The following is a 72,089-nucleotide window of genomic DNA, read 5'->3' on the forward strand; positions in this document are numbered from 1 at the left end:
ATTAAGAAAATACCAGGACTGTTAAAATAGGTTTGCTGAAAAAAAAATGTTTCCCCACCATAAATGTAATAACACTTCCGTCTGGTAAATGTATAGGCGATTTTAACGCATTTATGGTGTTGACTCTATATTGTAATGTTTTATGGCGTTGTACCAGGTCCGCAATACATAACATCAGTATAGCCTTCTCAAACATTTTGATAAAACCATATCAAATCATTCCATAATTAAAATATACTGACACAAGTAGATCAATTTTATTTATTTATTTTACTTTCTTTGTTTCACAACTGCAGCATTGTATCCAACATAGGGCTATATAGGCAGGTGCGTAACTTGCGGGGGGGGGTGCTAAGCCTATGTCAGATACAGTGAGTGTAATTATCTCTGAGTGTAATTTGCTCAATATAAGGAGTTGAGAAATAAAGTTGACATCATTAGAAATAATATATCTCCCTCTTTTATGCTGTAGGTATGTAATACAACATTTTAAAAAATCATGATATTATCATAAGGTGCCAGATTACGTTTAAACCAAGTATTTTTCTGCATGTCTAAGCATACTTCTTGACCTGTCTGTATCCTCCTGAAAAGTGGTTCTGTTTATTCTTTTTATTTTATTTTAACAACTTAACCCTATTTTTCCATTTTGCAACTTGAGTCTGATAATTATCTGTATAAAACAGTTAAACTGATAATACTTGTGGAACATAAAAATACTTGCTTGTTAAATGTTTCCAGTTGAAAAATAATATCCAGAGCAACTTACAATAGTGAGTGTATACATTTTCATACTGGTCCCCGTGGGATTCGAACCCACAACCCTAGCATTGCAAGCACCATGCTCTACTAACTGAGACACATCATCACATCACATCATCACAAACCAATTGATGTCGCAGTGTACTCAATTACTGTATTGTGCATTTTTTTCTTCATGCTGATGGAAAGTCTACAGGTACAAATAGATGACCAGCATATGTACAATACAGTATTTACATTTAGTGGTTTGTAAGTATGGTAAATTAATACTGCACAAAAAGTGGTTGTTTTCCATGTTATACTCCTGAGTGGCGCAGTGGTCTAAGGCACTGCATCGCAGTGCTAACTGTGCCACTAGAGATCCTGGTTTCGAATCCAGGCTCTGTCGCAGCCGGCCGCGACCGGGAGACTCATGGCCGGCGCACAATTGGTCCAGGGTAGGGGAGGGAATGGCCGGCAGGGATGTAGCTCAGTTGATAGAGCGTGGCGTTTGCAACTCCAGGGTTGTGGGTTTGATTCCCACGGGGGGGCAGTGTAAAAAATAAAGAAAAATAATAATATATGTATTCACTAACTGTAAGTCGCTCTGGATAAGAGTGTCTGCTAAATGACTAAAAAAATGTAAATGTAAAAATGGATAGGATAAAGTAATCCTTCTACCCCCCCCCCCCCCCCCCCTTACCACACACCCCCAAAATATAATAATAATAATATTGTAAAGTGGTTATCCCACTGGCTATAAGGTGAATGGACCAATGACGTAAATGTATTTGATCAATAAAAATATTTAATTTGTTGTGGCTGTTTTGGGTCTTTGTCCATAACTTTACACCTTTTGATGTAAATGTTTGAGGACAAGGTTTTGCTTTCTGGATTACATTAGAATGACGATCACAGAGAAAGGGACAGGGCAACAACTTTTACAATTCCAACTATTGAATCCTACAAGATGCTGTTCTTAATTATAAAACAACCTTTTCTGCTAAAGCAGAGATGCAGATTTTTTTTTATTTGCCTGTTCTACAGAAGTCTATATGGTCTGCTAATACATCTTCTTTGTGCATGACACAAGTCATTTTTCCAACAATTGTTTACAGACAGATTATTTCACTTATAATTCACTGTATCACAATTCCAGTGGGTCAGAAGTTTACATACACTAAGTTGACTGTGCCTTTAAACAGCTTGGACAATTCCAGAAAATGATGTCATGGCTTTAGAAGCTTCTGATAGGCTAATTGACATCATTTGAGTCAATTGGAGGTGTACCTGTGGATGTATTTCAAGGCCTACCTTCAAACTCAGTGCCTCTTTGCTTGACATCATGGGAAAATCTTTAGAAATCAGCCAAGACCTCAGAAAAAGAATTGTGGACCTCCACAAGTCTGGTTCATCCTTGGGAGCAATTTTCAAATGCCTGAAGGTACCACGTTCATCTGTACAAACAATAGTACGCAAGTATAAACACCATGGGACCACGCAGCCGTCATACCGCTCAGGAAGGAGACGCATTCTGCCTCCTAGAGATGAACGTACTTTGGTGCGAAAAGTGCAAATCAATCCCAGAACAACAGCAAAGGACCTTGTGAAGATGCTGGAGGAAACAGGTACAAAAGTATCTATATCAACAGTAAAACTAGTCCTATATCGACATAACCTGAAAGGCCGCTCAGCAAGGAAGAAGCCACTGCTCCAAAACCGCCATAAAAAAGCCAGACTACGGTTTGCAACTGCACATGGGGACAAAGATCGTACTTTTTGGAGAAATGTCCTCTGGTCTAATGAAACAAAAATATAACTGTTTGGCCATAATGACCATCGTTATGTTTGGAGGAGAAACGGAGATGCTTGCAAGCCGAAGAACACCATCCCAACCGTGAAGCACGGGGGAGGCAGCATCATGCTGTGGGGGTGCCTTGCTGCAGGAGGGACTGTTGCACTTCACAATATAGATGGCATCATGAGGAAGGAAAATTATGTGGATATATTGAAGCAACATCTCAAGACATCAGTCAGGAAGTTAAAGCTTGGTCGCAAATGGGTCTTCCAAATGGACAATGACCCCAAGCATACTTCCAAAGTTGTGGCAAAATGGCTTAAGGACAACAAAGTGAAGGTATTGGAGTGGCCATCACAAAGCCCTGTCCTCAATCCTATAGAACATTTGTGGACAGAACTGAAAAAGCGTGTGCGAGCAAGGAGGCCTACAAACCTGACTCAGTTACACCAGCTCTGTCAGGAGGAATGGGCCAAAATTCACACAACTTATTGTGGGAAGCTTGTGGAAGGCTACCCGAAACGTTTGACCCAAGTTAAACAATTTTAAGGCAATGCTACCAAATACTATTGACTGTATGTAAACTTCTGACCCACTGAGAATGTGATGAAATAAATAAAAGCTGAAATAAATAATTCTCTCTACTATTATTCTGACATTTCACATTCTTCAAATAAAGTGGTGATCCTAACTGACCTAAGACAGGGAATTTTTACTAGGATTAAATGTCAGGAATTGTGATAAACTGAGTTTAAATGTATTTGGCTAAGGTGTATGTAAACTTCCGAATTCAACTGTATATATACAGTGCTATGAAAAAGTATTTGCCCCCTTTCTAATTTTCTCTACTTTTGCATATTTGTGATACTGAATGTTATCAGATCTTCAACCAAAACCTAATATTAGTTCAAGGGAACATAAGTGAACAAATAATACAACAATTACATATTTATTTCATTTAATTCATAAACAAAGTTATGCAACACCCAATTCCCCTGTGTGAAAAAGTAATTGCCCCCTTACACTCAATAACGGGTTGTGCCACCTTTAGCTGCAATGTCTCCAACCAAATGCTTCCTGTAGTTGTTGATCAGTCTCTCACATCGCTGTGGAGGAATTTTGTCCCACTCTTCCATGCAGAACTGCTTTAACTCAGTGACGTGTGGGTTTTCAAGCATGAACTGCTCGTTTAAATTCCTGCCACAACATCTCAATTGGGATTAGGTCTGGGCTTTGACTAGGCCATTCCAAAACTTCCAATTTGTTGCTTTTTAGCAATTTTCATGTAGACTTGATTGTGTGTTTTGGATCATTGTCTTGCTGCATGACCCAGCTGCGCTTCAGCTTCAGCTCACAGACAGATGGTCTGACATTCTCCTGTAGAATCCTCTGATACAGAGCAGAATTCATGGCGAAAACCAAACTCTGCATTCCACAGTAAGAACATCATACCAAAGGTCAAGCATGGTGGTGGTGGTGTGATGGTTTGGGGATGCTTTGCTGCCTCAGGACCTGGACGACTTGCCTTAATAGAAGGAACCATGAAACCATGAAATTGGAAGTTTTGGAATGGCCTAGTCAAAGTCCAGACCTAATCCCAATTGAGATGTTGTGGCAGGACTTGAAACGAGCAGTTCATGCAATTACTTTTTCACACAGGGGAATTAGGTGTTGCATAACTTTGTTTATGAAAGAAATATGTAATTGTTGTGTTATTTGTTCACTTATGTTCCCTTAATCTAATATTAGGTTTTGGTTGAAGATCTGATAACATTCAGTATCACAAATATGCAAAAGTTGAGAAAATTAGAAAGGGGGCAAATACTTTTTCATACTGTATATATATATTACATTTACATTTTACATTTTAGTCATTTAGCAGACGCTCTTATCCAGAGCGACTTACAGGAGCAATTAGGGTTAAGTGCCTTGCTCAAGGGCACATTTACGTCATTTAGCAGACGCTCTTATCCAGAGCGACTCACCAATTGGTGCGTTCACCCTATAGCCAGTGGGATAACCACTTTACAATTTTTTTTTTGGGGGGGGGGGGGGGGTAGAAGGATTACTTTATCCTATCCCAGGATAAATATATATATATATATTTGCGAGAGAAAAACAACAAATGGGGGATTGGAAGTGATGCAGACAATTACATTAATGGAAGTTACAATATATCTGCAATATTAAAGCTGATCTACCCCCTAAAAAAAATGTCTTGAGTCAATAAGTATTCAACCCTTTTGCTACGGCAAGCCTACATAAATTCAGGAGAAAACAATTGCTTAACAAGTCACATAATAAGTTGCTTGGACTCACTCTGTGTGCAATAATAGTGTTTAACATTATATTTTTAATGACTGCCTCATCTCTGTACCCCACACATGGAGTATCAATACACCCAGTCACTACAGGTGTCCTTCCTAACTCACTTGCCAGAGAGGGAGGAAACCACTCAGGGATTTCACCATGAGGCCAATAGTGACTTTCAAATGTAATGGCTGTGATGGGAGAAAACTGAGGATGGATCAACAACATTGTAGTTACTCCGCAATACTAACCTAATTGACAGAGTGAAAAGAAGGAAGCCTGCACAGAATAAAACATATTCCAAAACATGCATCCTGTTTGCAATAAGGCACTAAAGTAATACTGCAAAAAATGTGGGAAAGCAATTCACTTTTTGTCCTGAATACAAAGTGTTATGTTTGGGGCAAATCCAGTACAACACATTGCTGAGTACCACTCTTCATATTTTCAAGCATAGTGGTGGCTGCATCATGTTATGGGTATGCTTGTAATCATTAAGGACTGGGGAGTTTTTCAGGATAAAAAATAAACAGAATGGAGCTAAGCACAGGCAAAATCCTAGAGGAAAACCTGGTTCAGTCTGCTTTCCACCAGACACTGTGAGATGAATTCACCTTTCAGCAGGACAATAACCTAAAACACAAGGCCAAATCTACATTGGAGTTGCTTACCAAGAAGACAGTGAATATTCCTGAGTGGCCGAGTTACAGTTTTGACTTAAATCTGCTTGAAAATCTATGGCAAGACCTGACTGAAAACCAATTTGGCAGAGCTTGAAGAATTTTGAAAATAATGGGCAAATGTTGCACAATCGAGGTGTGGAAAGCTCTTAGAGACCCAGAAAGACTCACAACTGCAATCGCTGCCAAAGCTGCTTCTACAAAAGTATTGACTCAGGGGTGTGAATACTTATTTATGTGAGATATTTCTGTATTTCAATTTGAATAAAATTGCAAACATTTCTAAAAACATGTTTTCACTTTGTCGTTATCGGATATTGTGTGTAGATGGGTGAGAAAAAATATATATTTAATCCATTTAGAATTCAGGTTGTAACACAACAAAATGTGGAATAAGTCAAGGGGTATGAATACTTTCTGAAGGCACTGTATGTGGTGAACTTCCCACTTTGACCACTGACTCTTCTACCCATCCACAGAGGGGTGGAAAAAAACAAAGTAAACCTCAGAAATTGTATTCTGTTATGTTGTATTTGTCTTTTTGTATATTCTTACAAAAATAAAAGTTTTTGGCTTATTACATAGTTGTTGCATGTTTGTTCATGCTTACAACACCCAGCACAACCCAGTTGTTGGTGTACTAAGTGATTTATATTAGGCACCAGTGCTTCACCCACAAAGGCAACAGTTTGAAAGTGTAAACGGTGCAGGTTACCTGGGTAACGGGATTTCAAATACAGTAGTCGGCAGATTTATGAATGAGTCTAACAGCAATGGAGGGTGTTGAACCCAACAGGAATGAAGGTCCACAACAAATGTTACACAACACTGCATATCAGTTTGCGAAGCTCCATTTGTCACCAAAAAATATATATACTTCTGAAGGCAAGAATTTAGTTTGCACCTGTATTTAAAAGGTGTTATGTGCTGTTTGATGGCCAATTGTTGTGTGCCATTAGTACCACAACCAGAAATGCAGGTTGTGATGGAATGGTTGCATTGCTTATTGGCCTCTGATTGCATTAGACATTTCTAGTTACAAAACCAAGTCCATAACATGAAGACGATGCACTACGTGGACACACTGAACCGTACAGGTACATCCCTTTGAGGACTAAACCCTCTCTATCCACGTTTCTCCCATGGCTCCTGGTTTCTTCAGTGGTGCTGGTAGTATCCCTTGGGTTTATATGGGGTTAGATGGTCCCCCTGCTACAGCCCCTGGTTGGGCTCCCCTCCCTCTCCTCTTTGGTCCTGCCAGAACTCTCCAGCCTGCTCCTCAGGGAGAGGGAAGTAGCCAGGGTCTTCCTCTGGGGTGTCAAACACGGTTAGACTGCAACAACAAAAAACAAGTGTGCATTAACTGACATTGCTTTGAAACATCAGACACTTTGAGGGACACTTTGGAAACACATCCTCCAGAAAGTAGTCGATGTGTCCTACTGTGATCCCTGAGGTGGAGGAGCAATCTATCAGTAGCATTTACAGTTAATGACATGATATCACACAAGAAATGGGCCAGGCAATGACTGACCTAATCGTTAAACATAAAGGAACAAGAGAACAAATAATATTTTTTTGTCTGGACACAATTGTTGAGGTAGATACAAGATATAAACACTGTAGACTGCCAGCTTGGTTAAAGTAGGGGAAAACCCATATTGTTCCACGCTGCCATATCAGGGTATGTGAGAGACAGATAACATGCTGTACCTAGAAAGTCAACAGCAATGGAATTGCCAAGCAGCACTGATAATCCCATGAGCACCCAGGGCAGAAATGGTGCCTGGACGTTCAGAAGGATAAAGAAGTTAGTGTGTGTATAATGTTTCCTTCTACTCCACACGTACACCAGCATGATGGTGAAAACCTGGCCAAGGAAGAACAGGTAGGCAAAGAGGCCTAACAGCTGTGTAGACCTTCAAGTTAAAGACATAGAGATAGTAGAAATGTATACTTGCAATATGCCAACCTTGGATTATACCAGGTGTGTAGACATGTAATTTGTTTGCTGAAAAGACATGGTAAACCATAAAATGTATTGCTGCATATCACAAAACAAAAACATACTCATAACATTTTACCTAGACCATTGCACATTAGCAGAAGGAGGTTATTAACTGGAAAAACAACTGGAGACTACCTTATATTATTCTTCAGGAATGCACAGTACGGCTATAGCTGTGAAGGAACGGGAAACTTCTGAACCTGGGTACCAGGGTGTATTGGGTGTCACACCCTGATCTGTTTCACCTGTCTTTGTGATTGTCTCCACCCCCCTCCAGGTGTTGCCCATCTTCCCCATTATCCCCAGTGTATTTATACCTGTGTTCTCTGGCTGTTGCCAGTTTCTTTTGTTTCGTCAATCCTACCAGCGGTTCTGCCTGCCCTGACCCTGAGCCTGAGCCTGCCTGTGTCACGCCCTGGCTCTAGGGACTCTTTTAAGTTGAGCCAGGGTGTGTAGAGTTTATGTTTTGTGCTCGTTGTGTCTAGTCTAGTTTTTGTATATCTATGTTGGCCAGAGTGGTTCTCAATCAGAGGCAACGAGTATCAGCTGTTGCTGGTTGTCTCTGATTGGGAACCATATTTAGTCAGGTGGTTTTCCCACAGTGTTTGTGGGATCTTGTTCCGTGTTGGTTTGTGTTTTGCACCTGTGGACGTCACGTATCGATTTGTTGTTTTGTTCGTGTATCATTTAATAAATAAGTATGTTCACCTTCCACGCTGCGCCTTGGTCCTCTATGTCTGACGATCGTGACAGAAGATCCCACCAATACAGGACCAAGCAGTGTGCCCAGGCAGGAGAGGAGAAGCGGCGCCAACCGGGCAGTCGTCGGACAGGCGAGGGGCACCCCCAAGACATTTTTAGGGGGGTCACATGGCAGGGACGACGGGGCCACTGGAGGCAGATAAGGGGCGAGTTGGTGGATGAGGAGAGAAGGCCACCGGGTTACGGGAGCCATTGGTGTGTAGAGGGAAGGAAAATGTAGAGGCACGGCGAGAGGTACTGAAGTGTATTGCCAGTCCGGTCCGGCCCGTTCCTGATCCCCGTGTAAGGCCAGTTGTGTTTATTCCCAGTACGGTCCGGCCTGTTCCTGTCCATCGCGCCAAGCCTATGGTGCGCGTCGCCAGCCCGGCCCAGCCTGTTGCTGCCCCTCGCACCAAGCCTATGGTGCGCGTCGCCAGCCCGGCCTGTTCCTGCTCCCCGCACCAAGCCAATGGTGCGCGTCGCCAGCCCGGCCCGGCCCGTTCCTGCTCCCCGCACCAAACCTGTGGTGCGCATCGCCAGCCCGATCCGGCCTGTTCCTGCTCCCCGCACCAAGTTAGTGGTGCGCGTCGCCAGCCCGGCCCGGCCTGTTCCTGCTCCCCGCACCAAGCCAATGGTGCGCGTCGCCAGCCTGGTCCGGCCTGTTCCTGCTCCCCGCACCAAACCTGTGGTGCGCATCGCCAGCCCGTGCCCGTTTCACCGGTGCCTGGTCAGGTACCGGTCAGCTGCTCCACACCGGAGCCTGAGCAATCCGCTCCACCGAAGTCCAGTCCAGCTCCAGCCAGTGGGGCTAGACCAGACCAGGGGCACTACGGGGGGGTTAGTAGAGGGTGGTGGTCAAGCCCGGAGCCGGAACCGCCTCCGAGGAGGAATGCCCACCCAGCCCTCCCCTGTTCGGTGATGTTTAGGCGCGGTCGCAGTCCGCGCCTTTAGGGGGGGGTACTGTCACGCCCTGGCTCTAGGGACTCTTTTAAGTTGAGCCAGGGTGTGTAGAGTTTATGTTTTGTGCTCGTTGTGTCTAGTCTAGTTTTTGTATATCTATGTTGGCCAGAGTGGTTCTCAATCAGAGGCAACGAGTATCAGCTGTTGCTGGTTGCCGCTGATTGGGAACCATATTTAGTCAGGTGGTTTTCCCACAGTGTTTGTGGGATCTTGTTCCGTGTTGGTTTGTGTTTTGCACCTGTGGACGTCACGTATCGATTTGTTGTTTTGTTCGTGTATCATTTAATAAATAAGTATGTTCACCTTCCACGCTGCGCCTTGGTCCTCTATATCCGATGATCGTGACAGCCTGCCATTCTGTACCTTGTCACACCACCCTGGATTATTGACCTCTGCCTGCCCTGACCCTGAGACTGCCTGCCGTTCTGTACCTTTTGGACTCTGATCTGGATTACTGACCTCTGCCTGGCCTTGAACTGTCGTTTGCCTGCCCCCTGTTTTTGTAATAAACATTTGTTACTTCGACTCTGTCTGCATCTGGTTCTTTTCATGAAACGTGATAGTACGAACTGGCCATGACTGACCCAGCAGACTCGGACCAGCTCCACAACGCCATCTCCTCCCAAGGAGCCACCATTGGAAGGCATGAGGAGTTGCTTCGTGGTCTCATGGAAGGTTTCCAGACCTTCGCCAAATGCCATGACTGAGTGTTTAACACATTGCTGGAGCAATTCTGCGGGTTGTCTGTTAGGCAGCCTACCACGACGGTAACCTCCCAGCCCCTCAGTAACCCGGCTGTTAGCAGTGCAGCCTTCCCGGCCACCCAGGTTTCCCGAGAACCCCGCTTACCTCCCCCGGAACGCTTCGCTGGAGAGTTGGGAACCTGTCTGGGATTTCTCGCTCAGTGTTCACTCATCATCGAGCTGCAGCCCTCTTCCTTCCCCTCAGACCGCTCTAAGATAGCGTACCTCATCATGCTGATGTCCGGGAGGGCTCTCGCCTGGACTACGGCATTGTGGGAACAATAGTCGGCTGTATGCTTCAGTCTTGAGTAGTTCATGCAGGAGGTAAAGAAGGTTTTCGATGCTCCATTGTCCGGGAGAGAGGTTGCCCGGAAGTTACTCCAGCTTCGGCAAGAATCCCGCAGACTATGCAGTGGATTTCTGCACGTTGGCAGCTGAGTGTGCCTGGAACCCGGAAGCGCTGTTTGACACGTTCCTGCACGGAGTATCGGAAGAAGTAAAGGACGAGCTTGCAGCCCGGGAACTACCGACGGATATCGACTCGCTCATCGCCTTGACCATTCGGATCGATGGGTGACTACGGGAACGAAAGAAGGAGAGGAAGTCCGATTCCACTCGCCCGCCCAAGGATTCCACCTTGCCTCCGAGGCATCCCGGAAGTGAAATACATCCACAGGTACACCTCCAATTGACTCAAATGATGTCAATTAGCCTATCAAAAGCTTCTAAAGCCATGACATCATTTTCTGGAATTTTCCAAGCTGTTTAAAGGCACAGTCAACTTTGTGTATGTAAACTTCTGACCCACTAGAATTGTGATACAGTGAATTATAAGTGAAATAATCTGTCTGTAAACAATTGTTGGAAAAATTACTTGTCTCATGCACAAAGTAGATGTCCTAACCAACTTGCCAAAACGATAGTGTGTTAACAAGAAATTTGTGGAGTAGTTGAAAAAAGTGTATGCAAACTTCCGACTTCAACTGTACTGACTTGGGGTACAAGGTAATAACATCAGAGTGGGGAGTGCCCACTGATAGTTACCAGATGTTGTTGAAGAAACGTGTAACATGAAGTATAGAAACTGAGAGATTTCCTTTGTCCAGAGTTCGGATGACAGGAGGCAACGCAATTAAATACTTTGCATCAACAAGTATATTCTTGCATCCTGAATTACTTGATACCAGAGAAACTTATCATAACACCGTGGTATTGGGTTTCTCTTGGCTCCAGCGACACAACCCCTTTATTGACTGGTCTACTGGTGCCATCATGGGCTGGAGCCCGTTCTGCCACGCTCATTGCCTGAAGTCAGCGCAGCCTGCCCCGGGACGTCTTCCTGGGGGCTCTGAAATTGCCTCGGAACTCTCCACCATTCCCGCGGAGTACCAGGACCTCCGGGAGGTGTTCAGTAAGGCCCAGGCCACTTCGCTTCCACCGCACCGAACCTATGACTGTGGAATCAACCTTCTCCCAGGCACCACTCCGACCCGGGGATGACTGTACTCACTGTCGGGTCCGGAGACCAAGGCTATGGAGACCTACATTGAGGACTCCCTAGCTGCCGGATTCATCCGTCCTCCTGCCTCCTCTGCCGGCACAGGGTTCTTCTTTGTGGAGAAGAAGGACAAAACCCTGCGCCCATGCATCGACTACCGGGGCATCAACGACATCACGGGGAAGAACCGCTACCCGCTACCACTCATATCCTCGGCCTTCGAGCCGCTCCAGGGGGCCAATGTGTTCTCCAAGCTGGACCTATGGAACGCCTACCACCTGGAGCGGATTCTGGAGGAGTACGAGTGGAAGACTGCATCCAACATGGCCAGCGGTCACTTTGAGAATCTGGTCATGCCATTTGGCCTTACCAATGCTCCAGCTGTGTTCCAGGCCCTGGTTAATGATGTTCTCCGCGACATGTTGAACCGGTTCGTCTTCTTCTACCTCGACGACATCCTCGTCTTCTCCCGCTCTGCCCAAGAACACGCTATCCACGTCCGACAGGTCCTCCAACGCCTCCTGGAGAACCAGCTTTTTGTGAAAGTGGAGAAATGCGAATTCCATCGCTCCACCATCCCCTTCCTGGGCTATATCATCGCTGCAGGGAGTGTACAGATGGATCCCGGGAAGGTGAGAGCTGTGGTGGATTGGCCCCAGCCTACGTCCAGAGTGCAGCTGCAACATTTCCAGGGATTCACCAACTTTTATCGCCGCTTTATCCGGGGTTACAACACCCTGGCTTCCCCCCTGTCGGCACTCACCTCTCCCAAGGTTCCATTCACATGGTCCCCAGCTGCTGACCGGGTGTTCCGGGACCTCAAACACCATTTCACCACTGCCCCCATCTTGGTTCATCCTGACCCGTCCCGCCAGTTCGTGGTGGAGGCCGATGCTTCAGATGTCAGAGTGGGGGCGGTCCTGTCCCAGCGTTCGGCCCTGGACCTCAAGTTACATCCCTGCGCCTTCTTCTCCCATCGCCTCAACACCACAGAGAGGAATTACGATGTGGGGAACCGTGAGCTTCTCGCAGTGAAGATGGCATTGGAGGAGTGGAGGCACTGGCTGGAGGGGGCGGAACATCCGTTCATTGTGTGGACAGACCACAAGAACTTGGAATATCTCCGTACCACCAAGCATCTCAATTCCAGACAAGCTAGGTGGGCTCTGCCTTTCACCTGGTTCAACTTCTCCCTCTCATACCGACCGGGATCCAAGAATGTCAAGCCAGATGCACTGTCACGCCACTATAGCCCCGTGGCTACAACCCCGGAATCCGAGACCATCCTTCCCACCTCGTGCTTGGCGACGGCACTCAGGTGGGGAATAGGGAAGGAGGTCTGGGTGGTGCAGCATTCCCAGCTGAACCCCAGGGGTGGCCCAGATAACCGGATATTTGTTCCTGACGCTGTCCGCTCCTCGGTCCTGGAGTGGGCCCACTCCACCAGGCTTGTCTGCCACCCGGGATCCCGTCGGACCCTGGCCTTTGTGCGACAACGTTTTTGGTGTCTACCATGGTTCCTGACGTCTCCGCGATTGTCACCCACTGCACGATCTGTGCGCAGAAAAAGACTCCTCAGCAAGCTCTGGCTGGTCTCCTCCAACCTCTGTCTGTTCCTCACCGTCCCTGGTCTCACATATCCCTAGACTTTGTCACTGGTCTTCCCCCGTCTGATGGCACACCGCCTTCCTGACAGTTGTGGACCGGTTTTCCAAAGCCGCCCACCTCATTCCTCTCCCCAAGCTACCCTCCGCCAAAGAGACGGCCCAGTTCATGGTGCAGCACATCTTCCGGATCCATGGACTCCCAGTGGACATGGTCTCCGACCGGGGTCCTCAGTTCTCTACCCTGTTCTGGAAGGCATTCTGCACACTCATTGGGTCGTCAGCCAGCCTGTCCTCCGGTTTCCACCCTCAGTCCAACGGCCAGTCAGAGCAAGCCAACCAAGACCTGGAGACGACTCTGCGCTGCCTGGTCTCCGCCAACCCCACCACCTGGAGCCAGCAACTAGTGTGGGTTGAATACGCCCACAACACCCTTCCCTGGTCTGCCACAGGTCTTTCGCCCTTTGAATGTTCCTTGGGTTATCAGCCCCCACTCTTCCCGGAGCAAGAGGAAGAGGTCGGCATACCCTCGGCCCAGATGTTTGTCTGCCGCTGTCGTCATACCTGGAGGAGAGCCCGGTCGGCTCTTCTCAAGACCACCTCCAGGTATCGACGACAAGTGGACCGCCACCGGATCCCGGCACCCCGGTATCGTCTCGGGCATAAGTATAAAAAACATATAGTTACAATAAACTATGTCTCAACAACTCAAAATGTTATATGGCCAGCTTCAATGTTGAGTTTATATCTAATTTAATGAACCGTTTCATACATTAGTGCCTTGAATTTGTCCTCTGGTGTGCCATTACAATTAATGTTACTATAAAGGTTTAAGGATTCCCAAATAGACAATACATTATTTAGTTACTTCTGTCTTTAAATCAGTAATCATGTTCTTACTTGTGTATTTTTTCCTTCCCTTTATTGGCGTCAGCCCATAGGACATTACGTCACACTGAATGACAATACACAACAGGCAGTCAAATTTTACTGTTAAAACATACGTTTCTTACCACTGTAAAAATGCTTCTAAACATCTGCTCTAAACATCAGTAATGGATCTTCAATAAAGAATTTGAAGTGTACTCATTGCAATTACAGGGACTCGAAAGTCCTGTATTGTTATTTTTCATCACTACCTCCCCAAATTGGGAGTGGGTAATTTGCGCGCCTGCTGCCTTTCTTGGATGTGGTAGCCATTTCTCAGGCTCCCTCTGCGGAATCGAACCCTGATTCCCCGTTACCCGTGGTCACCATGGTAGGCACAGAAAGTACCATCGAAAGTTGATAGGGAAGACATTCGAATGAGATGCCAGTGCCACAAAGGGTCACCAAAAGTGGCCAGGGGCACCCGACAGCACCCTGTATGGTTTTTGGGTCTGGTAAATGCAACCTGTCCCCAAAGGTCAGAAATTGTTTGCATATCTTAGCACTAGAATTGCCACAGTTGTCCAAGTAACATTGGAGTGATAAATGGAACCATAACTGATTTAATAAACCATTCACAGTTTCAAAGTACCGACCGTGTGTAATAAGACTTGCATTGCTTAATCTTTGGGACAAGAATATGGCAGGATCAATCATGTAGAGCAAGGGGGGGGAACAGTCGCCAAAAGAGGCACGCCTGATGGGGGCCCTCCCAGGGTGGATGACGTATACCAATCAGTCAGGAGTGAAACTGGTAGGACAGACAGAGAGGGACCAAGGGGATGGATGGTCTAATGCAGGGAGTGAGAACCAGGAATGGGAGCACCACAGACAATATCTGCCTGTACCATCACTAGGGCCAGGTAAAAGAACTAGACCCTCCCCAGGGGGCAGAGACAGACCCAGAGGTTGCTGGAGCAATGTTCACCTGCCAAAAGTGAGAAACCATGCTTGGGATAATTAATACATAAATATTGCACTCATAATCACTAAAATCGTTCAAAATTGCAACAGGATACAAGTAGGTCTAACGCAAATAAGTGTTATTTGATGAAACATGAGTCTTAAAAGGTAATTATATAAGTTTATTAATGGGATATACCATCTTCATGTCACACCAAGCGAAAAAAGATGTCACACTGTTGGAAATCTCAGGCTGTATGGTCCATTTTGGGCCATTTTGTTAACAGTAAGCCTTCCATATGATTTCACCACAACATGTTTTCATTGCTTTTTATACTTCAATTGTCAAAAAAGTATTATTATTTTCATATATACATTCAAAAGGCATCACACCAAAGGACTAAGAAACTGACTCCTTTTATCGCAATGGCAGAGAAGTGCACTATTTCTGATAAAACTTACAATCTGTTCAGGCCATGTGCTCTTCTGTACTTCCTCATTGCAAGAGAACTCTCCCCAGCTCAATGGTGCCCAAATGTTTTCTCATTATTTAATCACAGAATTGTGTCACTCACACCGAGTGGACATTGTTTTTAGGGACAAAATGTAATCAATCAAAACCTTTGAAATAATTTGGAAATATCATTAATAGACTTGGGGACTATTGTTTTTTAAATAGACTTGTGTTATGACTAAAATAGTATAGCTGAAGGGAATTTTATAAATGTTTTCATTAATTTACTTAAGTTCAAAGTTCCACCACCTTACCTGGGACAGTCACACCATTGGAAAATTGTCACGTTTGGTTCAACATTTTAAGAAAACAAATAATAGGCTACACTGCATGAATATACTCATGATCCCAGTAAAGAAACAAAGCTTTTAGTATTATATCACAATTTTAGCCAATTTAAGTACAGTTATATTTGTGTTTGCCATCATGGACAAAAAAAAGGGCCGTCATGTCAACTACCCATATTCTTTCTTGAACCAAATGCTTCAAAACATCCTATCAAAATCAAATCAAATTGTATTTGTCACATGCACCGAATACAACATGTGTAGACTATGCACAAGAACAGCAGCACTCCGGGTCCAGAGTTGGAGGCTCCTCTGGTGATGCTGGTGGAGGCTCTCTGTGAACTTCACTGTCCTGAGGCTATCCAGGGTTTAGCTGCCTGGAGTCTCACCAACACTGGCAAGAGTCTGGCTTGGGTCAGCTCTGTGGCACTACAGGCTGAGGGGCGGTAAGGAAAACATCCCTGTGTGTGTGTGTGAAAGTGGAGGCCACTCTTGGGTTTCAAACCAAGCTTAGCATCTTAAAGGGGCAATTCTTGAAGAATATTACTTATAAATGCCTCATGAGCGTAGTTCCTCCTGCCATACCCCATCAGAACCCAAAATATAAGCTTGTTTTACACAGATGTTTTGCAACAAAGTAAATGTAAACAAACACTATATAGCTTCACCATGGTTACAACTAGAATGTTGCTCTATGATGTCAACTGTAGCTCAGTTGGTAGAGCATGGCGCTTGCAACGCCAGGCTTGTGGGTTCGATTCCCACAGGGGCCAGTATGAAAAATGTATGCACTCACTAACTGTAAGTTGCTTGCCTTGCGGTAGCAGAGAGAACAGCCTATGCACCGTCTGTTCTGCATTCTGTTTCCTGCAAGCCTGCTGCTAGATGCCACTAGTCAGTCGCTTACCACCGCAGCTGTAGCCAAAATGCAAGCTGTAGTGTACACTCTGGTAATGGAAGGAATCTGGTAATAATCTTGAGTTAAGCTATGAGCCATGGTCGGAAGATACTAGTTTACGCCTGTGATACATTTGTATTGATCCGGTAGGTCGAGAAGGGTGTAATTGCAGACCGCAATTAGGGGTGTTTTCTGATATCGGGGTTTCTTGATATCAAGTTACACCCATTGATGCTCGTCATTGGTCCGTGGCCATTTTTTTCTGTAGCATTGTAGCTAAGCCTAACCCTAACCCTTTTCCTAACCTTAACCTCATTCTCCTAACCTGCCACGCTAATTCACCTAACCTGCCACATTCATTTTCCTAACCTGCCACGTAAATGATCCTAACCTGCTATGTAAACAAATAATCAGTGTCGAGAAACCATCAGTCTCCTAACACCGTGCCCAACCGTAACTGAACACACACCAAATCTGACCCATGCCAAATCTTTTTAGTCTCCTGAGGGGGAATAGGCTTTGTCGTGCCCTCTTCACGACTGTCTTGGTGTGTTTGGACCATGATAGTTTGTTGGTGATGTGGACACCAAGGAACTTGAAGCTCTCAACCTGTTCCACTACAGCCCCGTCGATGAGAATGGGGGCGTGCTCAGAACCTCTTTTTTTCCCTGTAGTCCACAATCATCTCCTTTGTCTTGGTCACGTTGAGGGAGAGGTTGTTGTCCTGGCACCACACGGCTCAGCACCCAGCTTTGTGCACAACATTTGAGAGAAATAAGCTTTTTGTGCGTATGGTACATTTCTGGGATCTTTTATTTCAGCTCATGAAACATGGGACCAACACTTTACATGTTGCATTTATATTTTTGTTCAGTTTATATTTATCAATCAATCTATTTATCTATCTGATTAATAAAAATGGACAATGTACTCAAGCTGAAATATTTTATTTGTACCAAAACACAGTCCAGAATTCATATATTTGTATTTACATAGTAAATGTGACATTTGAGTAGAAAAACATGTTAAAACATAAAGATGTAACTAGAACAGATATAATGGCTATTTTAATTAAAGGTAAATGATGTCCCGAAATCATTCTGAGCTCTATAGTCAACACCCAAAATGTTAGAAGACAAAGACTAAAAACGAGTAATCTGCCAGGCTGCAGCTATTGGCTGTCAAACACAAAATATCAGAAATACATATTTACAGTAAAGCAGATATATCAAATGTCCTGCACTGACAAACTGCTGTGAATGGCCCACCAAAAAATTACGTATCCTCATGGCTTAGATTCACATAATGCAGCACCAAGTTCACTCCATCCCTTTGCACTGACTGAGAGCACCATGGATGGAACATTATTGAATTAAGTATAGTTATCTTAGAGAGAACATAAATGTGACGCGATAATGTACTTGATGTCATACATGTAAGACCGTGAGTAAATGTTCATAACATTTGAGAACAAAAAGTGCCCCTGATTGTCAGTGATTTCCAGATTTAGCACCTTAATTGCAGTGCCTTAGACATATTTCCCTTTAAGAACAACGCAAACATGTTTATGCTGTAACATCTCTGGAGTAAATTATACGTCATATAATATAGTTAAAAACAACCTCCTGCAATGGGCTGGTACTGCACTGTAGATGGCACTGTCCTCTCAGCCCATGGTCTTGAACAACGCAACTTCTGACCATAGAACCGAACCCAGTAACAAATGAATACAAGTACATAGCTGCACATGATGTCCAAACTCTGAGGAAACATTTGAATTAGTGTTTTCCTGAGAAGAAAAAAGGATCTAGTCCATTCAAAGTGTTAAGATCATGTGTAAACAAACATATTTGGAGGAAGAACACTAATTTTTTGGAACTCACTCAAGTAAAGTAATAAAGTCTCTCTCTAAATAGTTAGTTTCTTCAACATTTTAATGAAGATGAAGAGGCCTCTGTAGATGCACTGGTCTTGTTCCCAAAAATGCACAACATTACAATGTTGTATTTGAAAAGACCATAAGGACGAGAGCATGGTTGGACTAGACTTGGACTTGGGTTTGATCTTTAGATAGCAGCATCACTTAATAATGATTATTCATGCATTTCTGCAACCAAAGAAGTCCATTCCAATATAGCGAGGATACCCCTGTAGTAAATTCATCTCCACAGGATCAAACTTCCAGTACTGCCTCCCTCGGATAAGGTGGACATAGCCTGTCAATGAAAAAAAGATCACTCGTGGGAATTGGTCTATATGGACAGGGCTAAAATGAAATGTTTCTTACAGAAGAAATATGGAAAACATATGCATAACCATGGTAGTAAAGAACAGTTTGGAGATTATGGAAATATTATTAGACTAAAGGTGACGACACAACAGTTCACTTAACACAAGACTGAATCCAAACATTACACTGTTGATTTTATGTGCATTTTACATTTACTGTATGCTGCATTTATTGATAACGACATCTGAAAATATTCTGGATACATTCAGTAACATGATATTTTCCTGGAAATGTGGGGTAGGTGCAACATAAGACAAAAAAAATGACAAGGGTTTGAGTGAGAGGACTAACTGGGGTCTCCAAGTGGCCACACACCTCTCCAAAGTGTGCACAGTTCTTAAGTCATTTCAATGCACTTTTATGACTCAAAGAAGTGTCTTCAACTTTTTTTATCTCTCCTAGCTGTGCCGTTAAGGAACTAGAGCAAGCACACTTGTATTTGTTTTGTTTGGATCACAGCCCTGCATCCCTGCCTTTCCATAATTACTGTTGTTGTTTACGCAATCCAAAAACGGTCCATTATAAATCACAATCTAGGTCAGGTGGGCATAATTTGAAAGCTTGTTCTATTGCCAACATGACTAGCTAAATTATCTAATATGATGTTACAGTGTTAGGCTTTCACAAGGCAGTTCAGAGAAGCAGATCGTAATTTTGGTGCGCATAGAACGGAGTCTTAAGTTCATTCAGATGCGTGGACCGCTGCAAATTTTATTCACAATACAACAAACATAGGCTCATCTGTTCAGGACAACCCAGGGTATAACACCATGTCATCTTGTAACTGTACATCAAACATAGTGATGTTTGCGCACTCAATGTCCCAACTGCCAGTTATCAATATTCTAAAATTCTAAATTGAAAGCTGATTGGGTGATTAATTCATAAGATTTTTACCGTATTGGTCCTTGAAGGCTGCATCAACATCACTGGGGATGCCGCTCCAGTCCTGCATGTTGCGAGGGTAGACAGAGTCCACACGGTTCTCCTTGGGGCTGAACCTCCAGTAGCTGCCTGACTTGAAGAAGTAGGTGTTATAGTTGCTGTCCTGGCCCCTGCACAGGGCTGCCTGGATGTGGGAGACTGACAGGCCTAGCCTCTGCACAGGGTCTGGCCCTGTGATCTGTCTCTCTGCATCAAACACCCAGTAGCTTTGACCTGCAAGAGACAGAGAGAGAACTTTATACAGTAGATGCCCCCGCTGTGGCCCTTCAAGGATCTGGGCTATGTTTTCATAGTTTCCATAACTCTTGGCTATTCAACACTCTAGTCACTCTTGACATGCCCTACTTAAGGTTGTTGAATTTGGTCTTGGAAGAACCCTTTTCTGGGTAACCAAAAAGGGCATAACGCTATAATGCAGTCATTTTACTGCTTGTATGCCTACATGTACAGTGAGGGGAAAAAGTATTTGATCCTCTGCTGATTTTGTATGTTTGCCCACTGACAAAGAAATGATCAGTCTATCATTTTAATGGTAGGTTTATTTGAACAGTGAGAGACAGAATAACAACAAAAAAATCCAGAAAAACGCATGTCAAAAATGTTATAAATTGATTTGCAATTTAATGAGGGAAATAAGTATTTGACCCCTCTGCAAAACATGACTTAGTACTTGGTGGCAAAACCCTTGTTGGCAATCACAGAGGTCAGACGTTTCTTGTAGTTGGCCAACAGGTTTGCACACATCTCAGGAGGGATTTTGTCCCATTCCTCTTTGCAGATCTTCTCCAAGTCATTAAGGTTTCGAGGCTGACGTTTGGCAACTCAAACCTTCAGCTCCCTCCACAGATTTTCTATGGGATTAAGGTCTAGATACTGGCTAGGCCACTCCAGGACCTTAATGTGCTTCTTCTTGAGCCACTCCTTTGTTGCCTTGGCCATGTGCTTTGGGTCATTGTCATGTTGGAATACAAATCCACGACCCATTTTCAATGCCCTGGCTGAGGGAAGGAGGTTCTCACCCAAGATTTGACGGTACATGGCCCTGTCCATCGTACCTTTGATGCGGTGAAGTTGTCCTGTCCCCTTAGCAGAAAAACACTCCCAAAGCGTAGTGTTTCCACCTCCATGTTTGACGGTGGGGATGGTGTTCTTGGGGTCATAGGCAGCATTCCTCCTCCTCCAAACACAGCGAGTTGAGTTGATGCCAAAGAGCTCCATTTTGGTCTCATCTGACCACCACACTTTCACCCAGTTATCCTCTGAATCATTCAGATGTTCATTGGCAAACTTCAGACGGGCCTGTATATGTTCTTTCTTGAGCAGGGGGACCTTGCGGGCGCTGCAGGATTTCAGTCCTTCACGCCGTAGTGTGTTACCAATTGTTTTCTTGGTGACTATGGTCCCAGCTGCCTTGAGATCATTGACAAGATCCTCCCTTGTAGTTCTGGGCTGATTCCTCACCATTCTCATGATCATTGCAACTCCACGAGGTGAGATCTTGCATGGAGCCCCAGGCCGAGGGAGATTGACAGTTATTTTGTGTTTCTTCCATTTGCGAATAATCGCACCAACTGTTGTCACCTTCTCACCAAGCTGCTTGGTGATGGTCTTGTGGCCCATTCCAGGCTTGTGTAGGTCTACAATCTTGTCCCTGACATCCTTGGAGAGCTATTTCGTCTTGGCCATGGTAGAGAGTTTGGAATCTGATTGATTGATTGCTTCTGTGGACAGGTGTCTTTTATACAGGTAATAAACTGAGATTAGGAGCACTCCCTTTAAGAGTGTGCTCCTAATCTCAGCTTGTTACCTGTATAAAAGACACCTGGGAGCCAGAAATCTTTCTGATTGAGAGGGGGTCAAATACTTATTTCCCTCATTAAAATGCAAATCAATTTATAACATTTTTGACATCCGTTTTTCTGGAATTTTTTGTTGTTATTCTGTCTCTCACTGTTCAAATAAACCTACCATTAAAATCATAGACTGATCATTTCTTTGTCAGTGGGCAAACGTACAAAATCAGCAGGGGATCAAATACTTTTTTCCCTCACTGTATATTTACTTGTCTGTATTCAACTTGGGGCTTATCTAACCCTATTCTCACAAGACATGACTAACCACAGCATAAACAACCAATATCTCTGTCACACACCTTGAAAGAACCAGATATTCCCTGATTGGTCTTCAAAGGCAGCATCAATGCTCTCTGGAATCCCCCTCCAATGGCAGGATGCCAGAGCGGGGTAGCCCGCCTCCAGCCGCCCCTCCCGAATGCGCCACACATAGCTTGATTTAAAGAAGAACAGCTCTCCACGGATCATAGACACAGCATCAAAGTCTGTCTGGCAGACGTCAGGCTGGAGACAGAAAGAGGATCACTAGTGCATCTCCATACTGTCATATCATGTGTATTCTTGTGTGGCTAGTATCTCAGTTGTATTTTATGTCTTATATTATTTTTATTTGCCTGTGCAGCGCCTCAAAAAATATGAATGGCAAGATTAACACTCACAATACTACTAATGATCTCATTGGTCTCTGTGGTGATTTGTGGCGGTGGTGATAGTGGAGGTGGGGGCGGGACATGTAGACGAGGGCCGTACAGGTATTGGATCCCCAGCTTGTCATCCTCGCTCAGCTCCAGGGGATAGGAGAAGCTGTAATAGGGGGACATCACTGCACCCGGTTCCCAGGAGTGCTGCAGGCCCAGAACATGCCCGAACTCATGAGCAGCCACTTGGAGGAGGTCTGTGCCTGCAGTGGAATCAGGGAGAGGGTCACACCTACGGGGATACACAGTACAACCACAGAGCTGACAACTACTTCCTGACTGTACTCATTTTACATAGAGCTCTATGTAAATCAACTCTTCATACTTCCTGCATGTTCCCTGCCAAGCAAACACTCACCCATGTAGTTGCCAAGGGTCCATGCTTCATCATAGTCAAAATGGATGTCGCCCTCCCTGTGGGTCTTGGGGAAGAAGGCATGGGCTAGAATTCCCCCAGGGCCGTCAAAGGGCAGGTTATCTCCATGCCAGTACCTACAATAGAGATCCATATCAGGAAAGTGCTGGCAGACCAGTAACTTAAAATCTGACATTTGAATACACATACTGTACTACTGTACTGACATTTGAATACACTTACTGTACACACATGCGTACCTGGTGAAGTCGATGACAATGTCAGCCTTTCCACTGCTGACCTCAGTGAAGGTGAGGGGTATGACCTCACTCCATACTGTCAGTGCTTCCAGCAGGACACGCCGCACCTTGTCCTCACTCATCTGCCAGGGGAAGCGAACCACTCTGAGGAAGGAAGAGATATAGATGTAAACATCAGAGACCGTAAACTCCACACACCCACACACCATAATCTGTAGTCTGTAGAAACACACTTAGACCACCAGCCTTGCATATCTATAACCTCCCTCTCATCTGATATCTAACCATCAAATCAACCAAGAGGTGTGCTGTTAAAAAGACCCTCAGGCTCTGTAAGATAAGTGTATTACAGTCCTCTTCCTTCACCTTTACATGAGCTGTCTCAGGTAAAACCACCCAGTATGACTAATACAAAGAAACTCTTTAGAGAGCTCATATGTCAACAATTACAATTAAATTAGGGAATCATCAAAGATGTTGATGATTTCTTAATGGCTTGTCATTCATGTCAAATGCATGCCTAAGTGGACTATCCAAACTAAAGCCCTTGGCAAACCCAGTGATTCCACTGTCCTAAGTACGAGGGCTCCCACTGTAACACTGCCATGACACAGGCGAGCACTACTCCTATCCCTGGTCACATTAAGACAAATGTATTGCTCAACTCCAGCAGTCTCAGTAGCCCATCATGGCTTGCCTTCTCCTCCTCTCTCTGAGTGGCTCTTTAGATGCCATGCATTATGATAAAGAACAGCTACAATGAGAGGAACCAGAGGACACAGACAGAGAGGCAGCAGCCAGCCGACAGACAGCCCAGCCCAGACACTCCATGCCGTGAGTCTCAGGAGGAGGCAAAGTAATAACATTATAGGTTCCTCCTTTTCAGAGACACACTTTGTTTTTAAGGCAAATGTGATGAGAGTGCAACTCCTGCTTGCCTTGTTGAGTTAGAATATGAGAGCTATGACCAAAACAGGGGACTCAATAAACAAATGATGGATAGAGTAACACTGGATTCTGGACATACTGTACCTTTATAACCAGTTGTACTGGCAACTATGCACCAAAACATGTCCTATTACCTGATAGAAAATTATATTTCCTTGGTTGGGTCCAGATCCATCTCTAAATACATACAAGCCGTTCAACAGTGTGGTTATACGAAGATAATAATAATATCTCCTTACTTGTAGGTGAGGTCAGTCTTCCTCCTGTAGAGGACATCTTTCAGCATGGGGTAGTCAGGAACGCCACAGCGGGGGCAGTTAGACACCTCAGTGATGTTAGTTACCAGTGCTGCTCTTATAGGGTCTCCTCTGGCCAAGGCTGTGTCTTTGAGGTGTCCTGAGGATGGGCAACTCTTCCTCTCTTCTTCAGGTCGTGGAGATCAGACCTCTGGAGCCATCCCTTTGAAAAAGCAGGAACATAAGCAACATTTATTAGAAAACAAGTTTACAATAATAACAATATTTTTGGTAGAAATATGTATCCAAATGCATTACTTTTTATTATAATCCATGCATGCATTGACATTGCCTTAACATGATTGCCTGTAAGTATTTCTGAAGGTGGGAGTATGAGAGGTAAAAAATAACTGGAAATCTCCACTGCCTAAAAAACAGAATTGTGCATCAGAGAGTGTTTTCCCTTGTTGTCTTGGAGTGGGCTTGGAGTTTACTGTACTGTCAGTTATCATTACACATAGGAACTATTACAGTAAATATCCCCCTGCAGAACCCAGAGGAAATGGCTCTGCTCATTAACTCATATCTCAAGCGTAAATTACAGAAAGGAGAAATTCTGTCAGTGGCACAGCGTCTCCATGGCTTTTTGAAGTTGTACAATTCCAGGCCTTTTACAGCTCCTGCAGCATTGCAATTCAGGAGGCATTGGGGTGTATTTATGATCAAAAAAGTGTTTATAGTGCATTTCCTATGACACTGCTACTGTAAAACCCATTAGATTTCCTAATACACTAAGAACATGAGAATGTAGTGTATTGATGTGTCCATGGCTTTTGGTTGGGGTATGTACGTACGGTCACTGTGGGGACGACATCATCGATGCACTTATTGATTGTACATATAGATACTGCAATCAACCTCAAGCTTCTCTTATCATTCAGCAACGCATACTTTCTCAATGCAACTGCTCCTAACAGATCTAAACTCCTGCCATATCTATCTTCCCACTGAACTCTAAATTTCCCTTCACCACTGTTCTCTCTCTCTTACTACTAACATTGAAGCTTAGCTGACTGTCCTAGAGTTCCTTCAACCCTCGTTTTCTTAACTTTTTAATCTGACTTTTCTCCTAACTTTCAAAAACCATTTCACTGATTTATCCACAAATTCCTTTCCCTCTAATTTTAAGATATGTGATCGGGAAGTCCCCACCTGCTTATGACTTCTTTACACACAGACTTGGCAAACGATTGAGCATCTTTTAGCCTAGTTTGACATCTTATTCACCTCTTGGTGTAGGAATGTAACCAAGAATAACAGTCACCCCCTTTTAACATTATTTTTCAGACAGATTGTCCTCCTTCCTATGATATAATCAACCTTTTCAAGCAAATATGATTCCCAAAAACCATACTCCTTTGTAATCTTTCTCCTAACCTTAGCCTTCTTTAAAGAATCTTCACTGAGATTTCCAATCCAGAATACTAAAGACAAATCTATTTCTGTCATCATCAACAATTGGTAAACCTTTTCCTTTGGCACTTCTACCAGACAGCCGTCTGGTGTACATCTTATTTTACAGTTCAACTTACACAATGCATCTCTTCCCAACAATACAATAGGTATATGTTCTGATACCAGTATGGGTATTGTAATTTTTTGATTTTTATAGCAGAGCTCAATTGGTTCCTTAAGAGTAATCAACTGTTTTACTCCCTCAAATCCCTATCCCAATTAGTTGATTTTACATAGTGAGATGTGTAACCTCTTCAGGCTGAACACAGATAAAAGCAGTTCCGCTATCCATCATCACCTCCCATGGTCCTTTGTTTATTTTCACTTCAATTGTTGGATATTTTTCCTAACTGGTGCTACCAGCTGACACCCCCCTTTCGGATCTTCTAGGCACCCCTAGAATCCTTGCTCCTTGTCCCTGTAAGGGTTCACCTGTCCTCCAGATGATCTTCACTTGCTCCTGTATCTTCCTCTGAAATTCCCTCTTGTGTTTCCTCCTGGCCCATTGCACTCACAGCAAAGTCACCAACCTGTCCACAACTGTAACACACTTCTGGAGATTGCTGGAAGTATGGCTTAAATCTTCCTCCTCTTCCTAAGTCTTCTCGTCCTCTTCCTCTCCAATTCTTTCAGTCCAGAAACTATCTATGGATATGAAACAACTTGTACCACTAGTTGTGGCTGGTACAATTGCATTTGACCTTGTTCAGTTGAAGCTGTGGCAGTGATTGTTGATTTGGTGCACACTGATTCTTCATAACCAAAGCTTTTCTTCTCCTTCTTATTCTCCCCCCAGTTGTATTTGATTGAGTTTTCTGAGTGTTTCTTGGTCCTGTTCTTTCTGGTTGTGTTCCTTTTTCCTTTACAGATCCACTTGATGGGCTATATGATCTGTATAGACGCCTTTTGTCATGCTTCCAAGTCCAACCACCTCTGCCAGTTTGCTCCTTACTGGTGAGGGCAGTCCCATCTGCAGTTTAGCTCTCAAAATTGACTGCTCAATATGACTTCCAGTAATATTTCTCCACACTTGATGGACTCTTGACACATAGGCTCTCGGATTTTCTTGTTGTCCTAGTGGGTCAATCAGAATGTTATCAGGATGCACATTTGTTGGAAACGTATCTTTCAGTGCTCTCCACAGACGGTTCCTACTTGCAGCCAACAATTCAGGATCATTCACTGCAGTCCCCACATATCTATTGAGTCCCGCTCTCTGAAATATTTCTTCCATATCTGGAATCCCAAGGAGATTAGCCAAAAGTCTCTTAATGTCTCCTATGGCTGATTGTGCTCCCACCGTAATTTCTTCCAATTTTGAAATCCAAGGATAGGCTCCATCTTGAAGAGTAGGCAGCTTCTCAAGTATATCTGACATATCGGTATTTTGCAAAGGCTTATATTCTAGGTTTTGTCCTCGAATGATGACTGGCAACATCTTCTTACTGGTGCTCCCTTGTCTTGGCCTTAATGTATACTTTTTCTCCAATTCTTGGGCTCCTTTTCTCAGCAGTTTCTTCTTCTGTATCTTCAGCTTCTTGAGTTGTTGTTCCAGTTCTCTTACTTCTTCTAAATTATTCGCTTTATCCAGGCATGATACGCATCGGTCTATATCTCTTTCTATTTCTTCTGTGCTAGTCATTGTAGGATAAAATCCTCTTGAATATGAAGCACCTTTAATCTCCAAGTCTTCATCGCTGTCTCCATCTTTACTTTCATCAGAACTCGAATCTCTTGTATTCTTCTTCTTGAAACATCCATCACCCCTTCTTTCCGCTCTGGCCAACCTCCGTCTGATCACAGGGTCATATCCACCCATGATCTCTTCTGAATCACTCTGATCATCATCATCAAGTTCCATCCTCCTGAACCTCATTCCACCCTTAGTTTCCAGATATCTCGTTTTTTTCTTACTTCTGGAGTTTGGATTCATTTTTATGGTCGTTTCTGCTTGTCCTCTCTCTATTATTCGTTCATCTTCATCTCTGATGCAATAATCACCCTCCTGAATGATCACTGGAAGCTGAGGATAGACGTCCTTAAACTCTACTTCTTTCTCATAAGGTGGGGGTCTTTTTGCTGAATCCGTATGTGAGAAAGGTGTACTGACTTCTGTCATTAGTTTTTCTGTCACCTTCACTGCATTTACAATTTTCTCTATACCTTTGTTTCTTTTATCGCTGGTATCTTTTATCAGTTTTTGTCCTTCATTTTCAAACAGCTTAAGAACACCCAGCTCTCTTTGTCTCTTTTCTTTACGTTGTTCCCTTTTTGTCCCTTTCTTTTGAACTGCTTTATGAATTGACAGAAGCTCTTTCATTATGTTGATGACGTCAGGGTTAAGAGTCCCTTCCACTGGCCATGGTTGTTCAATGTCAGGCCAACGTTTATTCCATTTTCCAGATAACCTTGCAATACCATTAACTAAAGGATTACTATTTTGTACTATATCAACAGGTGTAATTACCTTCATAGTCTTGATGTCCTTTTTCCCCATTGTAACAACTGTTTTATATTCCTTTATTGTGAATTATTTTATTATTTTAGACTATATAGCTTATAGTTTCCTCCCTTTAATTATTAATAAAAAATAAAAAATAATAATATATTTTTTATTTTTTATTAAACAATGAATTAATAAATCAATTTATGAATAATATTTTTTTTCTCAATTTATTTTACCAATTTTATTAATTAGTGGCAATCTTACCACATCCGATCAGGAAAAGTAAAGGAAAGTAGTCAACTTCAGAGCAATCCCAAAAAAAAAATACCTATAATCCAGCAACACTACAGTACTCACAAACCAATTGCTTAATAAGCACCCAATGACCTTAATTTTACAGAATAATGTCAGTACTCGATTCCCAACACAACTCTAATCAAACCAACTCATTCACGAAAACTCCAGTATGCAATTACATCAGTTGATCAGTCTGTTGCCAAGTCCCTGTCAAATTGTCACAACATCAAATATGCTAGGCACACAAAATATCCTGTATGGGAAGGTACGTTTTGTAAATAGAACAGTACTGGCCTTAGTTTGACGGGATCCGTTGCAGCAGACCCTGTCGCATCACACCCAGTCGCGTGATGTACACGTCAGCAATTCATCTCTCTCTCTCTCTCTCCTCCTCCTTCTTATCATCTCTCATATGACAGAATAACAAAGAAACAGACAAGAATTTAGTAGTTTATGCACACACTGAGTTATTTCAACCATTCAATACTCCTCCGTTCACATTCGCGCTAAGAAATAAGCAAACTTAACTCAGAAATAGTATAAATAGCTCAATAACATTTTATTTTATTTATTTAATTATTTTTAATCCGTCAACATATCTCTAGTTTATCAATTCGATAGGTCTCAAGAAAACAGTTTCATCGTCAAACAACAGCCGATTTAACAACCAGAATACACTATTAGTCTCTAAATCTTCTCTCTCTTTGTCTGCGTCTCCCCGCAGAGGAGTGGCACATTTGCCCTTACGTAACTCTAGAGTCATAAAATCACGCGCATGCGTAGTTCATACACCACTACGATTTCAGAGTGGATGGAGCTCTCTCCCAGCTCTCTCCAAGCCAGACAACAGAAAGTTAACAGTCCCGCTATACCTCCTCTCTTTTACCCCTCATAGACAAACAATAACACTTAACAGAGCTCACAAACCATATGTCAGAGAGGAAGAACTCCCCAGAGAAGTTTGCCCTGAAACTGTGCTCGGAGCTTAGCATCCGAGGACAACTTAGTTGGCACCAGAGGACATACGCTTTCAGGTAAGATATACAGATTGATGCTCAGACACACTTGTACAGTACACCCACTCAAATACATGCATAGCAAATACTCAAAGCTGAGCTGGTAACAGAGGACTAATCTATCAAAAATCGTTTTTGTATTTCGGTGAAACGTAATAGACAGTCTTGACTCTATAGAGTCTGTTTGTGAAGCAATGTAAGAATTAGATGAAAAGTAACTGCCCGGACAATATCAATGGCCTCTGTTGGGCTTCTATACCAAAATACCCCTTGCAGCAACATGCTATTTTCCTGTCTGGCTGTGTCTCATGGTTGTGTAAGTAATTTGTTGTGGCTCTTTGTCTCTGTGAAGTGAGAACCCGGCTGCCCACAGTAGAGAGAGCCATCGGGAACACAGGTGAAGCTGACCAGTGGTGCCCCCTGCTGGAGACACTGACACACAGAGATGGAGAAGAAGATCAGGGACCAGGACAGAAACACTTGGTGGGTGTTACCGCACTGAACTACTGTCCTAAAAATATACCTCATGATCTAGCTTACCCAAAGTCTCTTTTAAACAACAGTTTGAAAGTATTGTAAATGAAACTATCCACTCATTCAATCAACTTAGTTTGATTTTATGTCATTTTATTAATGTCAAAGTTATTCTCTCTGTATATTTGCATTACAGGCGCATGAGACGACTGGTAAACACAGCACCAGCGTGGTAGATGATTCAAGTGAAAAGTCCTGCTCCTTCAACAAGACAGACAGTAGTCCATTTGATAAAGCATGAGAGTGATGGGACTTGCTATGCTAAGAGCATTAACACAGACATTCATTCAGCCTGTTTACCAGAGCAGGTTCTCTTCTTCACCAGTCACCTCAGTTTTCTACACAATCTGCGACCCCTCCACCCCCAATGTGTTGATTTGAGCAAAGCTCCAACACAAACAGCCCCTACAATGTGGTCCCTCCCTCCCCTACAGTGCCTTCAGAGAGTATTCACACCCCTTGACTTTTTCCACATTTTGTTGTGTTACAGCCTGAATTTAAAATTGATTGAATTGAGATTGTTTGTCACTAGCCTACACACAATACCCCATAATATCCCATAAGTGGAATTATGTTTTTTGAAATGTTAAACAATTAATTAAAAATGAAAGATCTTGCTACCATGGAAAGGTAAATACCTGTCAATTTGTGGAAAAATCACCCTGATTAACTCTTTAGAATTATCCCAGTTTACCTATTTGCTTATGGTGTTGCCTACGCCTAGCGAACAGTTTTATAAATTATATGAGAAAAAAATATTCAATTTTATTTGGAACGGCAAGCCAGACCAAATTAAATGGGCCTATTTATATAATGAATATGAATTTGTACAGAAATACAGAAATTATTAAATATTAAAGCAATAGACCTATCACTAAAAGCTTCAGTCATACAAAAGTTATACTTAAATCCGAACTGGCAAATTAGTAAGATTGTCTCACCCAATGTTCAAGAATGGCCTTTTTCCCTTTATTCAGATCACAACCTCTCACTTTCAGTTATTTGAAAAGGAAATAATCTCCCACATTTCACTATTTCTAAAACAAGCCATAGAAAGTTGGTTGCAATTTCAATTTAATCCTCCAGAAACGACAGAAAAAAATTATGGAACAAATATTGTGGTTGAACTCAAATATACTAATTGATAAAAAAACATTAGTTTTTTTACAAAATGTTTAAAAAAGGTATAATCTTCGTAAATAATATCATTGGTAGGACTGGTGGAGTTATGTCGCACATGCAGCTAACAAAAACATATGGAAATGTCTGCTCTACCCAAATTTACAACCAAAAAATTGCAGCATTACCGCAAGAGGAAAGAGGAAAGTGGAAGGGGGAAAAAGTAAGGAACTTGTCTGTCGGCCCTGTATTAAAGACCATAATTGGTTAAAGAAAACTGTGATAAATAAAAAAAGTAGACCCGTTTCATTTAAGGACCAAAGGATTGACAGCCATCTCATATAGATTGAAAAATAGTTGGGTTTTGACATACCGATTCCATGGCATAGTGTTTATGAATTGATACGCAAAACTTTTAAATTTAAATTATTATATAAAATTATTGCTACCAATAGAATGTTATTTATATGGGGGATACAATCTTCTCAGCTCTGCAGATTTTGCTGCAAAGAGACAGAATCATTAGATCATTTGTTTTGGTACTGTCCATTTGTAACTTGTTTTTGGACACAGGTCCAGGAACGGCTAAAGGATTGCAATATTTACCTGGAGCTAACCCTGCAGATAGCATTACTGCGTGATCTCAAAAGTCATAGTCAATCGATCAATAATATAACAATACTTTTAGCAAAAATGTTTATTTTCAATTTACAATCTGTAGAAACAATGAGAATAGAAAGGTTCAGAACTTTTGTAAAACATCACAGTACAGTTGAAAAATATATGGCAAATAGAAATCTAATATGGATGGTGTTAAGAGATAGATGGGTGGTGTTGAATGGAGTTGAAGGATGGGACTAATAACAACTAACAACAACTAATAACAACAAGATAACTAATAATGTAAGCATACTGTGTCCATAATAAGTGTACAGGTTATAGGTTGAGAGCTTTTGTGAAAGAGCACAGTTAGAAAGATATGGCATATAGAAGCAAACCGGATGGACATCATGAAAATGATTGGAGAGGTTGAGGGTAGAGGAAGTTCAGGAGTAAAAACAAACAAAATATAATTATTGTAAAATTGACTGTGTCCATAAAATGTACAGTTGAAGTCGGAAGTTTACATACACTTAGGTTGGAATCAATAAAACCAGTTTTTCAACCACTCCACAAATGTCTTGTTAACAAACTATACTTTTGGCTCTCTTCTTGATTGAACAATAAAGGGTTGTTAAAACTGTCTCCAACATCCTGCGCTCTGCCTCCCCCTCCCCCCTCCCTCCCTCCTCACAGGTAAGAGACAGGTGGTGGGTGGTAGCTCTGAGTCTCCAGCTGCCAAGAGGCTGAAGATGGAGTCCAGCAGCACGGCTATCACCACCCAGAGTCCTGCCCCCTCAGGGAAGAGCACTCCACAGCCCCCATCAGGCAAATCAACTCCCAGCTCCAGGTATATTCCTCCTCTTCAATCTCTCCTGTTTGTTCTCTTTTCTCACTGTTATGTGAATTATTTAACAAAATATTTTAGTGTCTCTGTGCGTCTCCCAAAAGGTTGTAAGTCTTTTGGGATTTAAGTAACGGCCAGAGTCCCGGTCTGCATAGTCAGAGATATTTATTCATTGAGAATTCTGCCATCACAATTTCAGAGTCCATCTTTTATACTCATACGTCATACAAAAAGAAATCCCTTCCCTCTGTAGGCGGGCTGTAGTTTTCCACTCTAAAACTGCTCTACTGACCTTCAGTTCACACACACACACATATACACACATGCATACACACATACATACACACACACACACACACATATCCTACTCCCTGCTTTACTCAGTTATTGCTGTTCTCACAATATTCTGCACCATGTTTTCATAACAGTTTCTCCCCTCCCTAAATTGGGAGGCCTCTTTATCTTAGTTTCTCAGTTGTCTTTGTTGTCTGGCCTAACTCTTACTCACATCGCTAAATAGTGGCTCAATGCCATAGCCTTTACTGGTCCTACACTCACACATTTCTAACACATTACACACAGTTTCAGGGTGTAATAATTAGTCATTAATAATTAATCTATCACTCACCCTTACCCTCTCTCTAGCTCACACACACACACTTGTTCTCTCTCTTTCTCTATCTCTTCTTCCTCTTTTCTCTGTCCCCTACTCTCCTCTCCTCTCCCACACATACTCTTTCTTTCTTCCTCTTCTATTATCTCCCCTCCTCTCTTATCTTCTCATGTTCCCACTCTCTATCACCCTCTCTTTCTCTCCCCTACTCTTCTTGCCTCATTCCCTTCCCCCTCCCACCACCTACCCTCCCCCTGCTTTGTTCTCCCCCTCTCCATCCTCCCTCCCTCTCCACAGTGACGTTCAGCTGACAGAGGAGGCGGTGAGCCGCTACCTGATTCAGAAGCCCATGACCACCAAGGACCTGCTGAAGAAGTTCCAGACCAAGAGGACGGGCCTGAGCAGCGAGCAGACGGTCAACGTCCTGGCCCAGATCGTCAAACGCCTCAACCCTGAGAGGAAGAACGTCAACAACAAGATGCACTTCTATCTCACCGAGTGAACCGGACTCGTGTTTCATTAGGGCATGCGTTTTAAAATGGAAAACGAAGTCCAAGTCCCTGTTTCAATCCCTTTGGTGCCTAATGAATATGACCCAGGGAGGAAGGAGGAGATGAATAGAATAGGGTCATTGGAAGAGGAAGGGTAGACGAGGAAGAGAAAGTGGAGTAAGGTAAAAAGAAAAGTGTTATGCAACTGTGATTTGAGATGCGGTGTAAACTAGCTTCAAAATCTGTCTCTAGAAATGGTTTGAAGTCAAGTGTTCCTGTGGCATTCCTTTCAGGTCAAACCACTTACTTTTACAAGACATATAGGTTTGTCCATGAATTAGGCAATGTGAAAGTATCAATGAAAACATTCCGTGTAGATCTTGCCTGCCGATTCATCTCCCACCACAAACCACTGGATTCAACAAAACAAGTGTGGGTTATTTTTTACGAATTGGCGTATCTCCCCAGGCCTCTATTTCTTGTTTTAGAATTTAGTATTTTTTTGTTTGTTTATTTTCATTTCTAATAAAAACCCTGCCTTTGCCATGGCTGGTCTCCTTGTCATGTTTCTGGTTGGTTTGCATAATTAGAAGCAGAACACTGGACAAGGATGTCATACATCTTAAGGCTCCTCAATATAGAAGCTCTAATATTCTTAGAGGTTCTGCCGGAAGTCTACTGTGCTATCCAGTGGATTCATTGGAAATCTACTTTGCAGCAACTGTTGGCACCGATGTGTACGTACTTACTTGGATAAGAGTAGTGTGTACTTACTTGGATAAGAGTAGTGTGTACTTACTTGGATAAGAGTAGTGTGTACTTACTTCAGTGACAGTCTACTGTTGGACTGTAGCTCTTCATGCCATAGAGAAGTGGTTGTGTAGTGAGAAACCATGTTAAACAGAAGTCATGAGTCATTCATCGTTATTCAGCAGGACATGACAGGTGTAGGCTTATTAATGGTACACCTGCTTCTTCCTATGCTGAGGAAAATTGCTTAAGATGTGCCAAGTAGAGTCAAATCTACTAATGGCACATCTGATCGTCTATTAATGGCATGATTAGTGGCAGATCCCAAACTGATCTTGGTTTCCTCAGTGTTATCGTCAAACCCTGTTGACATTAGAAACTGTCGTGACTCCTAAAAACCTGCTTCTTCCGCTCATGTTTCTACGATTGAGTGATTGTATTTTTTACAATGACATGGAGCGACAGCGATGTCATAAATCTCAAAATTCTTCAGGAAGTTGACTTTATATTACAGTGTCTGATGGCTCTACATAGGTAGGCCTATTCTTCTAGTTTATGTTCATCCCAGATAAATCACATGGTGTGTCTATCTTCTTTTAATACAAACCAGTATTATTATCTGCAGTGTCTGGACCAAGGCCAGTGAATGATGAGAAACAGTTGGCTCCAATGATTAGATCCAGGCTACTTTACTGTAGGCTTATACTTGTTGTTTTGTAGTGAGAAATACAGTATCACTCTCCTCAACGACTCTGACACCTCATTCTTACATCAAGAAAAAGCCCTTTAATATTTTTGTCAATATTCAATCACAAATAGATCATACACTTCAACTATATATTTTAGATATTGAAATAAAAATGTGATATATTTGAGTGTAAACACATTACCCTGCAGTATTGCTCATAGTAACTGGTAGTCATAGGTGATCAGGTGGCTGGACCGTTTCAGCCACCGTCAGGGAAGGACATAATCAGGGATTGACCTTAAGGGTTGCCCTATTGCCTGGAGCAAGTGAACTGAGCAGTCGGGCAAGTTGAACCTGCTCTGAGAAGACCTAGCCTAAAATTGATCATTCTGGTTCATCCCCATTGTTTAAGTGAAAGACTGACAATTTATGGCATTTATGGCCGCCGGACAAGTTGAACCTGCTCTGTGGTTGCCCCATTAGGCAGGTGATTTTTTAAAGCTGAATTTCAGTAGCCTAAAATAGGGGCTACACTGGGGCTTTTTTGACCTGCTACACTGGAAGCGTAACTTTTGGTCAGGGCGAGCAGAGCGCCAGCCAATACTATATCCTATTGCTCTCGGGTGTGAGCTGTGCTTTGAAATCTAAGTCTCCCCCAGAGCTGGTACAATTACAACCAGGTTGTCGGAGGGTCTCACGCTCTGCAAAAGTTACGCATCCAAACAGATTTTTCTGCTTCCTAGCATGCTAGCAGATACCCATAGACTTCCAGTCATTGCACTAATGCTAGTTAGCATTGGCTCACGAAACTACCTCTAAGTTCCTTTATACTGGACATAGAGACATAAAAATGGTATCCACAAGTTCAACTAACTCTGGGGAAGTAGATAAAGTGCCTCATTGCCAAAATCCCCAAGTATCCCTTTAATTGATCATTTTGCATGTAAACAACTACATAAAAATTTTCTGGCAAGTGACAATAATCATCAGGCAACCACCAAAAATATACTGCTGTCCGATGGACAAGAGCCTTTTAGACCTTAATGTCAATCCCTGACATCAACGGTGCAAATAGAGGAGAGGATCCAAAATTGCTTCCAGACAGTGCTGGGGAGAACAACAAGGTGGGGTATACCTGCCTCCACTTTCACAGAGATTGTGAGTGCTGTGTGCCTTTCCTTCATGACCACTGATCTGACAGAAATTAACCGGCCATATGGTGAAACCTATCCAGAACGTTCACTTATCAGTTGACATGAAGGAAAGGACACAAGAGAAGGAAGGCACAGTAGTAGTATTGGGACGTAGCCCTAGTCTTTTTCATTAAACAATCTTCATGTCTCTATCTTCATTGGTCTTCATGTTCGGGCTATGTCGTAGTTGTTCACGAACCAATCACAGGTCTTCTTGATACCTGTAGGGGAGGAGAGACACAATCTGTCATATATGGATACTGTGCATTTTGGAAGAGTGGTTTAATTACCATGAACGTTCCTTTCATCATAATCATAAAACTATTGATAACCGGATAGGTATCAAATATCATGTGGTAATGTGTCAGTGTTATTTACAAGGCAACTAATTCCCACTACAATATTGAGTTGTTTTCTGGACAGAAAATGCATCCCTCAGTGTTTTGATCTCTGACCTTCAGAGAGCGGCGTGAAGGTGAAGTCAGGGAGGTAGCGTCGCAGCTTGGCATTGCTGGCCGTCTTCTTCATCTGACCGTCTGACTTGCTGGTGTCGAACTGATGTCATAGGTCAAGGGTCACAATAGGCAAAGGACAGGGAGATTACATAGTTACAGTACAACAGATATGGGGGGTAGCCAGCCCGAGTGGGCTTTTAACCTACTACAACTGTAAGTCTGTCAGTCCAACAGGTGTAATGAACCTCTAGATGTGGTTGCTGGTGTTGTACTAAGGATTCTACTAGATTGGCTCTAGACACTGATCTAAGGTCAAACTTGAGGTTTGGATTTGGGGAGGATATGCTGATCGTAGATCTGTGCCTGGGGGCAACTCCTATCAGGAGTATACAGCCTATGGAAGGATACAACTATTTGACCTTTGAAGTCCAGGGCATCTGCGATCATCTCTACGGAGTCCTTGATGGAGAGCTCCTCCTCCTCCCCCACTGTGAGAGACAAGTGTCAAAGGAGATTGGTCCAGTTGCATACTGTACACACACATTGACTGATCACCCACCCACCCACACACACCATGTTGGACTCACCAGAGAGAATGATGGGGTCAATCTCATCATACTCCCGCAGCACCCAGAGGAACAGACGCGCTACATCCTGAGAGAACACACACACACACACTGATGTAATGCATACACGCACATATCTGACATGCACTGACACACACACACAGAGTAATTCACTAAACATACCAGAGAGTAGATGAATTGTCTCCTGGGTGTTCCGGAGCCCCACACCTGTAGAGGGGTTCCCTCCTCTGTCAGAAGGAGAGTAGAAAGGAGTAAGTGTGTGTGTGTGTGTGTGTGTGTGTGTGTATTTGCGTGAGTGCGTACAAGTAGTGTGTGTGTGTTACTTACTTTTAGCAGCATGTGTCTTGTGCATGAGTGCCGACAGCACGTGACCATTTTCAAAGTTGAAGTTGTCATAGGGACCATACACGTTAGTCGGGATTACGGCGGTGTAGCGACGCCCATGCTGTGCAAAGTATCCCCTGTTGTCAATCAAGCCCACACACACATACAAACACAAACACACACACAATCATTTTTACTTTCCCGTTGAAAAACAATATTCCAAGTATACATACAGTAAAAGGTACACACCCTTAAGGGTAAAAACATATATTTTTTGCAAAATTGTGTTTTTTTCAACACAATGGCAGGAGTTGGCAAGTCAAGGGGTTGGGATGATGGAAAACGGCTGTGTTTATTTTCCCTTTTGTACTATTTGCACATCATTACAACACTGTATATAGACATAATATGACACTTGTAATGTCTTTATTCTTTTGGAACTTTTGTGAGTGTAATGTTTACTGTTAACTTTGTATTGTTTATTTCACTTTTGTTTATTATCTATTTCACTTGCTTTGGCAATGTAAACACATGTTTCCCATTCTAATAAAGCCCCTTAAATTGAAATTGGATGCACACTGATGTCATTAGCCTTCCCCCTTGCTTCCCAGAACAATAGAAGAGCAATAGAGGACAAAAGAGGAAAGGCCCACCCCCCACTTCCCAGCTAGCATATTTGGTTCCTTGGAAGTTGTGGGAACCTACGTTTTTGGTTTCCCATTGGTTCTGGGAACAAAGCCATAAGTTTCCTGACTGGTGAAACTGACATTTTTTAAACGTTCTGAAAACGAAAGTGAAAATGTTGCCTGTTTTGGGAACATTCATTTTTTGGTTGCAGGGAAGTTATGAGAACGTTTTCCTATGGTTCCCTGAAAGTTTTCCTGGGAGGTTTTATTAATGTTCTGAGAACAGAAATTATAGGTTTTTTGAAGGTAATTAAATAACGTTCTGAGAACATGTTTCAATAAAACTTTTAATAACACTGCTATGATAGGTTAATTGTTTTGAACACCAAGCACAGATGGGACACATGGAAATGTATTTGCTTAGGCATTAATCATGCAAACACATCTCTTTTTTATTGTGGCACGGACCCAGTGAGATTTGAACCTATGATCTTCTGTTTGCAATCTATGGAATTAGTCAACTGCGCCACCAGGATTTAGCTAGCATGCCATATTTTGTAACTTATACAAAGCTGTTCATTTTAGTCTATTCAAACAGATCCCATTTCAAATAAAACAAGCACTCATAAAGATCAGGTGTGGCCAATTAGTGAGTGGGGCCAACATACCTGAACTCACTTAACAAGATAGAGGATAGAGAGTTTTGTTGATGCTGAGAACAGAATGTATATGTTTATAAATAACATTCTTAGAACGTTCTTGTGGTTTTTATGGAAAGTTTTCTTAATGTTCTGAGAATATGACTAAATCGAACCTTGAGGAAACCTGTTACTTAAAAAAAATATGTTTTGTTTACTTAGTAAATATTTTCTTAATTCTATTTTCAAAAAACTGCATTTTTGGTTAAGGGCTTGCAAGTAAGCATTTCACGGTAAGGTCTACACCTGTTGTATTCGGCGCATGTGACAAATACATTTTGATTTGATTTGCTGAAGTACTGAAATTCCCACAGAAGAATGTTGTTTCTTAATGTTCTCTGAACAATTTGAGAACATTACTTTAAATAGAACCATGAGGAAACCTGTAGGAAACGTTATGCTGAAGTACTGAAATTCCCACCTAAGAAACATATGGTTCTCAGAAATGTATGTGCTAGCTGGGTATTATTGGGGATTTATTATTCTCCTAAATTGATGGGATGACTAACTTAGAAAGAATGCATTCTTGACTGGGCTAATATAGGTTGTGACACCTGGGGAGGCTGTGATTGATGTGAAGAGCTGTTTTAGGGGGTAAAATAAGATAAGGATTGTGTCTTCAAATGCTAGACTATACTGGTTCTTTGTGATCTGTGAGCCTTCCTTGGACATAGGAATGATGTCTAAGGGAGCTGGCTCTTCTCACTATGATAGGTTGTTATGATAATCTTGTGCCTGGCTGAAGTGTGCAACAAATGGCGCCGAGGAGATGAGACCAACCCCTGAACCAACGGATTGGCTGAGAAAGTTTAAACCACACTCAGTCCTCTACTCTAATTGGCCAGCAGAGAAGTGGGAAATTCCCTCTGTCAGAGTATTTGGGTATTGTTTCTGAAACAATGTGTTAGTTGTCTGGAGTGTCCTGCGAGACATCTCAGAGAGCCCGTATATACGAAACATTATATTTACCATTGAAGGTTTATGCATTAATTAAAATAACTAGTATATCTTAGAAGTCGTGTTGACCTCTTTTGTTCCTAATACCAGATTTGAATTGACGCAATTTCTAACAATTGGTGACCCCGACGCGGTCTGGTAGAAGGGACTTTGCTGGGTAATGTCCGGCACATTTGGTCAACTCTTTCATCGAACCGTATGTTTCACAAACTGCCCGGGCTTCTAAAAAGGTAAGCAGATACCTATTGTTAAATAACTGAAGATCTGCACATTGGCTTTATCCAAATTAATTTTGTGAAACAACTGTCTGATGTAAGTGAACTAAATTATGAAAATAATATGAGTAGATAAGCACAATATTGTGACATGCAAACCTGTGATAAATGTGATGTTTAGACCATGGTACCAGAGAGTGTTGATCTACCGGCAAGGTCCGTAACTATGGATACGGCTAGGTTCAGGAGACAATGCTGACATCTACCGGCAAGGTCCGTAACTGCGAGGGTACGGCTAAGGTTCGGAGATACAGGGAATTATTGGCTAAGGGCGTTGGCTACTGACACATATCCAGAAGAGATATGGCTAGGATCAGAGGAGCGCCAAAATTTTAGTTGAGTATTGTTTCTCTGACACATATCCAGAAGAGATATGGCTAGGTTCTGAGAAAATACTGAAGTCTCCAGGCTAGGATCACCAGGGGTGAGAACTGGAGATACAGGGAATTATTGGCTAAGGGCGTTGGCTACTGACACATATCCATGAGATATGGCCAGGATCAGAGGAGCGCCAAAATTTTAGTTGAGTATTGTTTCTGAGACACATATCCAGAAGAGATATGGCTAGGTTCTGAGGAAAATACTGAAGTCTCTGGACCACAAATGGTGGAACCGTGAGATACAGGGATTAATTGATTAAAGTGTAACGTTGTGGCACATATCCACTGAAGATATGGCTAGGATCATAATGGCCACTTAAATTTTAGATAGTGTTACGCTACTGACACGTATCAGAAGGCTAGATACGGATAGAGTCAGGGGGACACTGGGTGTTGTATGCATGAGTGTGCGAATGATCACAGACGAAATAAAATAGTGAATAGGGGTTATTAAAAATAATAAACCTGTATATTAAGACGTCTGTGGCTGTCCAAACGGTATAATTTGGGAATAAATGTTGGATTTGTGGTTACTCAAACCATATAACCCGTCAGTGACAATCGAAAACATGAAATGAAAAGTGATGAATGAGTGTGACTGAACTAAAACGTTTGAATTGATATATTTGAAATATAACGTTTGGTGTTTGAAATAGCATAATACTGCTTTTGAATAGTTGTGTCGAAACTATTTGGTTTATTATTTGATTTAACGTTTGATGTTGGACCGTGCAAAATACTGGTTAAACAATTAGACCGAAATAATTCGGTTTATAAACGTGCACCAACTTTAACTAATTAGGTGGGAATTATTTGATTTAAATAAATGGACTGGAGTGCTTTGAGTAACGGCGGAATATTGGAGGCGCGCTGGGACGAGAAGCAGCTCCTCACAGCTCCTCAAAAAGGTAGAGTTGCGAGGGGAGGGGCTGGAGAGAGCGAAAGTGTGGCTTTTGGAGCCATGAAAAGACTGGGAGATGGCTGGGAACGCATGTGGGTTTCTGACGAGAAATGTTCTAAACTTGCTCACCCGAGCGTCGTGGGTGAGAAAGTAGAGAATGTTTACATTTGCATTTTTGGTAATTTGGCAGACGCTTTTGTCTAGAGCGATTTATGGGAGCAATTGGGGTTGAGCGCCTTGCTCGAGGGCACATCGGCAGATTTTTTTTTTTAGACCTCTCGGTTGTTGGCGCGGCGCTATTGGTCACTAAACTGCCAGCCGCCCCATATGAGTTAAAGATTGTGGCGTTGTTGGATAATATGATGGCGGAATAAACTGACCATAAGTAATGTTGTTTTAGACGTAATGTATAATATAGTACAAAGCAAATAGAGGGTTAAATTGAACTAATTATCATGGTAGAGCTAACGTAGTACAGTGAGGGAACTTCATTTTGTGTCAGAGGGTAAGATGAGATCATTAATGGTACTATTAGTGGAAATCTATTTATCATTTCAAGGCATGGAGTAACAATCTGCATTTATGAGTGTAAATTCCACGGCTGATGTGTTGATTGAATGGGTACGATGAGTATTTGGTTTGGTAATGTTGAATGGACTATTTGTAGCGAGCGTGTTTAGGGGTAAAATAGAAAAACTAACTTATTCAATAGGGAATCAAAGAGAGAGAGAGTTTTTTGCTGAGGTGAAAGCTACTGCGATTTTCATTTGGTGACGTCACTTGCTCTATGAAATGGGAGTAGTTACTTTGAGAGCATCGCAGATGGTGTGGAGTGACTGGCGATGTCCCTGGTTCGAACACAGGTAGGGACAGTAGACAAAGCTTTCGCAGTGGGGCTATATACCTAGATTACTATGTGGATTGAGAAATGTGAAAGGTTGAATTAGATAGCTTAAATAGAAGTATTCTAGAAAAGTCTATGAAAATATGTTATAAGGTTACCATGCGCTCTCCCCGAAGGAGCAAGGGGAGGGTGAGAGGCAGTACAGTTCAGATGGTAGGAACATCATTAAACGTATGCTGATAAACGATAGCAAGTATTTGTTTTATTAATTAGGGCCTAATCAGAGAGAACAGTTAAGTAAATTGAATAGCGAACTGAAATGGGTTAGCGGGGAAATACAAGATAGATGGACCATTTTAAAACGATAATTTATTTTGGTTAGGATGAAAGTATGCATTGGCTGTTGTGCTGGGGAATGGCGCCAGCCTGTGGTGGGTTATGGATTTGTTACATAAACTTATATTTTGGACTGGGGTGATGGAATAGGCTACAATTGTAGCATTATCAGAAAAAAGACACAATTGTTGTTGATAGTTGTTACGGTTATTATCATTGATCCAGTAATGATATAAGGATAGTAGAGGAAGGCAGGGGATTTAATCTCATTTAGGGAAGTTATATTAGGAAGAAAATACCATTAAATGAGGGAACATTTGATGTAACCGTGATTGTATTGGCTAAAAACTCAAATATGACATTTACAGGGGAGACAGGAACAATAGAAGGGGAGACAGATTTTCCTAGGGCGTTGAATAAATAATTGATAAATGGATCATTTGAGATGAGATCACATGTAGCAGAGTTAGGTTAATCAATTAAATAATCATTGTATACTCTAGGAATTTTGAGTGGTTTACTGGATTAGATATGAGGAATTAGAATGATACAAACAATTATTCATGGGTTAAGACTGGGAATATCTATCATGTTTTGTGTGTACTACCATCTTTAGATTATAACTAGGAGAAAGAGATTAGCTCATCTCAGTTAGGCAGTATTTAGGTCATAAAAGTGAGCTATCAAATTGAGTGAGGCCTGGCTATTTGTGATTGTTGTTTTTTCAAATTGGGTTAAAATGGGTTCACAGAGCCAGAGGCTGTACAGAGAAAGGTGGAGCCCCCATGTTTCCCTAGTGAAAGAACATTCAGAGGAATGGTTATCACTAGGTAAATGGATAAAACAGGGGAAAAACATTACTGACTGGCAGAATACACCAAATGGGGATCAGTATGGCCACTCCACTGGGAGATATAGAAGAAAGTTAATTTGAGAGCAAAAACCCAGCCCAGTGTCCATCTGGAGATAAGTTTTAACGGATGACAGGAAGATATTTTCTTAACTTAGGAACAGGAGGCTGAGTTAGAAGCAATTCCGTTCAAATTATGGTCACAAGGACAACAGATGTAGGACTAATTAAGGGGGTAGCTCCAGTACAAGTGATTCCTCGATTCGATAATAGACCATACCAAAAGCAATATACTATGAAACCAGAAGCAATAAAAGGGATAACACCTACATTTGAGCATTTACTTAAGGGGGGGGTGATAATTCCTGGAGATGAGGTACAATGAAACTCTCCAATATTTCCTGGTAGAAAGGAGGCACCTAGCGCCGACTGGAGGATGGTCATGGACTTACAGTTAGTTTCAGAAAGTCTTACAATCTTAGCCCAGGCTATAACTAAGAATTTGGGAAAGTTTGAACCTAGGGAAGGAAGCAAATGTTAGTTTATATAGATGATATTCTATTGGCTAATCCCACTCAGGAGGGATGTAAGAGGGATACAATCCAATTGTTAACCTTCCTGGCAGAACAGGGACACAAAGTGAGCAAAAAGAAACTTCAACTTTGGTAGAGTGAGGTCATTTACCTAGGACACACTATAACACAGGAGGGGCGAATGTTAAATTCATCCAGGAAAACTGCTATATTTAAAGCGCCAAAACCGTTAAAACAAAAAACAAATGATGAGCTTTTTGTTAATGATAAAGTGCTGTAAAGTTTGCGTACTCCATTATGTACTGCATACGGGTAAATTAAGTGATCTTATCTATGGGAAGGCAATGGCAGCCCATGGTAAAATCATTTGGAACTCTAAGGAGGCATACATACATCAGGGATGTTATCCAAATGGTAGAGAGTAATGAGGGATATGACATTGGTAGTGAATTAAAGATGATGAGGTTTTTTGGTGGGCTATTAGATATAACTGGGTTAATCATGAACATAGAGATTTTTATTCTTTGTTGCTAGACAGAAGACTTAGGTGACTTAAAAAATAGACTTGTCATGTCCAACAATTAGTCTTCAGGTCAAGCCCGGGAGAGCCTGGGTAGAACAGAGTTTGAACTAAACATAAGTGTTTTTACAAGATAAAGAGATTGATTGATTGGATTACTAATTGATTCTGAACTGGATGAAAGTTGAATTTAACTGCCATAAAAGACAAAGGAAGTGGGAGGAGCAATAAAGAAGCAAAAGATAATCCCAAAAATGAAAGGCATGGCAATAGGATGATAAATTACATAAGGAATGGTTTAGAAAGGTGGTAATATTGACACATGGGCAAATCATGTGTCAAAAAGGGGGAGTGATAGGATTAAATAATATTGATAGGATTAAATAAAAATACTTAAAAAGAAAAAACAACAATAGAAATTGAGAGCTGAACATGTATGTGTGAAGATAGTTTATTAACCACACCTGTATGTCAGAGGTTTTGTGCCCCACAGGTGAACTAAAGGAGAAGGTGACCCACTCTATCACACCAGGAGACTGGGTGTGGATCCAGTCCCTAAAAGAAGAAAAACTGGAAGCAGGCCTGTTGGGAAGGGCCCTATCAAGTCCTATTAGATCCATCTGGGTGCATGTCACACACTGCAAAAAGATAAACCCAGTTACACCTGATGAACAAACATAGAGTTAGGAGAAAGATCCGATCACCATTAGGGCTCGGGGGTTGGCTCCTTAACGAAGATTCCCTTACCCTGTCTGATCATCCCTGTGTGAGTTTGGTAGAAGGTGAAGTAATGGGTTGGCATCTGACATGTTCTCAGGGCAAGGGTGGGGATTCACAGGTCTCCTGACGGTAGGTAGCTGTCTGATTGTGGGGGCCATATTCCTAACACACTCAAACCCTTCTGATCAGCCAAAAGTAGTAGTTAACCTAATACAAGTTGATAAAATAATACCTGAGCACAGTCTATGAAGGCATAGGAGACAGCTAGACGTAGGGAAAGGGGAAGATTAGGGACTTTAGGGGAGGACATCACTATATGTGTGTCGCCGTGTACATCCTGGGACTATGTAGTTGCTCATGTCGAGAGCGTGGGGGATGTGTAGGTCTCCGTGCACAGTTTGGGGACAGGTGTAGTGTTGTGAGGGTAGGGAATTACCAGAAATGGCAGTGCGACCCATAGAAGGGTAGGTACTGTCTGAAAGTCTGAAGTACGCAAAAACAGGTTTATCCTCCATACAAGCCACCTGGGAATGTGGTGAAAGAGTCTTGTAGTAACTTGAACTATCTGTATCCACCGATAACAAAGTCATTCCGACCTAGGTTGCCTACGTTTGAAGTCTCAGGGGATTCTAATTGTTTTTCTAGGACTAGTAAGATAGGATATAGAGTAGGGCATCTTAGCTCTGCTCCTACACAGAGAATATCACAACTGAAAGAGAACATGACTAATCTCTCCTCTTTGTTGCAGCCAGAGGATTGTAGGAACTAAAACCAGGCCCGTGCTGACATCTGATGGTTGTGTGGTGATAACTGATTGTGAACTCAACTACATTTGTAAACAATCAAACGTGTCAGAGACTGGTGAGTTGTCACGTAGAAAGTAGGACCTCCTCCCGGGATCCTTTGATGAAAGGATCCTGTGATGGGATAGGAGTACCTCGAGAGGTTCCAGAACATTTCAAAGCTAGGAATCAGATCGCAGTTGAGTTTAAATCAAGTATTTTTTGGTGGTCAACAATTAATAAAAACGTAGATTGGATAAATTATATTTACTATAACCAGCAAAGATTTATAAACCACACTCGTGATGCAATAAAGCGATTAGATGAGCAGACAGCGGCAACTATCTTAATGACAAGGCAGAATAGAATAGCTTTAGATATGCTTCTGGCTGAGAGGGGCGGAGTTTGTGTTCTGTTTGGATCTATGTGCTGTATCTTCATCCTCAAACAATATAGCACCGGACGGGTCAGTGACAAAAGAGCTTCAGGGGAGTAACTACACTGACGAACAAACTGGCTGAGAACTCTGATATTGATAGCTCCATAAATGGTTGGTTTGATAACATATTTGATAAATGGAAAACTATTGTTGTAACTATTCTGGGTGAAGTTATAGCTTCTATGGGTATACTTGTTCTTTGTGGATGTTGTCTTATTTCCTGTGTCTGAGGTTTGGTGAGAAAGGAGATGGGGAAGGTGATTTCCCAACAGATGGTGAGATATGGCCCAATCCTGGACTCCAACCTAGGAATGGAGGATATGACCTACCAGGCTTGGTGGAGTGACACTAGAGGGTGTCTAAAGGGGGCCAAAATATACTTCTCTGTTTGTGTTTTATGTTCTAATAGTCTTATGTTTTGTGTTCTATTAATCCTGTGTTTTATGCTTTATTAATCAAGTTAATCATGTGAATGTTTGTCTTTCCTTATGTGATGGTTTGAAGTTCCTTGGTGACTGATAACAATTTGCAAGTTGGGTGTAGATGGACTGAGGGTTTGAATTTTTTTGTATCATTATGGCCTATTAATAAAAGTGTGATTTTTTGTTTGTATTGTATTATAATGAATGACAATCTGTGTTTTCTTATTTTTGAATCACACCTTATTAGGTGTGAAAAGGGGGACTATTGGGGATTTATTATTCTCCTAAATTGATGGGATGACTAACTTAGAAAGAATGCATTCTTGACTGGGCTAATATAGGTTGTGACACTTGGGGAGGCTGTGATTGATGTGAAGAGCTGTTTTAGGGGGTAAAATAAGATAAGGATTGTGTCTTCAAATGCTAGACTATACTGGTTCTTTGTGATCTGTGAGCCTTCCTTGGACATAGGAATGATGTCTAAGGGAGCTGGCTCTTCTCACTATGATAGGTTGTTATGATAATCTTGTGCCTGGCTGAAGTGTGCAACAAATGGCGCCGAGGAGATGAGACCAACCCCTGAACCAACGGATTGGCTGAGAAAGTTTAAACCACACTCAGTCCTCTACTCTAATTGGCCAGCAGAGAAGTGGGAAATTCCCTCTGTCAGAGTATTTGGGTATTGTTTCTGAAACAATGTGTTAGTTGTCTGGAGTGTCCTGCGAGACATCTCAGAGAGCCCGTATATACGAAACATCATATTTACCATTGAAGATTTATGCATTAATTAAAATAACTAGTATATCTTAGAAGTCGTGTTGACCTCTTTTGTTCCTAATACCAGATTTGAATTGACGCAATTTCTAACAGTATCCTGCACGATTCCCAGAACATTGTCGGAAGGTTATAATGAAAATAAACATTGGACAACCACGCTCTCACCAAGCTCTAAGAAACATATGGTTCTCAGAACATTATGTGCTAGCTAGGTTGTGTCATGTAATGAGGGACCTGTACCAGCTACTGAAATGCACCTTTTGTTAAGTAAATCAGGTGATAAATGAGGTGCTAGGGAGGCTGGAGTGGGTCTTTAAACTGTGTGCTAATGTACCTGCACAGGTAACCGATTAGTCACCAGCTCACCTGTTCTGAATATCAATCATTCTTTTGGCATGTGAGTAGCCAAAGTTTGAGTCGTGTGGAGGCCCATTGTGGATCTGTGTGAAGGGGAGGAAAGCATGAGTGATCATACACCAGCTTTTCTTAAAAATCACATTTTGAAGGGCCAGAGGTTCCCAAACATACAGTAGTTATACTGTCACTGGGCACATAGGCTTCCTATACTGTTGATCTCCTTCTTTTGACTAGGGCCATTAGGGCTCTGGTCAAAAGTAATGCACTATATAGTGAATTGGGTGCCATGCGATGCAACCCTACTATTTTAGTATTAAACTCAACATGCTCTCATTGATAGGGTCTTATTGGTTGTTCAACTCACCATGCTCTCATCGATAGGGTAGGTGGTCTTGTCAGGAAAAATGCAGCTGGACAGGCAGGACACCACCTTGATGACGCCCATTTCGTGAGACGTCTGCAGCACGTTGTCATTGATGCGAAGGTTGTCCCTCTGTGAAGGCAAAACACTGTGGTCTCAATTCAATCAAACCCGTTTTACGGCTTTACACAATAACTTGTTTTCCCACAAATGAATTCAAAGAATGTATTTGGATACTGTGATAACAAGCTCCCCTGTAAACTCTCCTCACAGATGGATTAATACCCTTTCGGAATAAGATTAAGAAGTGTGGCAACAAAGTCACTGTGTAAATTTCGCTTTGACAAGTTCAACTAAATGTCAGCCTAGATTGTTGCCCAGCCAGGCAAACATGGACATTTATATTTAGTTCATTTAGCAGAATATATTTTCCAGAGCTACTTACAGTCAACCGGTAGCTAGATAAAACAAACCATTTCACGGCAATGCTGTGACAACAAACGTACTGAACAACACAAAACAAACACACTGTATATGACATAACTACACAGAACAAATACAGTACACACAAATATTTAGTCATATAGTATGTTTCGATGTATCGGTTTTGTGTCATTCAATATTATACTAGGCTATGGGACCAAAAGTCACTGATCTGAACAAAATACTCGACAGAATTGAACACAGAAACGGACCGACCTTTGGACAGTTCAGGCAAAATGCCAGGTGGGCTGGTTCCATCTTCAGCCCATCGGCTTGACTAAATTGGGGGTTTTGTACAGAATGATCATTATTTGGTTAACAATTGGGGCCTCTAGGTTAAAAAATGGGCCAGTGTGGGAGCTTTGAGGAAAAAAATGGTCCGGTGAGTTAGAAATGCCCGGTCCGAATTTCTAGTCCCATCCCTGATTGAACAAATGTACTTTAGGACTGAAACATATAGCCTAGGTATTGAAACAAACTGGGTAGTTAGATAATGAATCTCACCAGAAAGTGTAGGTTCTCCTTCATTTGAAGGTAGAGTCCTCCCACCTTGGCAGCCAGGTGGATGACATGGGTGGGCCGATACTTCTTAAAAACTGCTATTGTCTGTTGTAGATCTCTGGCAGAACATTGTACAACTGTCATCATTCATCATCATCATCATCATCCTATTTAATGGAAAACACATCAATCTCATAAAAGTATGCATGCACAAATGTAATTAGCTAAACATTTAATGTGGTTCCAACAGGAACTATATAGAAACTCTACCTATATACTGTATCTATCCATCAATCCATCTATCTATAGAATTGAATAGAAAATAATTGAATAGCAGAGAATATAATAAGTGAACTTCTTTTTTGGACTTCTTTTATCCATTTCGTTTCTGTTGGAACCACAAAACCAGTCCCAGAAGCAAAAGGGTCATAACAGGAATTTACTAATATTTAAACCAGGGTTTCATACAGTGCAACGTGACATACATTTCCTATAGAAATATGTTATGTAGAACAGACATGCTGGTGTTTCTCGGGCATGTAGACTATGGGATCATGGCATCTCTATATAGATTAGGTCATTTTTATCTGCAACGACCAAGCCTCAGACCAGCTCTGCTGAGAATATGAGGTTTATGTGACATAACTTACACGAGGTTGGCTTCTTTGGAGCAGAGGAAGGTCCACTGTTCGCCCTCGAGACAGCCGCCTTCTTGTTTCACCACGTGCTCGATGGCCTTCCCGACCAATCCGGATCCGCCCGTGACGAGCACGCGCATCGGCGCAGCCTTAGTCTGCGAATCCATCTCTCACTCTGATCAAAGAAAGCTAACTTTTATTTTTCAGTTGTGATATTCACATAACGCTATTACGATGAAGCCCTAAGCAAAGTAGGCTGATACGAATGACAGTGTGATCATGGCCCTATTTATAGCCCACATTAAAACGTAATAATGATGATAATACAAAACTAAGAATAGTTATACATTTAGGCTAATAAGGAATTAATAACATGCTATACATTTTTTTGTCATTTAGCAGACGCTCTTATACAGAGCGACTTTCAGTTAGTGAATACATTTTTTTTTTTTATACTGGCCCCCCGTGGGAATCGAACCCACAACCCTGGCGTTGCAAACGCCATGCTCTATCAACTGAGCTACATCCCTGCCGGCCATTCCCTCCCCTACCCTGGGCCAATTGTGCGCCGCCCATGAGTCTCCCGGTCGCGGCCGGCTGCGACAGAGCCTGGATTCGAACCAGGATCTCTAGTGGCACAGTTAGCACTGCGATGCAGTGCCTTAGACCACTGCGCCACTTCAGTACATCAAACGCAAGTTGAAAACGTATTAACACACTTTTCGTTTCGTTTACGATTTCGTTGTAGCCTATTTGTTTAACCATGGAGACTACTTCATTGTATTTATTTCCTGTCTACATTTAATGACTTTTTTATTTTGAAATAAATTCAATTTGGCATATTAAATATTAAGCTCAAGAGTCCAAAACGGAATGAATTGCATTATGATAATGTTAATTTTAGCAAAAGGACAAATAGCTTAAGCCAATACCGACAGATACAGTATTTGATTTTTCAAATTAAAAATATGTGTTTAATCGAAATAATGGTTAGGCTCTGTTATGTATGGTACGACGTGCTGTACGTCGTACTGTATGTTGTTATGGTTTACGACAGTGTGCTGCGTTACGGATGAATGGGTTGTCAGAATGCGTGACACATGTCATTAAACGACAGAGTGATGTTCAATGTGAAACTGTGCAGATGTCCGTTCTTCTACAACTAGGCTAGATATAACATTGGCGACGAAGATGGCTGAATTCAGTTTACCACCGCCAGCACCATTCCTCGCCGTGCCTGGCGAACCTCCAGTCCCGTGGAATAACTGGCTTGATAGTTTTCACACTTATCTAGAAGCTATGGACTTTTCTACAATCTCCGACAAGCGGAGGACAGCACTGCTCCGTCACTGCCTTGGTACAGAGGGACAGAGGATTTTCAGAGCGCTTGGATCGGCTCCTACATTCACTGCTGCAGTCAGCCTCTTACGGAACCACTTCGCCGGGAAAGAGCGAGTGCTCCTCCGACGCTACTGGCTACGGAAGAGACACCAACGGCCGGGTGAGTCCATTCAAAGCTACGTGGCTAATCTGAGGGATTTGGCTAGCTCTTGTAACTACGGGACACTTCAGGACGAGATCATCAGGGATCAGTTGATAGAGGGGGCGTTATGTGAAAAGACAAGGGAGAAACTGCTTTTGGAATCGGATAATTTACAACTAGATGGAGCTATTAAAATAGCACTCCAGGTTGAAGCGGCGTTGGAATGCTCTTCTATGCTAACAGACAGCTCTGCAGCATACACTCGGCCCCCAGCCATTCTCACACAGCAGCTTCAGCCCGAGCAGGCGCACTACAACGATCACGCGCTGCGCACGCCCTCCCGCGTCGATAGCTGCATGGACACAGACACCGACATGCCCGTGCAGCAGGCACACAGACAAACAAACAGAACTAGCTGTGGCAACTGTGGGGCTAGCTCTCACAATTCAAGGGCTTCAAACTGCCCAGCCCGTGGGAAAATATGCAAGAACTGTTCAAAATACAATCACTTTGCGAAAGTGTGTCGTTCTGCCCCTGCTACTAGCTCCACCCAGAACAGGCCCTTCGTTTCATCTCACTCTCAACATGAACACACGGAAATCCGAACCGTCTCCACCAACCATGTGTCATTCAGGACATGCACTGTGCAGCTGGGTGAGGTGGGTTTGCCTTTGCTGCTGGATACTGGCGCTGCGGTGTCGTTGCTCAACCTTGCCACTTACTACAAGTTTTTCAGTCACCTACCACTCCAACAGCCCTCCACTGCCCTGTGTGGGTACGGTAGATCTAAGATAGACATTGTAGGCACCCTCCAGGTCCCAGTACACTACGGCACCAAACATCTGCCATCATTCACATTTCATGTTGCAAAGCGGGGTGCCAACCTCCTGGGCCTCGACCTCTTCACAGGCTTGGGATTCACACTGAGAGATGACAGTGGGTCAGCTATCTACCAGGTTACCTGCACATGGCAACAGAACTGGCCGACTCTGTTTGATGGACTGGGCTGCCTCACAGCCTTTACTCACAGGCCCCTAGTGAATCCGGAAGTGACCCCAGTCATGCAGCCCCTGCGGCGCATTCCCTTTGCACTGCGTGATGACGTCACAAAAGATCTCCAGTCACAGTTGGATGCAGGCATCATTGAGCCAGTCAACGCTGCCCCCTGGATTTCAAACTTGGTCATTGCAACCAAAAAGTCCGGTGGAATCCGGACCTGTGTGGATCTCCGTGCTGTGAACAAGGCCGTTGTCCCGGATAAGTACCCCTTGCCTACAGCTGAGGAGCTGACCGCACAATTCCATGGCTCCACGATCTTCACGAAGCTTGACCTTCGTCAGGGTTATCTTCAGGTACCCCTCCATGCAGCTAGCAGAGACCTCACGGCCTTTGTCACACATGCTGGCGTGTTCAGATATACACGCATGCCTTTTGGACTTAGCTCCGCCCCCAGCTGCTTCCAGAAGGTGATGAGCACCATCCTCGCTGGAATACCTGGGGTGGCGGTCTATCTGGATGACATCGTGGTCCACGGCCCTGACCTCCACATCCATGATTATCGACTCCACAGAGTATTCAGTGCTCTACTGCGGAACAACCTGACCCTGAACGGTGGAAAGTGCACCTTTGCAGCTCCAGCCGTTGAGTTTGTGGGCTTCCGCCTGTCGGCCAAAGGCATTGCCCCACTCATGTCGAACATTGAAGCCGTCCACCGGATCCCGGAACCGACCTCAGCCTCTCAGGTGGCCTCATTCTTGGGCATGACAGCTTACTACCTCCGGTTTCTGCCCCACTACTCTCAGACCACAGCGCCCCTTCGCCAGCTCCTCAAGAAGGATGAGCCATGGGCCTGGACGGCAGCCTGCTCAGACGCGGTCCGCTCACTGAAGAGCCAGCTCACCACAGCCCCAGTCTTGGCTCACTTTGACCCCGTCTGCCACACCATTGTCACATGTGACGCCTCAGCTGGAGCACTAGGAGCTGTCCTCTCACAGCTGCAGAATGGCATTGAGAGGCCCGTCGCCTTCGCCTCAAGGGCCCTGAGCCCCACAGAACAACGGTACTCTGTGGGCGAACGAGAAGCACTGGCCTGTGTCTGGGCGTGCGAAAGGTGGCACCTCTACCTATATGGCCGTCTGTTCACACTCCGAACCGACCACCAGTCCCTCACAACGCTACTGTCAGCATCAGGAACTGGCCACAAGCCACTTCGGCTGCACAGATGGGCCGACCGCCTCAGACAGTATGACTATCAGCTGAAGTTCACTCCGGGGAGGGATAACGTGGTGGCAGACCTCCTCTCACGCTCCTTTGACGCTCCTACTCCGACCGTCTTGCCAGACGACAACGAAACAGAGCTTGTACAAATGCTCTACGCTCCTCTTCAGTCAGTCGTCTCACTGGAGGAGCTGAAGCAAGCATCGGAACAGGATCCCACACTGTCTACCCTGCGCACCTACATACGCACTGGATGGCCAGCACATGTGCCGGAAGAGCTGGCGACTTTCGCCAGAGTGAAGCACGAACTTTCTTGCTGGGAAGAAGTCTGTGTCTCTCGAGGGTTTTGCACTGTGGTCCCGAGTGGCCTGCGTGCGCGTGTTCTATCCATGGCGCACGAGGGTCACTTGGGCATAGTCAAGGTCAAACAGCGATGTCGAGACCTGGTGTGGTGGCCAGGCATCGACCACGACATTGAAGCCCTGGTCAGGGATTGTGCTGCATGCCTCCTCAGTGGGAAAACAGGACAGTCCGCCCCACCCCCCCTGCAGCCTCTCGCATGGCCGTCCCACCCCTGGGAGCACATCCAACTGGACATCTGTGGCGAGATCCATGGACACGCAGTCCCTCACCATCAGCGCTTCCTGGTGGTGGTGTATGACCTCCACTCTAAGTGGCCAGAAGTGGTTCCTGTCGGAACTGTCACAGCACAGGCCATCGTGGACATCCTAGACAGCCTGTTCACAAGGTGGGGCCTACCCCTCACCCTTACCACGGACAATGGGCCCCAGCTAACCTCTGCCGAGTTCTCCTCATATCTCAGCAACAAGGGAATCAAACACATCCGCACGGCCTACTACAACCCACAAGCTAACGGAGGGGTGGAACGCTTCAACCAAACGCTGAAGAACGGCATCAGAGCGCACCTGGTCCAGGGGTGCACGTTCCAAACTGCTTTGAATCAAACGCTAATGCACTACAGAGCAAGCAAACACACAACAACACAGGTCTCCCCGGCATCCCTCATGCTAGGTCGTGAGATGGAACTGCCACTGGACAGACTTTGAACACAGAGAGTAGCAGAACCGGCGATTAGGCGCACCCAAGAACAGCAGGCAGTGACCAGGCACCAAAGAGCAATGAAACAGCGTTTTGACAAGGCACACAGGGTGAAGAAGTCGATCATTCAAGTGTCAGACTGGGTCCGAGCCCGACGGCCTCAGCGGTGCAACAAAATGGCCTCATTCTGGTCGGACCCCTTGCAGGTCAGTCAACAACTGGGGCCCGCCACATTCATGATGAGCAATGGATCACGCTGGCACGCCAGCCGCCTCAGAAAAGTCCCTGCCCCTCAAGGAACACGAAGGCACACAAAACAGACATGCAGGCCAGAGACGCCACCGGATGGACCTCCTCCACCACTACCACCTGAGCCCCAGCCTCTGTGGGTTCCCCAAGGGCCAGAGCCACAAGCGGTGGCGGTGGAAGAAAGGCCTATGCGGGCACGAACTCGCCCTGCTTATCTGGGGGACTACTTAACCTCTTTTCATTCTTAGGCTCCGTTAGGTGTCTTAGTCAACCTCCAGGTTAATGGAATGAACTGGCTAGTTTGGAGAGTCCATCCGTTTAAGGGTTAATGTTTATTTCTTACAGGTATCACTCTAGGTTCTTGCCCTATGGACATTTTATATATGGTATCAGTCCCTGGTTTTGGAAAGGGGGGGGGGGATGTTATGTATGGTACGACGTGCTGTACGTCGTACTGTACGTTGTTATGGTTTACGACAGTGTGCTGCGTTACGGATGAATGGGTTGTCAGAATGCGTGGCACATGTCATTAAACGACAGAGTGATGTTCAATGTGAAACTGTGCAGATGTCCGTTCTTCTACAACTAGGCTAGATATAACAGGCTCATTAGGCTTATATTACAAAATAGTATATTACAACATCAGATGATCATATAGGCTACACCACTGACATTATTTTTGCAACGCAAACAAGAGTAGGCTAAAAGTAGCCTATACGAAGTTTGTCGAAAGAAAATGTCTAGGCCTACTATTTTAAATAAAAATAATGTGTTGAAGTCAAAAGCACCCATTCATTCAACAAAAGAAAAAAGGCCTATAAATAGGATAATGAAGGCAAACATTTCAAATATGAATGAAGGCAAAACATTTCAAATATTAATCCGTATAGTTTATGTGGGCTATTTAGAATTATAATCAATCAAATGTTTTACTCGGCAAGACCCTCATGTTATTTAAATATGTATCTCATCAATACACAAAGTTAATGTATGAATTCAAACCTGTAAAATGTTTCGTTAGGATTGTCCTCCTCGAATAAAGTCAGTATTAAATCCTATTTCTGTACGCTGAAGAATATAAATGAGGTCTAGGCTATCTCTCTTGTCTTGCGCACTAAACATGTCAATAGTAAAGGCGCAGGCGCAAGGTGCGGTCGCTCTTATAGGCTACCTGTGCGCTAGCTACACCCTTGGAAAAAAAGGGTTATACTGAGTGTAGCCTTACAGGTGACATCATGTGCAGCGAATCTGACGATCCCAGTTTCTCGCACCATCTCAGGTACCACATTAAGAAAATACCAGGACTGTTAAAATAGGTTTGCTGAAAAAAAAATGTTTCCCCACCATAAATGTAATAACACTTCCGTCTGGTAAATGTATAGGCGATTTTAACGCATTTATGGTGTTGACTCTATATTGTAATGTTTTATGGCGTTGTACCAGGTCCGCAATACATAACATCAGTATAGCCTTCTCAAACATTTTGATAAAACCATATCAAATCATTCCATAATTAAAATATACTGACACAAGTAGATCAATTTTATTTATTTATTTTACTTTCTTTGTTTCACAACTGCAGCATTGTATCCAACATAGGGCTATATAGGCAGGTGCGTAACTTGCGGGGGGGGTGCTAAGCCTATGTCAGATACAGTGAGTGTAATTATCTCTGAGTGTAATTTGCTCAATATAAGGAGTTGAGAAATAAAGTTGACATCATTAGAAATAATATATCTCCCTCTTTTATGCTGTAGGTATGTAATACAACATTTAAAAAAATCATGATATTATCATAAGATGCCAGATTACGTTTAAACCAAGTATTTTTCTGCATGTCTAAGCATACTTCTTGACCTGTCTGTATCCTCCTGAAAAGTGGTTCTGTTTATTCTTTTTATTTTATTTTAACAACTTAACCCTATTTTTCCATTTTGCAACTTGAGTCTGATAATTATCTGTATAAAACAGTTAAACTGATAATACTTGTGGAACATAAAAATACTTGCTTGTTAAATGTTTCCAGTTGAAAAATAATATCCAGAGCAACTTACAATAGTGAGTGTATACATTTTCATACTGGTCCCCGTGGGATTCGAACCCACAACCCTAGCATTGCAAGCACCATGCTCTACTAACTGAGACACATCATCACATCACATCATCACAAACCAATTGATGTCGCAGTGTACTCAATTACTGTATTGTGCATTTTTTTCTTCATGCTGATGGAAAGTCTACAGGTACAAATAGATGACCAGCATATGTACAATACAGTATTTACATTTAGTGGTTTGTAAGTATGGTAAATTAATACTGCACAAAAAGTGGTTGTTTTCCATGTTATACTCCTGAGTGGCGCAGTGGTCTAAGGCACTGCATCGCAGTGCTAACTGTGCCACTAGAGATCCTGGTTCGAATCCAGGCTCTGTCGCAGCCGGCCGCGACCGGGAGACTCATGGCCGGCGCACAATTGGTCCAGGGTAGGGGAGGGAATGGCCGGCAGGGATGTAGCTCAGTTGATAGAGCGTGGCGTTTGCAACTCCAGGGTTGTGGGTTTGATTCCCACGGGGGGGCAGTGTAAAAAATAAAGAAAAATAATAATATATGTATTCACTAACTGTAAGTCGCTCTGGATAAGAGTGTCTGCTAAATGACTAAGTAAATGTAAAAATGGATAGGATAAAGTAATCCTTCTACCCCCCCCCCCTTACCACACACCCCCAAAATATAATAAAAATAATATTGTAAAGTGGTTATCCCACTGGCTATAAGGTGAATGGACCAATGACGTAAATGTATTTGATCAATAAAAATATTTAATTTGTTGTGGCTGTTTTGGGTCTTTGTCCATAACTTTACACCTTTTGATGTAAATGTTTGAGGACAAGGTTTTGCTTTCTGGATTACATTAGAATGACGATCACAGAGAAAGGGACAGGGCAACAACTTTTACAATTCCAACTATTGAATCCTACAAGATGCTGTTCTTAATTATAAAACAACCTTTTCTGCTAAAGCAGAGATGCAGATTTTTTTTTATTTGCCTGTTCTACAGAAGTCTATATGGTCTGCTAATACATCTTCTTTGTGCATGACACAAGTCATTTTTCCAACAATTGTTTACAGACAGATTATTTCACTTATAATTCACTGTATCACAATTCCAGTGGGTCAGAAGTTTACATACACTAAGTTGACTGTGCCTTTAAACAGCTTGGACAATTCCAGAAAATGATGTCATGGCTTTAGAAGCTTCTGATAGGCTAATTGACATCATTTGAGTCAATTGGAGGTGTACCTGTGGATGTATTTCAAGGCCTACCTTCAAACTCAGTGCCTCTTTGCTTGACATCATGGGAAAATCTTTAGAAATCAGCCAAGACCTCAGAAAAAGAATTGTGGACCTCCACAAGTCTGGTTCATCCTTGGGAGCAATTTTCAAATGCCTGAAGGTACCACGTTCATCTGTACAAACAATAGTACGCAAGTATAAACACCATGGGACCACGCAGCCGTCATACCGCTCAGGAAGGAGACGCATTCTGCCTCCTAGAGATGAACGTACTTTGGTGCGAAAAGTGCAAATCAATCCCAGAACAACAGCAAAGGACCTTGTGAAGATGCTGGAGGAAACAGGTACAAAAGTATCTATATCAACAGTAAAACTAGTCCTATATCGACATAACCTGAAAGGCCGCTCAGCAAGGAAGAAGCCACTGCTCCAAAACCGCCATAAAAAAGCCAGACTACGGTTTGCAACTGCACATGGGGACAAAGATCGTACTTTTTGGAGAAATGTCCTCTGGTCTAATGAAACAAAAATATAACTGTTTGGCCATAATGACCATCGTTATGTTTGGAGGAGAAACGGAGATGCTTGCAAGCCGAAGAACACCATCCCAACCGTGAAGCACGGGGGAGGCAGCATCATGCTGTGGGGGTGCCTTGCTGCAGGAGGGACTGTTGCACTTCACAATATAGATGGCATCATGAGGAAGGAAAATTATGTGGATATATTGAAGCAACATCTCAAGACATCAGTCAGGAAGTTAAAGCTTGGTCGCAAATGGGTCTTCCAAATGGACAATGACCCCAAGCATACTTCCAAAGTTGTGGCAAAATGGCTTAAGGACAACAAAGTGAAGGTATTGGAGTGGCCATCACAAAGCCCTGTCCTCAATCCTATATAACAATTGTGGACAGAACTGAAAAAGCGTGTGCGAGCAAGGAGGCCTACAAACCTGACTCAGTTACACCAGCTCTGTCAGGAGGAATGGGCCAAAATTCACACAACTTATTGTGGGAAGCTTGTGGAAGGCTACCCGAAACGTTTGACCCAAGTTAAACAATTTTAAGGCAATGCTACCAAATACTATTGACTGTATGTAAACTTCTGACCCACTGAGAATGTGATGAAATAAATAAAAGCTGAAATAAATAATTCTCTCTACTATTATTCTGACATTTCACATTCTTCAAATAAAGTGGTGATCCTAACTGACCTAAGACAGGGAATTTTTACTAGGATTAAATGTCAGGAATTGTGATAAACTGAGTTTAAATGTATTTGGCTAAGGTGTATGTAAACTTCCGAATTCAACTGTATATATACAGTGCTATGAAAAAGTATTTGCCCCCTTTCTAATTTTCTCTACTTTTGCATATTTGTGATACTGAATGTTATCAGATCTTCAACCAAAACCTAATATTAGTTCAAGGGAACATAAGTGAACAAATAATACAACAATTACATATTTATTTCATTTAATTCATAAACAAAGTTATGCAACACCCAATTCCCCTGTGTGAAAAAGTAATTGCCCCCTTACACTCAATAACGGGTTGTGCCACCTTTAGCTGCAATGTCTCCAACCAAATGCTTCCTGTAGTTGTTGATCAGTCTCTCACATCGCTGTGGAGGAATTTTGTCCCACTCTTCCATGCAGAACTGCTTTAACTCAGTGACGTGTGGGTTTTCAAGCATGAACTGCTCGTTTAAATTCCTGCCACAACATCTCAATTGGGATTAGGTCTGGGCTTTGACTAGGCCATTCCAAAACTTCCAATTTGTTGCTTTTTAGCAATTTTCATGTAGACTTGATTGTGTGTTTTGGATCATTGTCTTGCTGCATGACCCAGCTGCGCTTCAGCTTCAGCTCACAGACAGATGGTCTGACATTCTCCTGTAGAATCCTCTGATACAGAGCAGAATTCATGGCGAAAACCAAACTCTGCATTCCACAGTAAGAACATCATACCAAAGGTCAAGCATGGTGGTGGTGGTGTGATGGTTTGGGGATGCTTTGCTGCCTCAGGACCTGGACGACTTGCCTTAATAGAAGGAACCATGAAACCATGAAATTGGAAGTTTTGGAATGGCCTAGTCAAAGTCCAGACCTAATCCCAATTGAGATGTTGTGGCAGGACTTGAAACGAGCAGTTCATGCAATTACTTTTTCACACAGGGGAATTAGGTGTTGCATAACTTTGTTTATGAAAGAAATATGTAATTGTTGTGTTATTTGTTCACTTATGTTCCCTTAATCTAATATTAGGTTTTGGTTGAAGATCTGATAACATTCAGTATCACAAATATGCAAAAGTTGAGAAAATTAGAAAGGGGGCAAATACTTTTTCATACTGTATATATATATTACATTTACATTTTACATTTTAGTCATTTAGCAGACGCTCTTATCCAGAGCGACTTACAGGAGCAATTAGGGTTAAGTGCCTTGCTCAAGGGCACATTTACGTCATTTAGCAGACGCTCTTATCCAGAGCGACTCACCAATTGGTGCGTTCACCCTATAGCCAGTGGGATAACCACTTTACAATTTTTTTTTTGGGGGGGGGGGGGGGGTAGAAGGATTACTTTATCCTATCCCAGGATAAATATATATATATATATTTGCGAGAGAAAAACAACAAATGGGGGATTGGAAGTGATGCAGACAATTACATTAATGGAAGTTACAATATATCTGCAATATTAAAGCTGATCTACCCCCTAAAAAAAATGTCTTGAGTCAATAAGTATTCAACCCTTTTGCTACGGCAAGCCTACATAAATTCAGGAGAAAACAATTGCTTAACAAGTCACATAATAAGTTGCTTGGACTCACTCTGTGTGCAATAATAGTGTTTAACATTATATTTTTAATGACTGCCTCATCTCTGTACCCCACACATGGAGTATCAATACACCCAGTCACTACAGGTGTCCTTCCTAACTCACTTGCCAGAGAGGGAGGAAACCACTCAGGGATTTCACCATGAGGCCAATAGTGACTTTCAAATGTAATGGCTGTGATGGGAGAAAACTGAGGATGGATCAACAACATTGTAGTTACTCCGCAATACTAACCTAATTGACAGAGTGAAAAGAAGGAAGCCTGCACAGAATAAAACATATTCCAAAACATGCATCCTGTTTGCAATAAGGCACTAAAGTAATACTGCAAAAAATGTGGGAAAGCAATTAACTTTTTGTCCTGAATACAAAGTGTTATGTTTGGGGCAAATCCAGTACAACACATTGCTGAGTACCACTCTTCATATTTTCAAGCATAGTGGTGGCTGCATCATGTTATGGGTATGCTTGTAATCATTAAGGACTGGGGAGTTTTTCAGGATAAAAAATAAACAGAATGGAGCTAAGCACAGGCAAAATCCTAGAGGAAAACCTGGTTCAGTCTGCTTTCCACCAGACACTGTGAGATGAATTCACCTTTCAGCAGGACAATAACCTAAAACACAAGGCCAAATCTACATTGGAGTTGCTTACCAAGAAGACAGTGAATATTCCTGAGTGGCCGAGTTACAGTTTTGACTTAAATCTGCTTGAAAATCTATGGCAAGACCTGACTGAAAACCAATTTGGCAGAGCTTGAAGAATTTTGAAAATAATGGGCAAATGTTGCACAATCGAGGTGTGGAAAGCTCTTAGAGACCCAGAAAGACTCACAACTGCAATCGCTGCCAAAGCTGCTTCTACAAAAGTATTGACTCAGGGGTGTGAATACTTATTTATGTGAGATATTTCTGTATTTCAATTTGAATAAAATTGCAAACATTTCTAAAAACATGTTTTCACTTTGTCGTTATCGGATATTGTGTGTAGATGGGTGAGAAAAAATATATATTTAATCCATTTAGAATTCAGGTTGTAACACAACAAAATGTGGAATAAGTCAAGGGGTATGAATACTTTCTGAAGGCACTGTATGTGGTGAACTTCCCACTTTGACCACTGACTCTTCTACCCATCCACAGAGGGGTGGAAAAAAACAAAGTAAACCTCAGAAATTGTATTCTGTTATGTTGTATTTGTCTTTTTGTATATTCTTACAAAAATAAAAGTTTTTGGCTTATTACATAGTTGTTGCATGTTTGTTCATGCTTACAACACCCAGCACAACCCAGTTGTTGGTGTACTAAGTGATTTATATTAGGCACCAGTGCTTCACCCACAAAGGCAACAGTTTGAAAGTGTAAACGGTGCAGGTTACCTGGGTAACGGGATTTCAAATACAGTAGTCGGCAGATTTATGAATGAGTCTAACAGCAATGGAGGGTGTTGAACCCAACAGGAATGAAGGTCCACAACAAATGTTACACAACACTGCATATCAGTTTGCGAAGCTCCATTTGTCACCAAAAAATATATATACTTCTGAAGGCAAGAATTTAGTTTGCACCTGTATTTAAAAGGTGTTATGTGCTGTTTGATGGCCAATTGTTGTGTGCCATTAGTACCACAACCAGAAATGCAGGTTGTGATGGAATGGTTGCATTGCTTATTGGCCTCTGATTGCATTAGACATTTCTAGTTACAAAACCAAGTCCATAACATGAAGACGATGCACTACGTGGACACACTGAACCGTACAGGTACATCCCTTTGAGGACTAAACCCTCTCTATCCACGTTTCTCCCATGGCTCCTGGTTTCTTCAGTGGTGCTGGTAGTATCCCTTGGGTTTATATGGGGTTAGATGGTCCCCCTGCTACAGCCCCTGGTTGGGCTCCCCTCCCTCTCCTCTTTGGTCCTGCCAGAACTCTCCAGCCTGCTCCTCAGGGAGAGGGAAGTAGCCAGGGTCTTCCTCTGGGGTGTCAAACACGGTTAGACTGCAACAACAAAAAACAAGTGTGCATTAACTGACATTGCTTTGAAACATCAGACACTTTGAGGGACACTTTGGAAACACATCCTCCAGAAAGTAGTCGATGTGTCCTACTGTGATCCCTGAGGTGGAGGAGCAATCTATCAGTAGCATTTACAGTTAATGACATGATATCACACAAGAAATGGGCCAGGCAATGACTGACCTAATCGTTAAACATAAAGGAACAAGAGAACAAATAATATTTTTTTGTCTGGACACAATTGTTGAGGTAGATACAAGATATAAACACTGTAGACTGCCAGCTTGGTTAAAGTAGGGGAAAACCCATATTGTTCCACGCTGCCATATCAGGGTATGTGAGAGACAGATAACATGCTGTACCTAGAAAGTCAACAGCAATGGAATTGCCAAGCAGCACTGATAATCCCATGAGCACCCAGGGCAGAAATGGTGCCTGGACGTTCAGAAGGATAAAGAAGTTAGTGTGTGTATAATGTTTCCTTCTACTCCACACGTACACCAGCATGATGGTGAAAACCTGGCCAAGGAAGAACAGGTAGGCAAAGAGGCCTAACAGCTGTGTAGACCTTCAAGTTAAAGACATAGAGATAGTAGAAATGTATACTTGCAATATGCCAACCTTGGATTATACCAGGTGTGTAGACATGTAATTTGTTTGCTGAAAAGACATGGTAAACCATAAAATGTATTGCTGCATATCACAAAACAAAAACATACTCATAACATTTTACCTAGACCATTGCACATTAGCAGAAGGAGGTTATTAACTGGAAAAACAACTGGAGACTACCTTATATTATTCTTCAGGAATGCACAGTACGGCTATAGCTGTGAAGGAACGGGAAACTTCTGAACCTGGGTACCAGGGTGTATTGGGTGTCACACCCTGATCTGTTTCACCTGTCTTTGTGATTGTCTCCACCCCCCTCCAGGTGTTGCCCATCTTCCCCATTATCCCCAGTGTATTTATACCTGTGTTCTCTGGCTGTTGCCAGTTTCTTTTGTTTCGTCAATCCTACCAGCGGTTCTGCCTGCCCTGACCCTGAGCCTGAGCCTGCCTGTGTCACGCCCTGGCTCTAGGGACTCTTTTAAGTTGAGCCAGGGTGTGTAGAGTTTATGTTTTGTGCTCGTTGTGTCTAGTCTAGTTTTTGTATATCTATGTTGGCCAGAGTGGTTCTCAATCAGAGGCAACGAGTATCAGCTGTTGCTGGTTGTCTCTGATTGGGAACCATATTTAGTCAGGTGGTTTTCCCACAGTGTTTGTGGGATCTTGTTCCGTGTTGGTTTGTGTTTTGCACCTGTGGACGTCACGTATCGATTTGTTGTTTTGTTCGTGTATCATTTAATAAATAAGTATGTTCACCTTCCACGCTGCGCCTTGGTCCTCTATGTCTGACGATCGTGACAGAAGATCCCACCAATACAGGACCAAGCAGTGTGCCCAGGCAGGAGAGGAGAAGCGGCGCCAACCGGGCAGTCGTCGGACAGGCGAGGGGCACCCCCAAGACATTTTTAGGGGGGTCACATGGCAGGGACGACGGGGCCACTGGAGGCAGATAAGGGGCGAGTTGGTGGATGAGGAGAGAAGGCCACCGGGTTACGGGAGCCATTGGTGTGTAGAGGGAAGGAAAATGTAGAGGCACGGCGAGAGGTACTGAAGTGTATTGCCAGTCCGGTCCGGCCCGTTCCTGATCCCCGTGTAAGGCCAGTTGTGTTTATTCCCAGTACGGTCCGGCCTGTTCCTGTCCATCGCGCCAAGCCTATGGTGCGCGTCGCCAGCCCGGCCCAGCCTGTTGCTGCCCCTCGCACCAAGCCTATGGTGCGCGTCGCCAGCCCGGCCTGTTCCTGCTCCCCGCACCAAGCCAATGGTGCGCGTCGCCAGCCCGGCCCGGCCCGTTCCTGCTCCCCGCACCAAACCTGTGGTGCGCATCGCCAGCCCGATCCGGCCTGTTCCTGCTCCCCGCACCAAGTTAGTGGTGCGCGTCGCCAGCCCGGCCCGGCCTGTTCCTGCTCCCCGCACCAAGCCAATGGTGCGCGTCGCCAGCCTGGTCCGGCCTGTTCCTGCTCCCCGCACCAAACCTGTGGTGCGCATCGCCAGCCCGTGCCCGTTTCACCGGTGCCTGGTCAGGTACCGGTCAGCTGCTCCACACCGGAGCCTGAGCAATCCGCTCCACCGAAGTCTAGTCCAGCTCCAGCCAGTGGGGCTAGACCAGACCAGGGGCACTACGGGGGGGTTAGTAGAGGGTGGTGGTCAAGCCCGGAGCCGGAACCGCCTCCGAGGAGGAATGCCCACCCAGCCCTCCCCTGTTCGGTGATGTTTAGGCGCGGTCGCAGTCCGCGCCTTTAGGGGGGGGTACTGTCACGCCCTGGCTCTAGGGACTCTTTTAAGTTGAGCCAGGGTGTGTAGAGTTTATGTTTTGTGCTCGTTGTGTCTAGTCTAGTTTTTGTATATCTATGTTGGCCAGAGTGGTTCTCAATCAGAGGCAACGAGTATCAGCTGTTGCTGGTTGCCGCTGATTGGGAACCATATTTAGTCAGGTGGTTTTCCCACAGTGTTTGTGGGATCTTGTTCCGTGTTGGTTTGTGTTTTGCACCTGTGGACGTCACGTATCGATTTGTTGTTTTGTTCGTGTATCATTTAATAAATAAGTATGTTCACCTTCCACGCTGCGCCTTGGTCCTCTATATCCGATGATCGTGACAGCCTGCCATTCTGTACCTTGTCACACCACCCTGGATTATTGACCTCTGCCTGCCCTGACCCTGAGACTGCCTGCCGTTCTGTACCTTTTGGACTCTGATCTGGATTACTGACCTCTGCCTGGCCTTGAACTGTCGTTTGCCTGCCCCCTGTTTTTGTAATAAACATTTGTTACTTCGACTCTGTCTGCATCTGGTTCTTTTCATGAAACGTGATAGTACGAACTGGCCATGACTGACCCAGCAGACTCGGACCAGCTCCACAACACCATCTCCTCCCAAGGAGCCACCATTGGAAGGCATGAGGAGTTGCTTCGTGGTCTCATGGAAGGTTTCCAGACCTTCGCCAAATGCCATGACTGAGTGTTTAACACATTGCTGGAGCAATTCTGCGGGTTGTCTGTTAGGCAGCCTACCACGACGGTAACCTCCCAGCCCCTCAGTAACCCGGCTGTTAGCAGTGCAGCCTTCCCGGCCACCCAGGTTTCCCGAGAACCCCGCTTACCTCCCCCGGAACGCTTCGCTGGAGAGTTGGGAACCTGTCTGTGATTTCTCGCTCAGTGTTCACTCATCATCGAGCTGCAGCCCTCTTCCTTCCCCTCAGACCGCTCTAAGATAGCATACCTCATCATGCTGATGTCCGGGAGGGCTCTCGCCTGGACTACGGCATTGTGGGAACAATAGTCGGCTGTATGCTTCAGTCTTGAGTAGTTCATGCAGGAGGTAAAGAAGGTTTTCGATGCTCCATTGTCCGGGAGAGAGGTTGCCCGGAAGTTACTCCAGCTTCGGCAAGAATCCCGCAGACTATGCAGTGGATTTCTGCACGTTGGCAGCTGAGTGTGCCTGGAACCCGGAAGCGCTGTTTGACACGTTCCTGCACGGAGTATCGGAAGAAGTAAAGGACGAGCTTGCAGCCCGGGAACTACCGACGGATATCGACTCGCTCATCGCCTTGACCATTCGGATCGATGGGTGACTACGGGAACGAAGGAAGGAGAGGAAGTCCGATTCCACTCGCCCGCCCAAGGATTCCACCTCGCCTCCGAGGCATCCCGGAAGTGAAATACATCCACAGGTACACCTCCAATTGACTCAAATGATGTCAATTAGCCTATCAAAAGCTTCTAAAGCCATGACATCATTTTCTGGAATTTTCCAAGCTGTTTAAAGGCACAGTCAACTTTGTGTATGTAAACTTCTGACCCACTAGAATTGTGATACAGTGAATTATAAGTGAAATAATCTGTCTGTAAACAATTGTTGGAAAAATTACTTGTCTCATGCACAAAGTAGATGTCCTAACCAACTTGCCAAAACGATAGTGTGTTAACAAGAAATTTGTGGAGTAGTTGAAAAAAGTGTATGCAAACTTCCGACTTCAACTGTACTGACTTGGGGTACAAGGTAATAACATCAGAGTGGGGAGTGCCCACTGATAGTTACCAGATGTTGTTGAAGAAACGTGTAACATGAAGTATAGAAACTGAGAGATTTCCTTTGTCCAGAGTTCGGATGACAGGAGGCAATGCAATTAAATACTTTGCATCAACAAGTATATTCTTGCATCCTGAATTACTTGATACCAGAGAAACTTATCATAACACCGTGGTATTGGGTTTCTCTTGGCTCCAGCGACACAACCCCTTTATTGACTGGTCTACTGGTGCCATCATGGGCTGGAGCCCGTTCTGCCACGCTCATTGCCTGAAGTCAGCGCAGCCTGCCCCGGGACGTCTTCCTGGGGGCTCTGAAATTGCCTCGGAACTCTCCACCATTCCCGCGGAGTACCAGGACCTCCGGGAGGTGTTCAGTAAGGCCCAGGCCACTTCGCTTCCACCGCACCGAACCTATGACTGTGGAATCAACCTTCTCCCAGGCACCACTCCGACCCGGGGATGACTGTACTCACTGTCGGGTCCGGAGACCAAGGCTATGGAGACCTACATTGAGGACTCCCTAGCTGCCGGATTCATCCGTCCTCCTGCCTCCTCTGCCGGCACAGGGTTCTTCTTTGTGGAGAAGAAGGACAAAACCCTGCGCCCATGCATCGACTACCGGGGCATCAACGACATCACGGGGAAGAACCGCTACCCGCTACCACTCATATCCTCGGCCTTCGAGCCGCTCCAGGGGGCCAATGTGTTCTCCAAGCTGGACCTATGGAACGCCTACCACCTGGAGCGGATTCTGGAGGAGTACGAGTGGAAGACTGCATCCAACATGGCCAGCGGTCACTTTGAGAATCTGGTCATGCCATTTGGCCTTACCAATGCTCCAGCTGTGTTCCAGGCCCTGGTTAATGATGTTCTCCGCGACATGTTGAACCGGTTCGTCTTCTTCTACCTCGACGACATCCTCGTCTTCTCCCGCTCTGCCCAAGAACACGCTATCCACGTCCGACAGGTCCTCCAACGCCTCCTGGAGAACCAGCTTTTTGTGAAAGTGGAGAAATGCGAATTCCATCGCTCCACCATCCCCTTCCTGGGCTATATCATCGCTGCAGGGAGTGTACAGATGGATCCCGGGAAGGTGAGAGCTGTGGTGGATTGGCCCCAGCCTACGTCCAGAGTGCAGCTGCAACATTTCCAGGGATTCACCAACTTTTATCGCCGCTTTATCCGGGGTTACAACACCCTGGCTTCCCCCCTGTCGGCACTCACCTCTCCCAAGGTTCCATTCACATGGTCCCCAGCTGCTGACCGGGTGTTCCGGGACCTCAAACACCATTTCACCACTGCCCCCATCTTGGTTCATCCTGACCCGTCCCGCCAGTTCGTGGTGGAGGCCGATGCTTCAGATGTCGGAGTGGGGGCGGTCCTGTCCCAGCGTTCGGCCCTGGACCTCAAGTTACATCCCTGCGCCTTCTTCTCCCATCGCCTCAACACCACAGAGAGGAATTACGATGTGGGGAACCGTGAGCTTCTCGCAGTGAAGATGGCATTGGAGGAGTGGAGGCACTGGCTGGAGGGGGCGGAACATCCGTTCATTGTGTGGACAGACCACAAGAACTTGGAATATCTCCGTACCACCAAGCATCTCAATTCCAGACAAGCTAGGTGGGCTCTGCCTTTCACCCGGTTCAACTTCTCCCTCTCATACCGACCGGGATCCAAGAATGTCAAGCCAGATGCACTGTCACGCCACTATAGCCCCGTGGCTACAACCCCGGAATCCGAGACCATCCTTCCCACCTCGTGCTTGGCGACGGCACTCAGGTGGGGAATAGGGAAGGAGGTCTGGGTGGTGCAGCATTCCCAGCTGAACCCCAGGGGTGGCCCAGATAACCGGATATTTGTTCCTGACGCTGTCCGCTCCTCGGTCCTGGAGTGGGCCCACTCCACCAGGCTTGTCTGCCACCCGGGATCCCGTCGGACCCTGGCCTTTGTGCGACAACGTTTTTGGTGTCTACCATGGTTCCTGACGTCTCCGCGATTGTCACCCACTGCACGATCTGTGCGCAGAAAAAGACTCCTCAGCAAGCTCTGGCTGGTCTCCTCCAACCTCTGTCTGTTCCTCACCGTCCCTGGTCTCACATATCCCTAGACTTTGTCACTGGTCTTCCCCCGTCTGATGGCACACCGCCTTCCTGACAGTTGTGGACCGGTTTTCCAAAGCCGCCCACCTCATTCCTCTCCCCAAGCTACCCTCCGCCAAAGAGACGGCCCAGTTCATGGTGCAGCACATCTTCCGGATCCATGGACTCCCAGTGGACATGGTCTCCGACCGGGGTCCTCAGTTCTCTACCCTGTTCTGGAAGGCATTCTGCACACTCATTGGGTCGTCAGCCAGCCTGTCCTCCGGTTTCCACCCTCAGTCCAACGGCCAGTCAGAGCAAGCCAACCAAGACCTGGAGACGACTCTGCGCTGCCTGGTCTCCGCCAACCCCACCACCTGGAGCCAGCAACTAGTGTGGGTTGAATACGCCCACAACACCCTTCCCTGGTCTGCCACAGGTCTTTCGCCCTTTGAATGTTCCTTGGGTTATCAGCCCCCACTCTTCCCGGAGCAAGAGGAAGAGGTCGGCATACCCTCGGCCCAGATGTTTGTCTGCCGCTGTCGTCATACCTAGAGGAGAGCCCGGTCGGCTCTTCTCAAGACCACCTCCAGGTATCGACGACAAGTGGACCGCCACCGGATCCCGGCACCCCGGTATCGTCTCGGGCATAAGTATAAAAAACATATAGTTACAATAAACTATGTCTCAACAACTCAAAATGTTATATGGCCAGCTTCAATGTTGAGTTTATATCTAATTTAATGAACCGTTTCATACATTAGTGCCTTGAATTTGTCCTCTGGTGTGCCATTACAATTAATGTTACTATAAAGGTTTAAGGATTCCCAAATAGACAATACATTATTTAGTTACTTCTGTCTTTAAATCAGTAATCATGTTCTTACTTGTGTATTTTTTCCTTCCCTTTATTGGCGTCAGCCCATAGGACATTACGTCACACTGAATGACAATACACAACAGGCAGTCAAATTTTACTGTTAAAACATACGTTTCTTACCACTGTAAAAATGCTTCTAAACATCTGCTCTAAACATCAGTAATGGATCTTCAATAAAGAATTTGAAGTGTACTCATTGCAATTACAGGGACTCGAAAGTCCTGTATTGTTATTTTTCATCACTACTGTCAAAGTCGCGTCAATTCAAATCTGGTATCAGGAACAAAAGAGGTCAACACGACTTCTAAGGTATACTAGTTATTTTAATTAATGCAAAAACCTTCAATGGTAAATATGATGTTTCGTATATACGGGCTCTCTGATATGCCTCGCAGGACATTCCAGAGAACTAACTCATTGCTCTAGAAACAATACCCAAATACTCTGACAGAGGAAGTTTCCCACTTCTCTGCTGGCCAATTAGAGTAAAGACTTGAGCAGTTTAAACTTTCTCAGCCAATACGTTGATGCAGGGGGTTGGTCTCATCTCTTTGGCGCCCTTTGTTACACACTCCAAGCAGGCACAAGATTATCATAACAACCTGTCATAGTGAGAAGAGCCAGCTCCCTTAGACATCATTCCCATGTCAAAGGAAGACTCATAGATCACAATGAACCATTATAGTCTTGTATTTGAAGACACAATCCTTATCTTCTCTTCACATCAATCACAGCCTTGCCAGGTGTCACAGCCTACATTAGCCCAGTCAAGAATGCATTCTTTCTAAGTTAGTCATCCTATCAGTTTAGAAGAATAATAAATCCCTAATAATCCCCCTTTTCACACCACATAAGGTGTGATTCAAAAATAAGAAAACACAGATCTTCATTCATTATAATACAAAACAAACAAAAAATCACACTTTTATTAATAGGCCATTATGATACTAAAAAATGCAAACGCTCAGTCCATCTACACCCCACTTGCAAATTGTTACCAGTCATCAAGGAACTTCAAACCATCACATAAGAAAAGACAAACATTCACATGGTTAACTTGATTAATAAAGCATAAAACACAGGATTAATAGAACACAAAACATAAGACTATTAAAACATAAAACACAAACAGAGAAGTATATTTTGGCCCCCTTTAGACACCCTCTAGTGTCACTCCACCAAGCCTGGTAGGTCATATCCTCCATTCCTAGGTTGGAGTCCAGGATTGGACCTTATCTCACCATCTGTGGAAATCACCTTCTCCATCTCCTTTCTCACCAAACCTCAGACACAGGAAATAAGACAACATCCACAAAGAACAAGTATACCCATAGAAGCTATAACTTCACCCAGAATAGTTACAACAATAGTTTTCCATTTATCAAATATGTTATCAAACCAACCGTTTATGGAGCTATCAATATCAGATCTCTCAGCCAGTTTGTTCGTCAGTGTAGTTACTCCCCTGAAGCTCTTTTGTCACTGACCCGTCCGGTGCTATATTGTTTGAGGATGAAAATACAGCACATAGATCCAAACAGAACACAAACTCCGCCCCTCTCAGCCAAAAGCATATCCAACGTTATTCTATTCTGCTTTGTCATTAAGATAGTTGCCGCTGTCCGCTCATCTAATCCCTTTATTGCATCACAAGTGTGGTTTATAAATCTTTGCTGGTTATAGTAAATATAATTTATCCAATCTAAGTTTTTATTAATTGTTGACCAACAAAAAATACTTGATTCAAACTCAACTGTGGTCTG

The 72,089-nt window shown here is 43.6% G+C and overlaps 1 protein-coding gene and 1 pseudogene across 3 annotated transcripts; both read right to left on the minus strand.

Moving 5' to 3' along the window:
* Positions 1-18,709: 18,709 nt before the first annotated feature.
* LOC311145046 (stromelysin-3-like) lies at positions 18,710-24,709 on the minus strand (annotated as a pseudogene). The gene is made up of 8 exons: positions 24,692-24,709; positions 24,201-24,420; positions 23,014-23,157; positions 22,757-22,890; positions 22,360-22,601; positions 22,000-22,204; positions 19,800-20,060; positions 18,710-18,828 (listed from the first exon to the last, which is right to left on the minus strand). The product of its transcript is annotated as a stromelysin-3-like (transcript).
* A 10,931-nt stretch (positions 24,710-35,640) lies between these two features.
* LOC311144875 (GDP-L-fucose synthase-like) lies at positions 35,641-50,244 on the minus strand. 2 transcript variants are annotated; one of them, XM_084181038.1, is made up of 10 exons: positions 50,085-50,244; positions 49,438-49,552; positions 48,454-48,582; positions 48,099-48,172; positions 37,676-37,809; positions 37,511-37,575; positions 37,349-37,415; positions 37,170-37,249; positions 36,762-36,861; positions 35,641-36,527 (listed from the first exon to the last, which is right to left on the minus strand). In XM_084181038.1, the coding sequence occupies exons 1-10, from the start codon at positions 50,237-50,239 to the stop codon at positions 36,472-36,474; spliced, it is 975 nt and encodes a 324-aa protein (XP_084037164.1). In that variant the 5' UTR covers positions 50,240-50,244; the 3' UTR covers positions 35,641-36,471. The 2 variants fall into 2 exon arrangements, with proteins under 2 accessions (XP_084037164.1, XP_084037165.1); XM_084181039.1 differs by lacking the exons at positions 49,438-49,552; positions 50,085-50,244 and adding an exon at positions 48,896-49,146.
* Between the last annotated feature and the right edge of the window lie 21,845 nt (positions 50,245-72,089).

This window comes from Coregonus lavaretus (genome assembly GCF_964263955.1).
Source record: "Coregonus lavaretus genome assembly, chromosome: 17".
Lineage (NCBI taxonomy): Eukaryota > Metazoa > Chordata > Actinopteri > Salmoniformes > Salmonidae > Coregonus > Coregonus lavaretus.

What these genes read in the sequence shown, in the direction of transcription:
- LOC311144875 (XM_084181038.1), bottom strand. Translation starts at nt 50,239, where the DNA reads ATGGATTCGCAGACTAAGGCTGCGCCGATGCGCGTGCTCGTCACGGGC. An exon ending in CAAGACACATGCTGCTAAAA is followed by an intron (nt 37,576 to 37,675) that starts GTAAGTAACACA and finishes TCCTTCTGACAG; the next exon opens with AGGAGGGAACCCCTCTACAG. An exon ending in ACTTCAAAGGTCAAATAGTT is followed by an intron (nt 36,862 to 37,169) that starts GTATCCTTCCAT and finishes CTATGACATCAG; the next exon opens with TTCGACACCAGCAAGTCAGA.